Source organism: Poecilia mexicana, unplaced genomic scaffold, assembly GCF_051168715.1.
Source record: "Poecilia mexicana isolate PSO_F unplaced genomic scaffold, ASM5116871v1 scaffold_2, whole genome shotgun sequence".
NCBI lineage: Eukaryota > Metazoa > Chordata > Actinopteri > Cyprinodontiformes > Poeciliidae > Poecilia > Poecilia mexicana.
Genome location: NW_028263371.1, coordinates 35,374,260 through 35,436,824, shown reverse-complemented (window position 1 = coordinate 35,436,824; position 62,565 = coordinate 35,374,260). Strand labels below are relative to the sequence as shown.

The 62,565-nt window shown below is 36.6% G+C and overlaps 1 protein-coding gene across 1 annotated transcript; it reads right to left on the bottom strand.

Moving 5' to 3' along the window:
* Nucleotides 1–14,909: 14,909 nt before the first annotated feature.
* On the bottom strand, nucleotides 14,910–54,173 carry chrm4a (cholinergic receptor, muscarinic 4a). Its single transcript, XM_088015109.1, has 7 exons — nucleotides 53,858–54,173; nucleotides 44,283–44,881; nucleotides 41,251–41,405; nucleotides 40,537–40,738; nucleotides 36,658–36,741; nucleotides 24,734–25,006; nucleotides 14,910–18,895 (listed from the first exon to the last, which is right to left on the bottom strand). The coding sequence occupies exons 1-7, from the start codon at nucleotides 53,910–53,912 to the stop codon at nucleotides 18,650–18,652; spliced, it is 1,614 nt and encodes a 537-aa protein (XP_087871235.1). The 5' UTR covers nucleotides 53,913–54,173; the 3' UTR covers nucleotides 14,910–18,649.
* Nucleotides 54,174–62,565: the final 8,392 nt, after the last annotated feature.

Here is a 62,565-nt window from a genome sequence, read left to right as displayed (position 1 = left end):
GGATGTGTGTGTGGGTTTTCAGGAGGGAAGCCCAGACATCCTCCTGTTGTCTCCACGGTAACATGCTCCATCTTCTTCTTGGGAATTCCAGGACATTTCTGTCCCAGAGGGACGTTACAGTTCTGCAAGCTACAAGTCCCTAGTGGAGATGAAGTCTGAAAATACTGTTCAAATTACTCCGAGTAATTTGAACAGTTTTGTAATTTAATCTACTTATTTTGAGATGCATAAATTATATTTAAAAGTGTTTTTTTTTTTTCATCAGAACAACCATCAAAGAAACTTTAAAAATGTGTAAGTATTGCCGATGGTGCATTTTACAGGAAAGATTAACCAAAACAAATCAAACATACAGTAATTAAATAGTGATAAAACTGATCCCTAATTAAAAAAAATAACCAGTTAAAAAATAAAAAAGTAATTTCCATTTAACCAAATACAACAGCACAAACCTTCTCTTGCAATATTAAACATAGATGAGTTGCTTGGATGTTTTTGTCAGGCTCTAAAACAAACTTAGTTGTTAAGATAATGTTAAGCATACATTTGTTCATTTATTGATAAATAATAATAACAGACAATGATAATCCTAGAAGTTTAGATATGGAAAAAAAAAAATTCCAAAAAAAAAAAAAATGAAATGAATGAAACAAATCAGTTTGTAGCACAGCAATGTAACTAAACCTGCAAAACTACATTACAACATTGCTACACTTCCATTGTTAGTAAATAATAATAAAATACATTTTACTTACAGACTCAATGTGAACAACACATAAAAGTAATGTCATCATTAAAATAAAAAAATCAATATATAAAAATACTAGAAAACTACTGGATAAAACTACACAAATGAAAAGTAGTGAAAGTCTACATAGATGTGCTAGTTAGGATGCTGGTGGGTTAGACAAATCTAAACAGATTGGTTCTGACTTTAAATGTGGTTTGTGATGAAACTGTAAAGCCCACTCTGGCATGGAGTGCATACCAGAGTGGAGAGGCAATGCCTCTCTGTCTGGAAGTATTATGTTCTGAGTCCATCACCTAACACAATGGCAACACATTCATGGCATCCATGATGTCAACATGGCCATTGGCAACACTTGCATCACTGTGTTCAGACTCTCAGTACAGGATCGGTTCTGAACCTGCTGCCATCTGCAGTTAAAGTCTTACTGTAAGTGTATTCTAGAGAGTTCTGCTGCATGTTTGATGAGTTAACTTTAATTTTCTTTTTCAAATTTTATACAGCCTTCTTTGATAGTGCTGGAAGAGAACTCTGCTCCACCTCCATCACCTTTAGCGTAGGACCCAGGAGAAAGCAGGTAAACAGCAGAGGAGTTGTAGTGTTCATGTTGCAGCAACAGTAGAGGAAAAACAGGCAAATAGTGGAGAGTGAACAGCAGGTTTGAAGCCCACATTCTCTTTGATATCAAGTCTGTTCAGGTAAAAGTGAAGCCACGAGTCATCGGTGTCAAAGTTCAAGTTGAGATTAAAGTCATTAAAGTTGTGACTCGATTCTAAATCCCATAATTTGAGTCCACACCTCTGAATCCCACCTACTCTGTCTGCTCTGTTGTTTTTAGAGATATGTACTTGGAAAATACCAAAGAAAGTCGTCATCTTGATTAGAACTCAACCTACCTCAACTAAGTCCGGTTGATGTAGAAGAGGACTGTACCTTACACTGACCTCAGACTGTGGAGCTCCTCCATATCACTTGTTCTTATCTCCATTCAGGTTATTTTATATGACAACTAAATACAAACTGATTTAAATAAGCTTAAAACAAGAACTGCAGTAACTGTTGTGAACCTGAAGTGAGGATCTACTAAAATGGGACAATTAGAATGGAGTTGGCAGTTCATGTCTGCACAAGCAGCTCCATCATTCACTAGGTCTCACATGTTCATCATCACAATACAGTCTTGTTGTGTCATTTTTCCCTTATCAGTGTGACAGCTGCAGAACTTTTTTTTACATCAAGCTGATTTGACATATTCATTTCACATATTCATGTTTTGAAAATTTCATGAAAAAATAACTCCAGCTGCTTGTTGTGTCTTTGAAAATGATTTATTTGTTTATTTGAGCACTTTTTAAATGGAAAGTACTAAGAGAATATACAAACAGCCATAAGATATTTCACAGACAAAAAACTTCACATCAGGGGTTTCCCTGAAAACCACCACTAAAAACCAAACCAAGTGAAAGACCTGAGAACAATGAGTCTGACTGTTTGTAAGGGTAAATCAACCACAATGTGTAAAGAAAATGAAAAGCACTCATTTTACTGCAACTTTTATGGGGTGTTTTTTATTACTATTCTTATTTTTTTTGCTTATGTGACGAAAATCCTGAAAGTATTTGAGATGGATGAGTTTTGAGTGATAGGCAAAGTGACTGCCAGTTTAAAAGTGTAAGAGTAGAATAATTAGGAATAGGCCTACAGACTAAAACTGATCCTCCAAACTATTTGGTTGTGTTTGGCAAAACGTCACACACTGCTAATGGAGAAAACATGTTTAAAAAGAAAGAACAAACACACAGAGACATGCACACACTCTGCAACATGATGCTGCCTACACTGTTCCTCACCTGATGGTTATCAGGATATTTAAATGTATTTTAGGCCAACATGCATTTTTTAGTAAAGAGTTTGGTGATTTTTTAAAAACCTATTTTGTAAAGCAAATCTCAGCAGAACATACAGGTCAAAGCAGTCGGTCTGGTCTTAATCTGAATTAGGTAAATTCTGTAGACGGCTGGTTAATCTACCAGTTACATTCAACCAGCCAAATTTGTAGTCGAAATATCAAGACTCAATGCTAGTCGGCTTTTACAAAGCAGCCAATCTAGAAATGCCATTCAATTTCCTTGGTACTGATTAGCTGAATTCCACAGAGTAGAGATAAGAAAAACTGTAGATGTTAGCTTCTGTGGTACAGACATTGCAGTTTCCAAAGTGCATATTAATGAATGTTAAGGTGTATTTGGTGTTTGAACTATTAAAATGGACATTTGTAAGAGTCTTTAGAGAGGGTCTCAAGTATTTATGGGTTTTTTGCAATTTGCTGCTGGCTGTAGTCCCACTGTACATGCTACATTTGTTAATATTAAATGAGCTACCATCACTTTCTAGAAGGTTAAAATTGGTGCATTTGACTCAGAATTGATGACATTTAAAAATTATGAAAAAAAGTTGTTTTAATTCAATGAATTATCTAGATAAAGCATAAGTTCACAGTAATAAATCAACAATGTTTCAACTTAGTTTTGTAGTGAATTACCAAGAACTTCTGTTTAACATGGTAAAAATCTGTTTTGGTTTTGACCCAAATTCAACTAGCGGTTAGCTTAGCATTTTTTTAATCTTCTCCCATAATGATGTTGTTAAATAATATATTGAGGGTATGAAGACTTAAACAGGTGTTTGCTGTTTTACAGTTCGGTTACAAAAAACACAAAAATAATAATAAAAAAAAACAAGTGAAATGTTTTATGTTGATTTACCCTTTTTACAGTCATTCTGGCTGCATCTTGTACAAGAACACAAATGTGGCCAAGTTGCAGATATAATTCAAAGCATATAACATATATTTACCATCATACATAAAACATTTATAGGACAAAATATTTGAGTTGAATTTTTCTTCACTTTATATATCTATATATTACACATCCTGCCTATTTGACACCTAAAACCTCTCGTTTGGTCTTTAATATGTTTGATGATAATCTGAAGTCACTTTTACTGTTATTGGGACAGAAAAGGACTAGAATTGACATTTCCTTAGATTACTAGAAACTCCATGCTCTGTACATAGAGGTAAATACATTTTTAATATATTTTATAAGAACACAAGGACCACGCCTCGTCTCTTTGGAATAACTTAGTAAGTGATGCAAAACCCTGAAATATTCACCTTGTGTTGAGTATTTACAGTCATGCACAAGAAATATACACATGAACATCCAGCAGTGTATCTTAAGCCAGTTTCCTGACTGCATTTGTAGATAATTGTACATAATTCATCTTTAGCAGTATAAAAATTAACAGTATTTTTTTATTACACTTCTCAAAAGATTTTAAAAGGTTGTTTTTTTGTGGATCTGTCTCAGTGGAAGGCAAAGACCTGTCATTGGCTGACACTGGACAAACCAATGCTGTGTCCCAGCAGCATGTTTAAAACTAGTCATTCTGAGGCACCATCTAATTACCAGAGACAGAGGCTCTCTGCTGGGCAGCTGTTGGATGATTATTGGCCTCTAGCTGAAACACTGACTCACTCTGACTAAGACACATAATTCCAGCTTTTACTACAGGAAGAACATCTTCCGAAAATATTTAGTTTTGAACATGAAGTCATATTTATTTAAAGATTTGACATATTAATGTTTTTAAAATTTAGGAAATATGTTGAATGGATAATTAGTGACTTTATATTGGTTTATCTTACCTGCAAATCAAATTTAATTTACTGACTTTCTTCACAAGCAAACACAGAAGCATGTTAAAAGTTCGGCTGGAATATAATTGGGGTATATTTAGAATTGATTTGTGTGAAATAAGTGAGGCTGCATTTACATAACTGTTTTTCATTTGAATCTGTTTACCGTCTCAGAATATCACTCACTGCTGATTTTCCACATCAAGTGATGCCAGATAAATACACCTGAATTTAATTAAATTCAGAAAAATGGACTGACCTTTCCATTAGGGATGTTTTTCTTTTCTAACTCCAGAACGGGTAAGAGAGGGGAGCCTGTTTATTTGGCTGCAGTGACTCATGCTCCCTCAAGTTGCACCTTTGTGGCTCTAATTGCCCTCAGTGAACTCTTTCCAAAACTCTGCAGACTACCATTCACATTTATTTACTTCAAAAACCAAGAATTCTTATGTTTTAGACAAATTAATTGTGAAGTTTATTAAGAAATGAAGTCTTAATAGGTGATGCATTTGTGTCCAAGATTTATCTTCCTGGATTATGTTTCAAGATACTTTGGGAAGTGTACTACTCCTTTCTCTGGCAAAATAAACTCAGTATGATGCTACCATCATGGAAAGGTGCTTTTTGTCTTCTAAGCTTCTCATTTCTTCTTCAAATATGGTCACCGTGACAACAGCATGCCTCCAAAAATTAAGCTCTTTGTCCCTGAATACATTTCCACACTATAATCTGTATTTTTATGTTACTTTTAGATTAATGGCCTCTTCTTCTCTGAGTGGCCCTTCAGTCCATTTTGATTCAGGACTCATTTTAACAAATTTTCCGATAGAAGCTCAAGTGTCCAAAATATAAACAATAAAATAAATTATAGTGTGAACAATATGGTTCAAAGTTAATATTTAAGCAACTCTATGCAGAAAAAAAGTAATAATCAATGTGAATCAAAAATTAATGCCAAAAATAGAGACTGCTATCACAGCAGTTTGCAAGTGATGAAGCTCCCACACCCCTAAAAACTTAAAATAAATGAATTTTCTTTCTTTCTTTTTTCTTCTTTTTTCTTTTTCTTTTTTTTTACATGCCTCTGAAAGTAAATCAGGTATTTCTCTGAAGATCCAGGACATCAAGCATTCTGTTTTTATTCTCCCTGAAGGTAAAATTGTTATTCTGGATCAGATATAGACATTAATCCTCCAGATAGTCGACGTGAAGATTTGATTAGGCTGGAGGAGAAATGAAAGTAAAATGTTGCTTTTTCTTTGTTTTATTGTAATTAAACATGAACAGGTGAACCTTTGTCTCTAATTAGGCTTAACAAGGTTCATCTCAAGTATTTCTCTTTGTTCAACCCAACTAATCACTTATTAATAACATTTAGCTTTATCTAAATGCAGGAAATACATCACAGGCTGACAATGCCAGCTGAAAGGAACCAGGAAGCAGGAGGAGATTAACCAGACAAGAGATTATGTGATTTAACACTCTGAATCTCAAAGAAGTGTCATTATCAGCTACTTAAAAATGGACAAAGAAGGACTGAGGTTCTGAAAGGTTGGGATTTGTTTATCTGTCTGTAAATGAATTCTGTTTTAAAATGGGACTTGAGAAGAGAGAGAGACCCAGATGTGACACATATTTGTACGTGTGTTAAAAAAAAAGTGAAATAATCTGATTATCTCAGAATAACACACATAAATAAAATAAAAAGATATCACCTTAGATGAAAGAACTAAATGTTATAAAACCTTATCAATCTTTTAGGGTCTTCCACCGTTAAAAAAAAGAAAAGAAGTAAAAACTGTGACTGCTATTTAGCTTTCCTTGGATTTTGAGGACAAAAACTAGGTAGCATAACGTTCCTAGCCCTTTTTACATAGAAATGATCTTGTATTACTTAAAAGAACTATCTTCTTTAAGTCAACAAGAAACACACTTAGTTCCATATTTTGAGTGTAAGTGTATGTATTTTGGGTTAATGACACAGGTGAACTTCGATTAGAATGTCCTGCTCCTCGTTAGCATTGCTAGCAAGTGAAAACAATGAAAACAGGCTGAACCACACAGTCACACTCTGAGGAGAAGAAGTTTGTTCCCAGAGGAATTCTGGACAGCGAACAAGATACAGGAAAATCAAAAAGTAAGAGCAAAGTTCACCACTGACCAATGAATGAACCATTTTTAGCCTCTTTCTTTCTTTCACTGCTGAAACTAAGAGGTAATCTGATACTTTTCTATTAAACAATATAAATATTATAAATGATAAACTTTTCATATTTTAAGATGGCAGTATACAAATAATACACAATAAAAATACTTGAATCTGAATGAAGTCTAAATATTATTAAAGGTGGATGCTAATAAGTCACCTTCTCCTAAGGCTGTCTTTATTTCACTGATTCCCCATCATCCACCTGTCACTCAGCTGTCTATCACTAGGATTCGCCATCAATATGTCCGTTAAACAGAGAAACAGTGCCGCAAACATTCTGGTGTAAGTGCTGGTGGTAAAGGCTTTTTGCACTTTTTCTTCTCTCTAAATGTGACAGATTGTCTAAAAACTCTGGCCATAGGAGTCACAGGAAAAGGCTTTAGTTTAAGTGAGATGTTTTGTCTAGTCCCAGAAAGGTTGTGACTATGCTTCTAATGTAGGAAAGAAAAGTTGGATTAAGCATCCTGATAATGTATACCATTTGCCTCCTCACAGATTTCTAATCTAACTTAATTATTTCAGATCATCCAACACATTTTAGTATCAGATAAAGATAGTCAGTTCTCAAAAGATGATCTCATTTATTCATGTAAAAAGTCTATCCAAACAATTTGGTGTGTCACTCTGTCACCACACCAGCCATTAATGTTTACTAGAGCTGGGAATGAGTTTTTCTGCAGAATTTTGCCCAAACTTTGACTAGGCCATTTTGAAACCTTCATTTTTAATTCTTTGTTGCACCATTCACATCATGTAATTTAAGTAAAAGTGAGCCCATATCTGGAATACTGCAACTCTAATTTGTATTGTTGAGAAATCCATGTTGTGCTGAGATCAAACAGAAGATTCCATCAATGTTCTGCAGTTTTATACCCACTAAATCTTCTCCATTTCTCCTCTCTCCTCAGTGTGTGTTGGTGGTTCTGTTACATATTTCTGTAAAATCTGGCACAGGTTCTTCACAAAGGCCACAAAAGCTGGTGCCGCATGTCTGCTGAATGTTGTGAATCTTTTCTGTTGTAGCCCAGTTTTCTAAAATTGTATGTTATTAATATGGAAACAGAGTGAATGAAGTGGGAATGAGGATTCTACAGAGGGACTCGTTCCTGTAGCGCAGCAACATTATGACAGGAGATCAGGAAAAATTCATGAGTCTCCATCTGGGTGCAGGTTTCTTTAACCCAACGCTGACATACTAAGTCTGCCAGTGTTCCCAATAAAATGCACATCAAACCATTTATTTCCTGTGTTTTTATTTCCTGTTTTTGCACAACTTTACACTATTATGGTGTAAATGTATGCTGGAAAAAGCCTCAATTGCTGTAATTGAATGTTAGTCTTACTCCAGAATATGTAACCAGTTGATTTAGACTTTTTAAAGAAAGCATATAGAGAGCATCTAAAACAAAATACATTATTTTCAGATCACCCTGTCATACTAAGATATGTCTTCAAAATCATGATGCTTCTTTATGTCTCAAAAAAGTTAAAGGTGATAATCTGTAACATTTTTACAGATGATCTCATATTTTATTACTTTGTTTTAATGGTGTTTTACTAAATATTTTACTAAACTTTTCTGAATATCTTTTGATCATTACAAAATGTATTCAGTTTTATTCAAAATCATATTATGGATTACAAATATGTTTCCACAGGGTGCTCTAATTTTTCCAGCAAAAGCTTATTCAGTAAGACAAACTTTTTTATATTGGATCTAATATTACATATCATTCTTCACTCCCCACAAGCATCAATGATCCCTGTCTTCATTTCTCCTGTTTTCCTTCCTCGAAGCGCTTTAAGTAGGCCGTCACCACAGGCTTTCTTCTAAATCCCTCACATCTTTATGATTCTTCATATTTCTGCCTTCAATAACCCACATCAAGAAGGACCAAATGTTCATTTAGTGCTGATTTCAGCAACTCAACATTCCTCTCTTTTCCAAGTTTACCACTGTTGCTTCTTTTGAACAGATATGACCAATGCATTTCCATATTTGAAGCACACATAACCGGAGAACCGAATTATCCGTTCAGACACATCCAGTCGACTCACAAAGGCTGCTCAGATATATCCAGCTGTGAAACTGGATTCCAGGCTATAAACAACAACTCATTTCAGGGATTCCTCTCTGTTATTTATTTTTTTTTTTGAAAATGGTGTTCCTGTCATCTGCAATGCCAGATATCACTTATTGGAATAAAAATGAATAGAAATACTTCAGGACCTTTTATTATCCATTTCTCTCTGAACAGAGCTGGAGAAGCTCAGGGAGCTTTAAGGTAAGTAGCACTGAAACCTAGCTTGTTAGCCCAATGCTAACTCAGTGTGACTGACTTCCTGAAACAAGAAATGAAGAAATAGAAGATAGTACCACAGAGCGCTAAATCTTTAAGGACAACAGCGGAGCCTTCGGTTTCCTACGCTTTGCATCATCATAACGCTGCTCAGCAAATAGAGCTTTTTTTTCCCCCAGCATGGCTCAGAGGAAGAAAAAGCTAAAAAAGGAAAAAAGCTAAATGAGTTTTGATTCTCTTAAAGGCAGAGAAAGTATTCAATAGAAAGAAATAACCTGAGCAAATACAAACTGCAGTTGTCAAATTATGATTTTCTTTATTAAAAGGTAAAAAACGTCACCCACCATGGAAAGAAGTAATAGCTCCGTAGACCTTAATGCTGGTGTTTTGAAGTTTTGTGACAGCTGTGTAGAAATTTTAGTTCACTTTTGTTCCAATTTGGGTTCGCTGGAGAGTTTTATAGAATATAATTAAAATAGCTGAAGGTCACAAAAGCACAGATTATTACATCAGTGTGGTACAGTCAGAACTTTGGGCCCAGTCTTGATTTTAAAAGTCAATCATGCAATTACCATACCATGTTTAGAAACCTGTCCTGACACATCTTCTATTTAGGCAACCATCATCTCTGAAACATTTTGTTAACTAGAGGTGGACTTTGTGGTTGAGCTGAAGGTCAGGCGGGAGTGGCCAGTCTTTCTCCTTCAGGATTTACTGCTAGTACGATTCAATGTATTCACTGATTACAGCTCCAGATCACTTTGTGAATTTGAACTTCTGGTTTATCAGTGGATAGGTCTAGGAATACTGAAATAACTATTGTTTTGTCTTCTTCTGAATTATGAACACTGCATGTGATTTTTATTATTTTGGACTCTCCTGAATGGATCATCAATGCTGATAAAGTGGTTATTCCTGGGAAGTTTTCTCAATTTGTCGCTAACAGTTATCAGGATGTGTTCAGTCTTTTAGATCCTGGCATATTTATCATATGTGAACATATATTTATGTTTATAGAAATCATGTTTATATAGGGCCACTGTTTGGTTGATTGTATTTTCTCCGCTTATCTTTGTTAGATATTAAAATGGGATGATCTGAAACATTTCAGTGTTCGACATGTTTCTGGCTGAATGGCCCAATGAAAAGGTTTGTCTTTCAAATTCCATCAGTGAATAAAGCAGCGACATGATGAACGAACAGGAAGTTGTAGTTTTCTGCAGGTCTCAGCTGTTTTTCTCCGGTGATAGCAGCAGGAACACAGCAGGGATGGATTCCAAAGAAAGGTAAAGCTGAGGTTAGCTACTTGGAAATATGAATGAGCCGACTGCTGAGCTGCAGGAGGGTTTGTGAAACATTTCACTTTGCAGATAAAGTACCTGGATTTGAGACTGAGCAGTTCTATGCGAGGTAAAAAAAACATCCTTTCTGGTTCCTTATGAGAATGAAAATTCATCAGTTATAAAGAACTGATGAACTCCACACAAAGTAAAGGTTGTATTAATAGCCTGTTGGTGTGATTTTCAGTTTTATTGTGTCTCCCTCTCAAGCTGACTAGAACTAAATAAAGGATTCCTGTTCTGCCTCATTGATTCATGCCCTACTTTTCCTTCTCAACCTCATCATTACATTTCTCTAATTCCCCTCTCCTTCTGCCTCTGTCATTTCTTTGCATCAGCTTTCTTCTTTGATGGTGAATGAATTGAAATTAGACGTTTTTGAGCACCTTGCAGTCAAACACAAGCATCTCGACATGCAGGGAAGTCAGGGATGGAACCACAGACATGGTGACAGGTGGAAAAATTCTAGATTTTTATTTTTTTATTTTTTGTAAAATTGTATTTTATTTATTTTGTGCTACAATATTCTCAGTCTTTTCCCGTTGTTCTTCGAACATGCTAAAGAGATTTATTGAGAAAAGTCAGTAGACGTGGATTCAATGTATTGTTTTTACAGAAATCTAATGAATTTTATAGTACTGCATTCCAAAAAATGTTTATTAGCATTTTAAACTTTGCCTCTTTTAGCATGTATTTACCTCCATAACTCTGGAGAATTCACAGAGACTAATATGTGGGGAAATCCCAAATTCTGGTGTTTGTGTCAGAGTGTCTAGATTGCTGAATTTTGAAAAGAAAATCATAAGACGTCCTCTTTGCAGTTTTTGAAGAAAGATCGAGCTAAATGTCAGGTAATTCTGAAAAAAAAATGTTTGAGGCTTAAAGAAAACTTGGTAACACTTTATTTGAAGGGGGTTGAATAAGACTGACATGACACCTGTCATGAACATGAATAAGCCTTCATGAATATTTATGACTGTTGTCATAAAGCGTCATTCGGTAAATTATGACACTTTTAATACAAAGTTGACATTATTCAAATTGTCTTTGTTATGACAACTTGACATCAACCAGGAAATCATCACTGTTTAAACTTTACCTTTAATAACATAAAGTTACCTAATTTTTAAAGTGCAATCAGTAAAACTTTTATAACATGTCAGTCTTATTCAACCCCCTTCAAATAAAGTGTTACCGAAAACTTTAACAATACAACCTGAGCTGGATGGTTTACACCAAAACTTATCATATGTTAGTTAATAAATTAAAATGTGTCAATCTGGGCTCAGCAGTGGAATCAAAAAGAAAAGCAGCTATAAGCATCTGCAGCAGATTAGCAAGAATGAAGCTGAACTGGTGGTTTGCTGCTCTGCTTAGTGCAGCACCGTCTCAGTGAAATGGACCTGAATGTGTTGGTGTGTCTGTTATAGTTAAGTAGTCAGACTGGAAAGCGACTTGCACTGAGTCATTGAATAATTAGAACAGATCTGATCTCAGCTGTGTGTTCCTTCTTGGTAGCACACCTTAGAGATATTAATAGGAAAAACATCACAAAAAGCAAAGATGCTATAACAATATACATTTCCTCTTACAGATTTAATCTGAATTTGCTTTTCTGTCAACTGAAAATGTTTTAGATCATGAAACAAATTTAATAATAGACAAAGATTTCATTTTTTTTTTCAAATTATCATTCCGTTTATTAAAGGAAAACCTTAATCTAAGTCAACCATCCAGCCATTACTTTCCACTTAACCCAGAATCAGGTCCAGAGCAGCACTGTAACGCCTCGTTCACATGGCAAAATTTCATGCCTTTTGAGAGACCAACTTCATTTGGTCTCTCAAAAGGTTTGGACAGATTTCCCATCTGAATGCTGGTGAGTAAAATCACTTTGTATTTTGGTGTGTTGCTCCTCCCATGTGGCTGGACAACACAGACTGCAACAAAATCTGTTACAGCTATGATTTTTTTAATCATGGTGTGTGATCTCTGAGGTTTTAAATCTTGCCGTGTGACATAAGACTTCCCTCCAACCTGGAGCAGCTCATCCAGGGGAATCCCTTGGCGTTCCCAGCCCATCCTAGAAACAATCCCCTTCAGAGTGACTGGAATCACTCGACAGCGAGGCGTTCAGGAGTTTTTTTAACCAAGTGGAGATCATAATCTGATGAAGCCAACAGACCCACATCATCTGCAAACAGCACAGACACAATCCTGATACAACCAAAGCGAATCCCCTCAATACATTAGCTGCACCTAGAAACTCTATGGAGAGGACCAGTTACTAAGGGCAACCTTGGCAGAGTCCAACTCTCACCAGAAATAAACCTGACTGAAATATCCCTTAAATAAGAAATGAAGTTTTCCCTTTAATACATGACATCTTGATCTAATGTTAAAATCTGTTTGTTGATCTGAAACATTAAAGGGGTAAATACTTCACAGCGATGTGAAAAAGCTATCGTCTTAAAAAAAAAAGCTGTTGGTTGTCTTCTTCTGTGGTAAATTTACTCCAGCCATATCTTTGCTGTGTCTCAGCTGACTCTGCCACATGAAATCTCCAGCAGGGCCGAGGCCTGAGCAAACTAGAAGACAAATCCAGGGATTGTGTTAGAAAACGAGTTTCTGTGTGCTGTTGGATTCTCCTCACATTTGTCTGTTTGCTCTGCTGCACTGCTGGGTTTATAAAGGATTAAAGAGAAAGCAGCCGACTCAGCTCCTTGTGATTCAGCCATATTAGGGAAATCAGTCTCCTGCTTTCACTTCATCACTATTTAAATTACAGAAGGAATCTGTTGAGCCCAGCTCCTCGGTTCTGTCTCTGATGAAGGCGTCCTGAGTGACATCCTGTCACGCCAGATTCAGTCATGGCGACCAGAATCGGAGCTAATCACAAACCCGTTTCTGGTGACGATTGGCTCCTGGGACAAAGCGATGAGCTAATTTGCCTTCTTGCTAGGATGTATCAAACTGAATTAATTAAGGTAACTAAAGTGATCTGAGAAAGCGGCTCCTTGACTCATTCACTCTCCATCAGAACCAGTTCTTCTGTTGGATCTCATTGAGCTTCCCTCAGTCAGATGTGCCAACATTTTCACATCAGCAGCCCAGGGCTGTTCAACAATTGGGATCTTCTTTTGACTACTTAGCTCATCTCAAAAATATGAATGAATGACTGAGAAGAAAAGCCAAGGTTAACAGATATTTGGTTCCTGTTTTTTTTCTTTTTGCCAAAGCAACAGATATAATACAAATCAAAGTTCTAAAGAATCGATTAAAATGATGTTGGACAATTTTCCTGAATCCCATTTCCTAGGACTATCCCAATCCCTTCATTAAGAATGTGGTTAAGTGTTCCACTGGAGTGTCTAACACAGGAGGATATTTGTGATTGATTATTACTTTTATCATTTTTAAACCCTGATTTGTGATGAACATGTGAGCAGCAGAAGATTTGGCCAATAAAAGACTTGTACAATCCTCCAACACTTTATTCTGCTATCAATAATTGCTTGGTATCAGCTTTTGGATTGGAAGACTGAAGTTTGAAGAAAAATTACATATTGGCAATTTAACTATTTGTTAAGCAAACAGCTTTGGTAACACTGTGTAGCGCAGCATTATGTAATAATCAACAGAATATGTAATAAAATCTTTGAACATATTTTGCAATACCTTCTCCTGCATTATGTAATAATGTTACATTTTGTGACTATTATTACAAAATGCAGCGGTAGCTCTTATTTAAAAATGATAATGTAATAATGTGGCACATTATGTAATAAACAATCATAAACTGTTTATCTTCATCCTACTCATTATTATTCCAATAACAGTCATGTTATTTAAAGCTTTGTCAATAAATGCCAAACTTTTGCTCATGTAGTTATCTTTTCAGAATCATAGAAAGAGCTGCTGGTACTAACTTATGTTGTTCAGGGCAAAACAATTCAAAATGCATTTTATGACTTCATTACATTTTGTGCTAGTTATTACATATTATGGTCTTAATGATCTTTTGTTACATTTAATTATTAGAGCCAAACATTTTCTTACTGAGGTGAAAAAAATCACCTTGGTCAGAATGTATTACAAAATACACATTCTGTAAGAACTACAAATTCCACTAGTTGTTGTTGTTGCCATGGTAAATGTTTTAAATTAAGAAGATTTTTTTTCAAAATTGACAATAGATCAAATGTCAGTTCCAGATATAATATGCCAAAAACGTAACGTTAGGTGATACATCAAAGTGTTGATTTTCTCATTAAAATTTTAATATTTGCAAAGTGTTTTTGTATAATTAGCAGTTGAAAGACGTTTCCTCTCAGAATCAGGCTAAGGTCTGAGAATGATGAGGAAATGAGGAAACAGGATTCAGGATTCGACCCAAAACAGAAACAACCTGTTTGCACACTCCTTCAGGGTTTCTTCCACCTTTCACTTCAGTTCTCCTCTTATTCTGAAAAATATCGTAATGAAGCTCTATAATTGTCATGGTTTGTTAGCTGGTAGGATTTTAAGAAGCAGCAACTTTCTCTAATCCACCTGCCTGCAAATCTTCCTCCCTCTGTAGTCATCACTCCCCCTCTGACTTCCTCTCAAATTTGTTGCTTATCGTGATCTGTTTTCAATAAACAGAGTGACTTCAGCCACCTCGCCCTTGCTACTTAAAGTTGGTGCCTTCCCCACTGGCAAGTTATATAAGCTCACTCGCTCGCCCTGTGAGGGTGGCATCAGAGAGATACATCAATGAATCTGTAGCAGCTGGAACCGTTCCTTCCTCTTCTCTCCTGGGAGAAGAATTCTTCTTTGTTTCTAAGACAGACGGCAATCTGCAGCCATCTGCTATTATGCTAAGCCTGAACAGCGTCACTGTCAAGCTCATCAATTGAGCTTTTAAGCTTTATAGTGGAGAGAACTTCTACCGAACTCAATCTCACAATAATGATCCAGTCTGAGAGGGTAGAGAGGAGAAGAATTCAAGCAGAACTCCATCTATAGCCTCTAAAAAGGATAAAAAGGATTGAAAAATTGAAGAATCTGTTTTGTTGAGTTTTTTTTGTTGCTGTTGACATTTGAAGGTCTCAGTCCATCAAATAGGTTTTGATGTTTTTGAAATACAAAAGCAGTTTTTGAGAGCTGATTTTTAAAATAATATTTAAAGTAAAAGACTTTACAAAGAAATTTTACCTTTAAAACAGACAAAAACTGGAAGAAAAACTACTGACAGATTTCAATTGGCCTAGTCAAAGACCAAATTTAAGTCCAGCTGAGATGATGGGGCTGACCTCAGACAAGTTTATGTTTGCTAACATTTCACTTTGGTTGAACACAAATACCAACAAAGCAGAGTAAGCCAAATTTCCTTTTACTCTAATATTTACCTTAGTTTAACCCTTTAACTGTCATGAGGACATTGAAGTCCTCATGGACCAGGGGTGGGCAACTCCAGGCTTCGAGGGCCGGTCTCCTGCAACTTTTATATGTGTCTCAACTTCAACACACCTGAGTCAAATAATGAGGTAGTTAGCAGGACTCTGGAGAACCTGACTGCACTGAGGAGGTGACTCACTGTTGGATTCAAGTGTGTTGGACCAGGGAGACATCTAAGAGCTGCAGGACACTGGCCCTCCAGGACCAGGATTGCCCACCCCTGTTATGGACCCACTGACTAACATGTAAATGTTTCGAAGGTGGCAGTTAAGGGGTTTTTAAGATCTGATAGGAAAAGCAAAAACTAATGCAATGTGTAAGACGAAAATGATTTTTCACAGCACAAGAGGAGATCCACTATGGTGAACACAGCTAAACATATCACAAACCTCAAATTGTCTAATGTAGCAGGTGGTGTATGATCCGTCTAGTTAAAGTACAACCCCCCCCCAAAAAACGACAGAATTAAGACTTAGCAAGTCAGAAAAGGAGTTTTAACAAATCTGTGAGCAGTATGAAATAATTTGAACCTGTAATTCAGATTTTGAAAAAGATTTTTAAACCAGAGGCAGTCCTAACCATCATCAGCAGCCAATAAAGACTTGTACAATCCTCCAACACTTGCTCCAATACCAGCACCAGCAATACGTTGTTAGCTCACTGTCACAACATTATTGCCTTCTCTGTCTTTTCTTCAATCTTGGCAGATTCTCAGGGTGGCAATAGAAGGGGAGTGTATAAGGAATAAATAAAAACCTCTGTCCATCTATCACTGTCTGTGCCCGATTAGCTGGAGAGAGGCGAGGTTACATCCTGAACAGTTTGCCCATCCAACACAAAGCCAAATAAATAAAGATATAGACATATTATTTATCTCTTATCATGTAACGTTTAGCTACTGGGAATAATTACAGAAATGATGTCTGCACAAGTTGGGACTTTTAGATCTTCAAATATAAAGACTTAATATGTGTTGTGGCCGTTTGAATTATAAATATAATCCTTCCTAACCTTATATGGTAGGATTAAAAAAAGCTGTTCTAAACACTGTAGTTCTTCTGATGATAGAAGAAATACAATTACTTTAACTGGAGGATTGAAAAAAAATTATTTACTGAGATATTTACAATAAATCTCAAAACTAAATATTAAAAATTTATTTACTCAAATGGGCTAATACATCTAAACACTAATATTAGCAGGAGTGATATTTAGAAATCATTGACATATTGGTGCTAATCAGGTGGATTTAAATTAATATATTATCCATAATTAAAGAAATATTAAACACCAGAATGTCCTCTCTCTTTCCAAGTGACAAACTTATCACCATGATCAGGTAGAATATGATTCTAAGGCAGTGATATGCAGAGCTGCCTTTCTTTTCTGCCCCAGGTTCAGTCACTGATGGCCTCATTTCCAGCGTACTCTGAGACTTCCTGAAACACTTTTTCTTTTCTCCTCTTAACATTCTCATCTGTCCAGTGGGTCACATATGGAACACGGCGCTTACGCTGACTTTGTCGTGAACAGACCAGAGAAATTCCTTTATGTGTCTGGGTTACTTAATGGAAAATCTTTGGAGTTACTCATGAGAGGAGTAAGAAACCTTATAGAGAACCTTAGCTTCAGCTTCTAAACCCTCACTAAAAACATTTCTAGTGTTAATCGCTGAGCAGGACCCGACCAGACTCTATTGAAACTTGCTATGGATATTTCAGTTATGTCTCAATAATTGTTAAATCTGAAACTTATTTCTGGAGTGTGAAGCCTCTTCCTGAGTTTCCATTATAAATGTATAAATTTAAATATTCCACTAATGTCAAAGTAAAGAAAATTGCACAATTGCAGTGTTTCCATAAAGTAAGAAACACAATTAAAATCACACATTAAGTTTGTTCATTAAAACATGCTACATCATGATCCTCCAACTACTTCCTGTCTTCTTCTTCTTCATGGTTTGCTCCAGTGGCAACATACAGTTGTTGCTCATGTGACATGTGAAAAAAAGTGATTCCATTGCAGTTTTGCAAGATAAACCAATTTCAATACTGCCAAAAAAACCACCTCATCCTAGTGCTAAAATGTTTTTTTTTAAATCAAAAAACAAATGCGTTTTTTTTTTTTTTTAAATTGGCATGTTTCTATTAAGCAAATTTATTTTTGAAATGTCATATTGCGCAATTATATGGTCAATGGAAGCACAGCTAGCTGTTTTCCCTTATTTTAAACCATCTCTTGTTTCCTTTCTGTACAAATAGCTGATTTCAGATCAACTGCAGGATCAAGAACTTTTTAATGATTCTGCACCAACTTTTACCCGTCTGGGTCGATAGTTGAACTGTCACAACTCAGCCAGTGGCCAATTACCCACACAACTGCCCTCGGTACTTTGATATAATAGAGTTCACATTACATCAGAACTTGAACGCATGACTTTGTGGGGATTTTTGCTGGAGAATAATTCATCATGGGGACAATGACAGAATATCCAAAGTGTTACATGAAAACACTCAAATCTGAACAGCGCCACTCCGCCGCTCTGTTTTAGTTTTACCTCTACAAGCTTTCATTTCCATTCTTGGTCTCCACACTTTACACTTGTTCCTTCTTTCCCAGCCCACATTCACTTTGTCTTACTGCTGTAGCAGCTTTTCCACTCTGTGGATCCATGTAAAGGGAAGCTGGGGAGCTTTCTCGCCTGTTTGCTTTAACTTGCAGAATAAATAGATGCATATCCCCCGCCATATGCCAGAACTCGTTAAATTTCACACTTTTATGCTTCTATTCATCCAGTCTTCTTGTCACTCACCTTTATAGTGTTTCCTCTGTTCCTCCTTTGACGTGATTTACATCTCTCCCTCCCATAACCCTCCCCTCCCATCCCACCCTTTATCTTCTTCTTTCATCTCATCTCGTACCTATATTTTTATACTGGCACAGCAGCAGGTTTTTGAAAGTCTTTTTGAATGTGGCATTGCACAGTGCGTAACAAGCTGGGTTGATGGTAGAGTTGACATAACACAGCCAGTAGCCAATCGCCCACACGGTGTCAGGGACACAGGACTGACAGAAGGTGGATATCAGTACCATGACATTATACGGTGTCCATGTAATGATGAAAGCCAGGAGAATGGCAAAGATGGTCTTGGTCACCTGCAGTGAATAAGAAAAAAAGAGAGAGCAGAAGATTGGACTTAGCAAAACAGAGTAAAGGTACAAGCAGTTCCAAATGAAAGATACCTGCTATTTTCTTTAAAAAGACACAGAGGGAACATTTTGTCTATTTGCTTTTATCTAAACATACCTGATGAAGTTAAAATCTGATTACGGTGCCTTTTGAAAATCCAGATAATGCAATGGATTTGTTAGCTAATGAGGAATAATGATGAAGAGGTGAGACAAAACATTTGAGTTACAAATTGGATCACCTGTGGATGTGTTTCAATGCAACTCCACAAACACACCACTGCCTTGTGTGTCAACATAAAAAATGCAAAAGAAGTAGAGTATCAAGAAGGCTGAAGAAAACTGAGGCAAAAGTTTCTTGACTCCAATTTTCCACAAAGTTCACTTGTTCAAACAATTTTGTGCAAGAATATCCAGTTATCATACAGATCATAAAGGAGACATGTCCCAGATGTGAAAAGGTTTTGGTCTGAAACGTGTGAGTCAATGCCAAAACAGCAGCTATAAACCTCATGAACAAGCTGCTGTCATAACATGGTCTGAAAGGTCACTCAGGGAGGAAGAAGCCATCTCCAAAAGACGTGGATTACAGTTTGGAAATGCACTCATGGACAAGAATGTTGAGTTTTGTAGATCTATTATGTGGTCTGATGGCTGAAGGCAACAAAGTCAATGTTTTGGAGTGTCCATCACAAGGTCGTGACCTCAGCCTCAGAGAACATCGGTGGGCAGAGCTGAAAAGGTGTGTCTGTCAGGAATCGACCAACATTCCAACAAACTATTGCTGAAGGAAACCCAAACATTTGACCAACATCATACAGTTTAAAAGCAGGTAAATCTCAGAATTTAAAGAATAAAAAAAAATCACTCTTTTATTATTCAGGTATCTTGCAAGTAGAAGGTTTAATATAAGAAAGAGGGAGAGAAAAAGTCTTCTTACACAGTGAATGTAAATCTCTGGTTTCAACTGTATGTGTAAACTGCAGCTATAATAGCTTTAGGAGGACATGATTCAGTGTTATGTGAATAAAAGCAGTGAATGCCATTATGCCCTTGCATTCAAACCAAGCATTTTCAAAGGCATTTACTTTCAACAGAGATATGAATTATTCAAGTGCAAAAAAGACATTTATTTCAAGGGATCAACCAGTGTTCTGTCTTTACATAACTACAAGTAACCTGTTTTGAATTCTATCTTTAATTGCTGCTAGAGCCTGTTGCACAGAGGCATCATTTGTTTCACAAAGATTTTACATCTAGTAGAGGCACTGGGGACTTCAATAATAGTCAGAGGCTTGTTGTCATGCCAACCTGTCCAATACCTGAACAGGTGACATGAGACTCTGTGTAACTTGGTGGACATGACCTACGTTGTGGTCTGTTTTGGGTAAGAAGACAGACCACAACCATCCAGGAGTAAACTGTTTATTCCCTTCATGATGTTTCAAGAGTTTATTTCTGTTTATTTGGATGATTGTAGCTTGAAAGCAAGGAAAACCAAAAATTTTGTTTCTTAGAAAATAACATGAGAGCAATAAAATAAATCCTTGAAAGCGACCGTATTGGTGGAAAGTAAAATGGAAGGGAAAAAGTCTGGAAGAACAGGGATAACCACAACCTAGAGAAGGTAGTGAAACAAAGCACCTTCACTGGAAAGGAAGAACCAAAGGCTTGGAGTCTTCCAGAGCCACTGCACTCAGACATATCCAGTACATGGACAGTAACCATCACGTTCCTTCAGTTAAATCTTGAACCAGAGACAACATCAGAAGCCGCTAATCTGAACTGAGGAGACAAAGGTTTGGACCGGATCGGTGGTCCAAAGTCTTGTCTCTTGTCTTGCCTCCATATCATGAAGTATTTCATGTCAATGGATCCCCAACCAACTATTGAGTGAATATAGTTCATGAAATGCAAGAAAGCTTAGAAAGAACCAACTTCAACTCAACTACAATATATAAAAAAAAAAAGAGCATTTATGAAAAAGTGGATTTATTGTACTTCAAGGGCAGTGTCATTGTGAAACACAGCCATGTAGGATTAGGTGTGTGCTTCACCCTCTCTTTTTATGATGGAGATTGAGGCTGTGCTCTTTTATGCACAGGTTGAATAAGCAAAACAACCCAATACTACCAGTGGCAAAACCTACATGAAGTGGGGATTGGAAAAGCAATATGGTCCAGTAATGCATGTATTCATGCTAGACCTTCTAAAAAAGCGTCAGCAGTGCAATCAGAGTGTGGTGGATCAGCTGTGTGATAACAACAATGATGCAGCCACAGATGTTCTTTTGTTGATAAAATCATGAAGAGATTGCTCTGTGTAGTCGTGAGCTCATCCATTCCCTTCCTTTTTCTGCAGCCATGATTCAAATACTTCTAACAGAGTTCCAGGTATGGTACTGATCATTCATGCACATCCCTAACTCAACACGGTACCATGTGCAAGGTACTAACAGCAAATCCTTTTCTGGTCAGTCACATCACCACAATGCATTCCTTGCATGGTGCACTAATTTGGAAAGAAAGTGAAAACCAAGAGGAACTAATAACATTACTGTAAACTTAAAGAAGCTATAATTTTACCACTTAGGAAGGTTTCTTTTGTAGGAAACATTCACCATTGTGCTTCCTAGAAACAGAGAGGCACCTGATGCTTTTGTTTGAAAAAAATATTTGTACCGATTGATAAGTAAACTGTAATCATTAATATTTAAAAGTGTTTCATGTAATACCTAAAGACTGAAAACATATTAATGTACTCTAAATGAAAACAAAAAAATATATAGTCTTGAGTCAACACTGGACTGTTAATATCATCATAGAAGCATGAATGCTTTCAAGTGTGTGTTTACTTTTTACACTATAACATTCAAATCCATAATATTCGTCACAGGAAGAGGGTAGAAATCTCTTTTCCAAAAATAAGTCCTTGATACTGAGAGTAAGAAAAAATGGTAGAAAAAAAGAGTTGTGTGATTCGGACCTCCAAACACTGAAAGCACTTTATGACTGAGAATCTCAGACCAACATCATCATTGAGACGTCTGTAAAGCTAATATCAAAACATGTAGTGTTAGCCTACATCCTCTGGGATGTTTGCTACTTTTAAGTAGTAGAAAAGCTTCATGTTTTTCTTGTCTACTAGCTTCATGGAGAAAGCATGTCGAAACAACACTGTTATATTAGACAGAAAATGTTCATTTTAATAATATACTGATAGCCCACAGAGTGTAACCCTAACCCACTCTCTGTGTGTTTCTACACTCTGTGTATTTCTACACTATGTGGGCTATCATGCAACTGATTTTAGCTAAAGTGTTAAGATAAAAATATCTATATATGATGAAAGACTTTTAAAGACATTTATACTGAGTTATTAGTCAAGAAAAAATTGTAAGCTATTTATTTTGTAGCATTTTTACAATTAAAATACCATGAATTGCAACTTCCTGAAGATATTGAATGCTTTACACATTTATATTCAAATAGATAAATTATTTTCCTTAGTTGCATCATTATATGTACTGTAGCATAAAGTAGAACTAATTGGGTTCAGGGCTACAAGGTGCTGGAGCCATAAGGCAAACCAAGGTCACTATTCCTTCACAGGGTCAACAGAGAGAAAGACACATCAGCTGCATACTTATTCATCACAGTAGTTAACCAAAATCTACTGGGAGGAAATCTTATTCACAGAGAGAAAGTAAAAACCTTGTTATGAGACAACATCTGAGTCACTCTGCTGACTACCCACCTTCTCCTGAAATATGAGACAACTTTTGCTGGTAATAGCATCAACACAGATGGTAGGGCCAGAACTGGACATACTGCAGAACATCATAGCTGTTGCCTCATTCACACCCAGTTTGGCAGAGCGCTTCTAAAGGAGAGGAAACGAGGACGCTGGGAAAGTTGATTTTTGCTGCTGAGAAACTTCAGTTCAACTTAGCAACATTTGGGATCAAATGTTACTTCATCCTATTGACATTTCTTCCAGTCTGGTGTTTATTTGTCAGGGCTGAGATACAAGTGATGGTATCCTAATAACCGAACCTTAACTTTTGTTGTTGTTTTTTTGGGATAACAATGACACACACCTGGCATTGTGTCTGACTTGTTGCAGCATTACAGGCCACAGAATCCTTCTTTGTCAAACCAGAATGATTAGGATCATCCTGCTAATTTTATTAACGTTCTTGTACAGCACTTTGGTACAGTTTTATACATGTTTTAAAGTGCTATATAAATAAATTTGACATTGACAACAAAGATAACCTGAGTAAATACAAAAAGCAGATTTAAATGATGAAGAAAAATCTAACAGCCCATGAAAGCTAACAGGCTGCTGTTAGCCTTTAGCCTAAATGAACACAACTCTATGTATTGCTGAGTTTACTAATAGTATTTATGCAGGAAATTTCACTCCTGCATAAATAAAGCTTCAGAGTGCTTATCATTTGGATAAACCACATTGGATCATAACAAGATTTGTCCACATGTGTTTACACGGCCCACTGCTTCGCTCAAACATAATGTCCCTGTGGAACACAACGGCAAGGTGCTCTAATTGAATAACACAAATAACTGGATATTATTCTGAGTTCTCCCAGTAGCTATTTTCTCACTGGAGAAAAAAATGGCTCATTGTGTATAAGCCATTACTTTATAGTAAAATGACCCTACACAGTCAGTTCAATTTCTGTTAAGCCAGTCATGAAACATCCTCAGAAAATCCACCAACACATTCTGCCAGGTCAAATGAAAGATGAAAAAGGTCAAGAAGCAGAAGACAGAAACCAAGAACAATTACTGTAATTGTGTTGCCATGTAAGTGTGAAAGTGTGTATTTAATAGCCAATATTTGAAAAAAGAAAAAAAAGTCCCTTCATGGAGGGAACATTGGGGTTAAAAGTATTCACACCATGCCCAGAACACTAGCTAAAGACTTTATAAAGATACTCATCATCCACAGTGAAACCAGTCGTGTCCCACCATAGGCTGAAAGGCTCAGAGAGGAAGAAGCCATTACTCCAAACCAAACATTCAGCCAGATTACAGTTCAGGAATCCACTTAGAAACAAGAGCTTTGGAGACATGTCTGAAGAAACAAAAATGTAAGTTTTGAGCTCTTCTGAAGAAAAAAATCAAGAAAAAAAAAACAATCTGTGCAAATTAGAGTCAATAAAGTTAAAGTTCGAGGGTATAGATCCATTGATCTATAATACCCAAAAGTAAACATTCCAGTTTTGAAACAAAATGTTTTTCAGTAAAATGTTTGTGGTGCTAGTATTAGGTGGTTCTTTGGTTTATTTGGGAAAACTGCAATGGAATTTTTTTTTTCCACATCACATGAGTCACATGATCAACAGCCGGATGTTGCCACTGGCGCAAACCACAAAGAAGACAACAGGAAGTAGTTGGAGGATCATGACACTGCATGTTTTTGTAACGCATTGACAAACTTATTCACACGTGATTTAAATTGCGTTTCTTATTTAATGGAAACACTACAATTGCAAAAATGTAATCGTTCAACATTAATGTAATATTGACAAATTTTGCTCACATATGCAATGGTTTGTTTCAGAGTGAGCAGGAAAGGCCTGAACCCAGAGGACTTTAGTGGATGGAGCCTAAAAGGTGTATGTGAATAACTTCGGTAAATCAGATGATCTGAAATGGTAAAAGTTTAGTTTGTTTTAAAGTCATACAGTAAAAAATTTGCTTTTTGGATACAGTATATGGAAATATGTTGTTGCAACACTACATTTTCACCACATGCTTACTCAGTGTAAACACTCACTTTCTTTTCTCTGGCAGCCATCTGTCTTTTCCTCTTCACTTGGCTTCTCGCGATGCTGGCAAACTTTCTTGCCACGGTTCTGGGGCGGCTGATTGGGATGGAGCGCCTCTCCGCTCCTTCCACCGGCGGGACGATCTCGATCGCTGTGATGCATTCATCACCCGCCTGCTTCGTTACTATCTTTATCTTGGACCACCTTGACGATGGATTCATCTTGGTAAGAGCAGAGTTGGATGTCGTTGTCATGACAACTGGATTAGCATTTGTAGCTGCCTGTAATCAAAAGTAAAGAGTTTTATTAAATCTCACTGAGATTTCTTTTTTAAAAGGATTAAAACTTTTCTTTTTCATGGGTTTTTTTCATAAAGTTAGAGTAGCTAATGGTAGACAGTGATCATTTGGCTGCTCACACTGAACCAGGCTCTACTGGAGGTTTATTCCTGTTAAAGTGAAGTTCTTCTTAACTTTAAACATTCCTATGAGACACAGAAGCTCCTCTCCAGCAGCAAAGCAGGTAATTATCAGTAAGGTCTCACAGGAACTCAGTGTAACATCTGTAGAGCAAAGGGTTGAGGTGAAAGGTAATGTTCTCCTACAGCAAGTCAGTAACTGAGCTAGCAAATATGAGACAGTAAGCACAAAAGAATGGACAGTTAATTAATTGAATATAAAACCATGTAGTTGGGATTTTAAATCAAGACCATAAACTATGTTGCATTTTATACTGATTTGCTGCATCAGTTGAATGTCTGCTGACAGAGGCTCAACATTTTAAATTGCTTATTTAATAGAATTTCAATGATGAACTCTACTGGATATAATGGATGACACAGCACAGCAGCGGATCTTATTGTTGCTCCCAGCAGTTTATATCTTCTTAAATGGAAAATGTTACATGCAAAACAAACAAACAAAATCTTTTATTACCTATTTATTTTATGTTATTTTTGTTTTATAAAAAGTCATGCCACAAGCGTCCAGCGACTTTCTACCTGGAAACACACTTGGGGACACCCATCCATTATACTTTGCTAAATACAGTTTTAAAAGAAAATTATAATTTTTGTTGCTGGAAATGCACGAAAACATTCTATAGATAACCGCAGAAATTAAGTCAAATATGCTAATGTTCGTTTGGTTAAAATATTAGTTGTACTTATTGTCCTGTAGACAAAGGAGGAAGACTTCACACTTTTTGTGTTTTCAGTTGAAGAGTTAAAGCTAATGTTGGCCCAATTCAGACAGATGTTCTCCATGATGTACTGGGTTACACTGCCATTACATTCCTGTGCTTCACTGACTGCATCCTGGCTGACCTTCTCCTCACAGACTAAGGTTACAAGTTGATGTGAGGGTGGAGGAGAGAAGCACATGATTGTGGTCTGATTTCCCAATCAGAACATTTTTGAAGAACTTCATGTTTGCAAACATTTGTGTTGAATAAACTTTCCATCCATCCTGACAGTTTAAAGTGGAGCTGAACAAACAAGAGTAAGACCAGAACTGCGAAGTCTTAATCCAACAGGATCGTTGTGAAAACCTGAAGCAGAACTACACACAGTTATATACCAGTATATGTCTCACAGATGAATGAGTCTGCTGTAAAATCTATCAACCTCAGGAAAAAAACAAGATACAACTGTGTCATTAGATTGTCTTATTATCCAAAGTGAAATGATTTCTGTACGTTATGAGCTCAGCAAGAAAGAAGCCATTACTCCAAAATTGACAAAAAAATTATTTGGAAATTTGCAAAAGGAAATATCTTTTCAGTTTTAGAAAAAAAATCTGTAGCATGATGATAAAATAAAATTGAAGTTTTGGTTATAATTTCCAGTTCTGTCAGGAGGAAAGGGACAGATGCTCCAGATCATACATGTTCATGAGGTAATTCCTCCAATTACTACAGAGCTATATGGAAACTGTTCAAGATGAACAAAGAAAATAGAAAATTAATTATCTTTATTTCTTCAGGCATATTTAAAAAGGAAACAGTTTTGATAATCTTCAGTAAAACAGAATTCATGTCAGATAATGAAATGTGAGTGTACAGTTACAGTGTGTATAAGAAACTGGTTTCAACTCTGTTCTTATTTAATTCAAGACAAACTTTACTTAAAATATTTTCTAGTGCTGTTCATAGGATATTCAGGAGACTCAGGAATTAGCAACATATTTCCGTTCATTGTCATATAGCTTATCTTTTTCTGATCATTGTCTTCTTTTTCTAAGGAAGCCAGAAGGTTCTGGCTTTAAATCCCAGTCCAGGTTCTTTCTGCTGGAACCGTTCATGTTCTCTTCAGGGACTCTGACTGTTGGGTTAATTGGTCTCTTTAAATTACCTTTGGGTATGAATGTGTGTGTGCATGTCTGTTTGTCCTGTGTGTGTCTGTGTTGTGATGGGCTGGCAGCGTCTCCAGGGTGTAACCCGCCTCTCACCTGTTGACCTCTGGAGATAGGTCATAAATAGTTAATAGATGGGTAGAATGTACTGCTTTATATTGCTTTTGTTTTTATATTTTAATAATTAAAGACAATGAATTAAATAAAGGTTGTAAGATGAGGTTCTAGCCTTATCATTATTATTAATAGTAGTACTGTAGTAGTAATATATTAATTTCTTTGCACCTTCTGCCTATAAATGACATTTTTTCATTTTGTCTTTAATATTTCTGTTTTCTGAATTTTTAAATTATTTTTTGAAAGTTTATGGCATTGATTCAATGAAACAATTTCTGAAAGACTCACTAAGGTTCTTTGGCAATCACATATGCATTCAAACTGCACCAGAGTTCACTTCAACCAAATCCAGGCCCAGGGTTTTTATTGGTCAGAGTTTGATTAACATCCCCAACATAGTAGAGTTTGATTAAAGAACAAGGCTGGTGTGAATTCAACGTAATTCACATATTTCCTAAAATGTGTCTTGGTTGCAAAGTCAGATCACAAAAGCCAAATAGGCCATACATGTCTAGCCTTTTTTTTTACACACACTGCTATCTTTAGAAGCTCTTTCCAGAGCCTTTACTTGCGTCTGGGTTCACCATTAAAATGTCTGAAAGATAAGCAAATATGAACCAGCACATTTGTGTGCTGATAAGAGCCGCTGCATTTGATACAAGTATCCACGGAAACCAGCCATCAGATAGCCATGCGTAGAGAAAACATGGCGATCTCAGCGTCCTGCCTCATGGAAAGATGCTCCCCCATGTCTTATCCCTGGAGTTTCCCGCTGTGAGAGCTCATCTCCAGCAGAACATCTCCCGCCCTGAACAGCTCGTGTCAACAGCATCTGGGGAAAAGAGCCGAGCCAAATTGTCTATAGAGTCTTGTGAGCATCTCTCTGTGTGTGAATAGAGCTAATGGGAACATTAATCAATGACGTGGGGTTTGAATGTATTAAAAGTGGGTTTTTCCCCCCACTGGTGTAAAATACAGAGCGCTGGGAATTTCTTTATCTAAATACATGGGCAGGGCTTCAGGCAAGAGGAATCTCTGTTTCAACAGTTGTTTTGGCAAAGAGTTTCACAGTTAACTGGTTAAAAAAAAGCCTCAGCCTGAGTGCTAAGAATAAACTCAGTGGGGAAAATGGTTTGAGGATGTGTGAAGAGCAGCTTAAACACCTGGAACAGTTTGTTTCTAAAGGTTAGAGAAGGAGGCAAAGATGCTCCAAGGAGAACAAAAAAGATTATTTTGAAACATTCTGATCTAAAGAAGCAATGACATTTAATCACCTTTTTCATTTTAATCTAAAATATAAAAACTTTAGGACTGATTTGCTAAAAACTAAATGATTTTGCAAAACCAACTCAGTTTTGAGGGTTCTCCTATTTGCGGATTTTTTTTCACAGAAAACCGGCTTATTCATGAAATTCTTTTGTAAAACATATCTTAAATATTAGATAAACGGAGCTTGGGAAGGTGTTGCTGGCTTGTGCTTAAAAATCAGCCAATCTACACAGCAAATTCAGAAGTGTCAGATTTCCAGTGCAAGTGTTTTATGTTAAAAATACAGTGTTAATTCAACAACATGAGTGTTAGTGAGTGTTAGTTTCCCTAAAACTCACTAAAGAGTTCCAAAGAGTTAAACAAAAAGCAATCCAGTCCAGTGTTGAATTCTAAATTAACTCCAACAGTCTAACTCAACACTCAGTCTGGTGTTGATTTAGAAATCAATATCAGACAGTTCCTCCCACAATTGTAACATATTTGTGACATCACTTCAGGGAAGGAGCTACAGGTAGGGTGGGGGTTACAGCAGGTCCCCAGCCTGGACCTAGAAAGGGACCACATGGGAGGCAGAACATGCCTTCTGGGATCAAAATTTTCTTTATAACATCTGATAAGAACTATAAAATGGTTCTTTTATAGAACTACCCCAGTAGCTTATATAATAGGGTGCCCCATTGTTGACTCATGGTTGCTAAAAACCTTACCAGACTGACTGATTTTAGTGACATAGTGAGTGTAAAATATTGAATAAAATGTTGTGCCACATGACTGGCTTTATTTTCACTCTTATATTTAACTTTATGACACACAAAACTACAAATGAATCGTCCTTATTGTCTCCAGGTGCATTCTGGGTAAAGCTTGTCACCAACATCATCATCAGTCACTTGGCAACAAATGGCAAACTAGCTAGAGCATTTCTATAGATTACGTTAACATGTTTTGAGTTTGTGTTGTTTCATCATTAGCCTAATGTTTATTTTCTTCTCTTGGTTTGTTGAACTTCATGTGAGATGGATTTCAAAATGACATAGTCGCTCTCTGTGGTAATGAAACTTGTTAGCTCCTCTGTTGCGGGCGTATGCATGTTGTAAGGTTAAATTATCATGAGCTTTATTATTTGGGCCCGGTCATTAGCCCCGCCCCCCGGCCGACGTCGTCTTGTTCCGCTGCTGCGTCACGTTTGCCTGATGTAACAGAGAGAAAAGCTTGTGTGTGTCTTTGTGTGAGTTTTGATCAAAATGATTGTAGGGTTGTATGTGTTTATGAGATTTTTGATCAATGAGTTTGTTTGGAGCCACCTTGTGGTGTGATTAGTGACTGCATGCAGCGGGTCCGTCAGGCAGTCTCGCGGCTTCCCCCATCAGAATTCTGAGGAGCGCTGGTGGAACCTGTCGGACCACTTGCCTGCAGTCAAAGTCACATGGTGAAGAGTTTTTATTCTGCATTGTACTAGGTGACCGACAAGTAAATAAGAAGAGTTACACTGAAGAGCGGAGGCAGCAGTATGACGTCTTGTCTGGAGCTTATTATAACAAGGTAAGCTCCATTTTTCCGTTTACACAAGAGTATCGATTCATATACATAGTTCGCTTATCGTACGTTTATTTGTTTGGATATCACGGTATATACGACTGTTTATTATCTTAACCGAACATTAAAACTGTCAGGAAAATCTGGAGGCCATTTGAGTTAACATTATTTAGCTGTGGGGTCGTTTTCTTTAAGTTTTTGGCTGTAGACTGCAAAATGGGGGAGTGGCTGCGCTGGACCATCGGCTTGATCTATGCCACAGGTGTCAAACTCCAGTCCTGGAGGGCCACTGACCTGCAACATTTAGATGAGCTGCTGCTGCACCACACCTGAATACAATTATTAGGTGATTAGCAGGACTCTGGAGAACTTATCTGCACAATGACTAATTTCTTTAGTAATTATTTCTGACTTTTTTATGATTTATCTTGTAAACCAGGTGAGCAGAGTAATTTGAATGTATATGATGGTGACACACACAGGTGAGTCTGATTAGTTTTGCTCACACTTCTTTTTAAAATATTTATTTGTTATTCTAATGTTTCTGCTATATTTCTTGTTTTTCCTTCCAGGCTGGAAATCTTCCTCCTTCATGTTGGTGAAAACAAGAGCAGCACCAAAGACACTTCACCATCAGGCCACAAGACCATCCATGGCCGCTTCCAATGAACTTTCAAAGCACACTTCACCTTCAGTGCAAAGTACCATGAATGTATGACCTTTGTATATTGCTGTCAGTGCTGTTTGATGTTTTCAAATAAAAGTAAATTATATTCTGCGAATTGTGCTGGTATTTTTGTAGCATCTAATGTCTTAAAATGAATTTGGAGATTATTGAAGGCCAATAGTTTCTGGGGGAAAAAAAGGTTTTAATTGCTCTAGTGGTTTTTATTTGGTAGTAAATTGCCAAAAAAAATTGGGTAATGAGAGAAGGGGAAGACCAGCAAGTGAACCCATGACAGCCACATTGAAAACTAGAGCCTCCATATGTGGGTTGTGCTTAACCCCTGCGCCATACAGCACACCCTGCCAGTAGTATTTCAAAACTCAGATTCCTATGTTAATATATACTTTACACCATTCTGTGTTACATTAACATGTTCATAGTGTTAACTTCTGACAATATACACTAGTGTTGGGTAGATTAACACTGAAGTGTGTTTGATTTCAACTACTGTGAGTGTTGATTCAACTCTATCACAAATAACACTGGATGGTGTAACTTCTACACCATCCAGAGTGGACCAAGGTAGACACTTTCAAAGTGTTGAATTTAACTCTGTAGGAGTTGATGGGACACTTCAAAATTTGCTGAATAGGAGTACCGCTTATTTTCCTTGGTGCTGATTGGCTGCAAGATAAAGAAGCAAAGATAAAGAAGGCTGTGGAGGTTAGCTAGCAGTAGTTTTCATTGTATTCACGTATATTAAGGTACATTTGGCGTTTGAACTATCACAGGGTTCACCATACAACCAAAATAAACTGTCAAATTTCCGAAGCCCAGCACTGTTTGCAACACACACTTTGTCAAATCAGGCCTGTCTACAAGGAATTGTAACCTCTGATAAAATCAAGGACACAAGTGTCACAGAAACATGTTTCATAATATATAAGTTTTGAGAAAAATAATGTCTGAAATCATGTTGCTTTTTATATTTAGGGGATAAAATGCCCAACAAATCCATTTTCAGCTCATACAAATTGTAGTGTCATTTCTTATGGGAAAAAAAACTATATAAATCAAATTTTATAAAGTAATTTACTTTGTTGTTAATTATTAAATAAATTTTGCTTAATCACAGTGTTTGGAAAGCTGACTTAAATTTCATTACCAATTCATTAGCTGCTTAAAGGTCTCCATAACCAGTTTGACAACTTAAAGTTGGCTAAAAGTCTCAAAAAGAAAACATGGGAGAAAAATAAGCTGACATAATACAAACAACGGTTTATGATATGAAGCTTCAGCAGTAAAACAAACAACACTCTCTCACTCTTTCAGGAAGTAACAGAAGAAAGCTCTGCAGACCTCACTGCTAATGTTAAGGTCAAAGGTTATATGGCTTTCATAGGGATAGTTCCAACATATCTGATTTGGTTAAATCATTTGCTAAAACGTTCCCCAGAAATTACATATCTAAATGTCCTAAACAAAGTTCTGATTTAGATCCACCTGTGTGGCTGAATTAAAACAATTTACAAAGAAGAGAGGGACAAAAAGACTCTTTGCCAGTTAACATCAATGATTGGTGGGAATCATTTGCTAAAAAGGTTTGTTACATTTTCTACTTAGGCCAGACATAACTGGATGGTTTATCAACTAAATTATTAAAAAACACTTTGTTGTATTTACTGAGAAAATTTTTGATGATCAGAAAATGATTGAATGTGTCTTTCTGTAATGGGGAAACATTTTTTTTCAAATAAATCCAATTGATATTAACTCAAAACATTTACATGCACAGATTTCTAGTCCGGTTAGACTGGAATCATAAAACAACACATCCAATATTAGTAGATCATACAGTGCCACTGGTAAAGACAGGTAAAAACAGGATGATACTTATAACCCAGAAATGATGCTGTGCTGACAAGGTGCCTTCTGGATATTATTGAAACAAAGTTAGATTCATATTTTCACAAGAAAATTAAAGTATAAATCAAAAACAGACAATATTTCAATATTCCTACTGATCTCTGCATTTAAATTACATTCCCATTTGCTGTTACTATTATTTAACTTCTAGTGCAAATATGCATTAACAAAAGACTTTACAGTAAAAATGATGAGGTAAGGACATCAATATTATCAAATCAGCTGCATTTGCTCTCAACTGGATACATTATGATGAGTTTCCAGACCATGTCTGTAATGATAATGTTTAATTAACTTAATAAAAATTAACCAAAATATTATATGAATTTATGTAACATATGAGTTTCACTTTTTGAACATATTTGTTTACTGAAGTTCCTATTTATTTTGATGAAACTTTACTTAATCTATAGAACCCTGACATAATCTGTTGTGTTTGTGTCAGAGGTCAGACTCAGACAGTGAAGCGTTAAAGTTAAATGTGACTAAAACCATTTCAGAGCTTCAAATATCATCATATTTTTTCTGATATGTACAGGTGCTGGTCATAAAATTAGAATATTGTGATAAAGTTCATTATTTTCCATAATGTCATGATAAAAATTAAATTGTCATATATTTTAGATTCATTGCACACCAACTGAAATATTTCAGGTCTTTTATTGTTTTAATTTTGATGATTTTGGCAAACAGCTCATGAAAACCCAAAATCCCTGTCTCAAAAAATTAGAATATTATGAAAAGGTTCTCTGAACGAGCAATAAAAATAATCATCTGAATCAACAAAGTAACTCTAAACACCTGAAAAAGATTCCTGAGGCCTTTAAAAACTCCCAGCCTGGTTCATTACTCAAAACCGCAATCATGGGTCAGACTGCTGACCTGACTGCTGTCCAGAAGGCCATCACTGACATCCTCAAGCAAGAGGGTGAGAAACAGAAAGAAATTTCTGAACGAATTGGCTGTTTGCAGAGTGTTATATCAAGGCACCTCAGTGGGAAGTCAGTAGGAAGGAAGAAGTGTGGCAGAAAACGCTGCACAACGAGAAGAGGTGACCGGACCCTGAGGAAGATTGTGGAGAAGGGCCGATTCCAGACCAAATTAAATTTTCACCTCCATAAAACTTTTCAGCAGATGGAAGCATGAAGTGCTCAAAAATCTTCTGATAGCTGCTGCGTTGATCCTGCCCTTGATAAAACCCAGTGGACCAACACCAGCAGCTGACATGGCACACAGACCATCACTGACTGTGGGTACTGGACTCTGGACTTCTGGCATTTTGGCATTTCCTTCTCCCCAGTCTTCCTCCAGAGTCTGGCACTTTGATTTCCGAATGACATGCAAAGTTTGCTTTCATCCGAAAAAAGTACTTTGGACCACTGAACAACAGTGGTCCAAAGTGCTGCTTCTCTGTAGCCCAGGTCAGGCACTTCTGCCGCTGTTTCTGGTTCAAAAGTGGCTTGACCTTTGACCTGGGGAATGCGGCACCTGTAGCCCATTTCCTGCACACGCCTGTGCACAGTGGCTCTGGATGTTTCTACTCTAGACTCAGTCCACTGCTTCCCCCAAGGTCTGGAATAGGCCCTTCTCCACAATCTTCCTCAGGGTCCGGTCACCTCTTCTCGTTGTGCAGCGTTTTCTGACACACTTTTTCCTTCCTACTGACTTCCCACTGAGGTGCCTTGATATAACACTCTGCAAACAGCCGATTCGTTCAGAAATTTCTTTCTGTTTTTCACCCTCTTGCTTGAGGATGTCAGTGATGGCCTTCTGGACAGCAGTCAGGTCAGCAGTCTGACCCATGATTGCGGTTTTGAGTAACGAACCAGGCTGGGAGTTTTTAAAGGCCTCAGGAATCTTTTTCAGGTGTTTAGAGTTACTTTGTTGATTCAGATGATTATTTTTATTGCTCGTTCAGAGAACCTTTTCATAATATTCTAATTTTTTGAGACAGGGATTTTGGGTTTTCATGAGCTGTTTGCCAAAATCATCAAAATTAAAACAATAAAAGACCTGAAATATTTCAGTTGGTGTGCAATGAATCTAAAATATATGACAATTTAATTTTTATCATGACATTATGGAAAATAATGAACTTTATCACAATATTCTAATTTTATGACCAGCACCTGTAGTTATAACTGAAATGGTGTGAAGGAGCATGGAGACAAAGGACAAGACATGCAAAATTTTAAGCACAAATTCTAAAAGTGTTTTGTTGAGAAAAAGTGAGAAGATGTCAGATGACAATATGAAACGGCCGTATGTAGCTAAAAATAATCCAGACGTGGTGCTGGGCATCAAACACACAGAGCAGGTCAGTCAGAATCTGAAGGAAAAAGTCCAGATCGGCATCAGATTGTTTTATGTCAAGCCTACTGTCCTTACATGCAAATTCAGACTCTGAAAGTTCCGTTTGTTTGTTTTTTTTTTTTGCTCTTCTGCATAATGGTGCATTCATTGAAAAATATTTGCATACATCACTCAAACAGAGCTGCCATTTGCTTCCCTTTTTGTGTCATGATATAATTCTCCTGCTTGTCATTGTGTCCATTTTAAGTTGACACCAAGCCATCACTAAACCACAAGATTTTATTACAACTGAGTTTTAAATCTCTAACGGCTGAATTGACTGGGTTTTAAGAATTATGTAGGAGTTAGTCCAAATAGAACAAGTTATCTTCAGAATTAGATGCTTTGACTTTAACGTAGCGATGGTCAAATCCAGGAGGTTGTTTTGATCTTTATCAGAAGCTCTGCTGCTGCATACTTCATATTACATCCAGATTCAGTGAATATTGTCAAAGTACTTGAGCTATTCAGCAAGAAAAGTATAGTTTTTGATCTGAATCTGAATTATACTGGAATACATTTTTTAAACTTGGGTAAATCTTTTGAGAGGATTTATGTGAAAAATTATTAAGAAACCAAACTGAAATAAGTGATATTAATAAGATGAAGTTTAACTACACTGTGATGTAAAAGCTCTTTGAACTTCTTTGTTGCTGAGATTTGCTGTACAAATAAACTTTTTGTGCATTGGAGAATAAATCAATAATATACTCTTTCTGAGCTTAAGAAGTTGTTTCTCATTGGCTGTCAAGAGAGATGCATTTCTCCTTATGTTTACCTCTGATTGGCTAGTCAGTCCGTGTTGAGCGAAGCACAGAAAGAATCAAGAAGGTTCTGTCTGAATTTACTGAAATCGAATCCAAAATCGCACAGCATTCTGGGGGTTGTAGGCAGAGGAAAGACTAGCCGCTCAACTTCTCCTAGCCAGCAAAACAAGACTGGTGGCATCGACTAACTCACTCACATTTTGGTTACCTAGCAACAACTTGTTAATTAACTTGTGCAGCAGCACTTTCAGGTTTTGCCATCATATTTCATAACTGCTTAAAAATAAAAAAACTGGATCAAACAGGAACGATCACAGCAGCAGGTTGGCAGGATTTTAGAGTTTTAAAACAAAAAACAAATCAATAATTATCAATATTGACTGATATGAAATGCTTATGTATATCATTATATGTTTTTCAGCCATAGTTATAACACACATATACCAGTAATCAACCTCTGAGGCCGTCACAGAGCTGCTGCATTTGCACTCAGAGAAGAGGGGGCTGAGTACTTTTGCACACCGCACCTTTCAGGTTTTCATTTGTAAAAAAATGTTTTGAATCATGTTGAATTTTCTTTCTACTTCACAACTGCACACCACTTTGTGTTGGTCTTTCACATTAAATTCCAGTGAAATATATTAATGTTTGAGAATGTAATGCAACAAAATATGGAAAAGTTCAAGGAAAAGTATTGATAATTTAGCAAGCCACAGTATGCAGATCACCACTTCTGAACAGAGACGTTGAACCTTAGAGCAGGAAGTTTACAGCAGCAGAAAACACACCGGGTCCCACAGTGTGTTGTAAACAACATGAAAGGATCTCTATATTCTCTTACCACACAAGTGAGCAGTGCTTAAATGTTACAGCCTCCATGAGTTACTGACCATGTGCTTCCTTTTATGACCACTGACAACAATATTATCCACATTTTGGACACAAACCTCAGACGTCGCCTCACTGTTGGCCTTTGGTTCTGTTGGAGGGATAAAAGCTGTGGACGAGTCGTTGGAACTCTCCTTCTCTTCCTGTAAGAAAGAAAAAGGCACAAACTCTGATGCCACTCAGTTATGTAATAAATGCAGACTCAAAATGCAGTCTCTCTGCTTTAATTTGAGGGCACTCCAAAGCTGCAAGTAGGGGTTAGAGGACTGCAGCATTCTGCAGATGGTTATGAATTTAGAATCTGCTTCATGGAGAGCTGTGAGAAATTCTTGTTAGATCTTCTGATTAATAGAGCAGGTAGGAGGATTGTGGGAGATTCTACATGTGGAATCTGCATTCTGACTTTAATCCGTGAACTGACATCAGTTAAATGAAAGGAGCCATTCTTTGACTGGAAGGAACTTAAACAGATCCATCAAAGACGTAGAGCGAACATCCAGAGTGTAAACCTTCACCTTTCACTAAAACAGAATACACTAATGAGCCCAGACACAGAGAAAGGCCACACCAGGAGTTTATGATTAGATGGATTCCCTCCACAGTAAAAAAAAAACAAAAAACAATAAGACTATGTCATTTTGAAATCCATCTCACATGAAGTTCAACAAACCAAGAGAAGAACAGAAACATTAGGCTACTGATGAAACAACACAAACTCAAAACATGTTAATGTAATCCGTAGAAATGCTCTAGCTAGTTTGCCATTTGTTGCCAAGTGACTGATAATGACGTTGGTGACAAGCTTTACCCAGAATGCACCTGGAGACAATAAGGACGATTCATTTGTAGTTTTGTGTGTCATAAAGTTAAATATAAGAGTGAAAATAAAGCCAGTCATATGGCACAACATTTTATTCAATATTTTACACTCACTATGTCACTAAAATCAGTCAATCTGGTAAGGTTTTTAGCAACCATGAGTCAACAATGGGGCACCCTATTATATAAGCTACTGGGGTATCAGACAGAGTTTTCAACAGGAGAGGGCTTCCATTTTATAGTTCTTATCAGATGTTATAAAGAAAATGTTGATCCCAGAAGGCATGTTCTGCCTCCCATGTGGTCCCTTTCTAGGTCCAGGCTGGGGGCCTGCTGCAACCCCCACCCTACCTGTAGCTCCTTCCCTGAAGTGATGTCACAAATATGTTATAATTGTGGGAGGAACTGTCTGATGTTGATTTCTAAATCAACACCAGACTGAGTGTTGAGTTAGACTGTTGGAGTTAATTTAGAATTCAACACTGGACTGGATTGCTTTTTGTTTAACTCTTTGGAACTCTTTAGTGAGTTTTAGGGAAACTAAAGCCGTTTTCACACTGCAAGAAACTGAACGGTTTCAAAGTAGGGCAGACCGTGTTTGCATTAGAACTAATGACCGGTTCCACCCGGCCCCTTGGAACCACAAGAGCTGTGGTTCCAATCGGGCAGGCCAAGCGGTTCTGCTTAGAATCAGCAGCTGATTGGCCGCTGGTTGTTATGGAGTCAGACATTGATTTTCCATTGACAGCTGGCTCTCACTAAACTGTATTTTATTTTAATGAGCAGCAAAATTAAATCCATGTCATCGATTGTTGAGTTGTTGTTGTCATCGTAGTAGTAGCTGTTCTTCTTCTTTATTATCTTGGTAGTTGGCAAACAACCAACTCAAAACCCAAACTGGTGAAGGTTGTGAACCACATTGTTTAGTTTCAAAAATAATGACGTACAGTACCGCTTCGATGGCGCCCTCAGTGTATATGCAAACACAACAGGGCTGCAGTACGGGTGGAACCGTTCCTTTCCATACCGTTCAGTTCCTTGCAGTGTAAAAACGGCTTAACACTCACTAACACTCACGTTGTCTAATTAACACTGTATTTTTAACATACAACACTTGCACTGGAAATCTGACACTTCCGAATTTGCTGTGTAGACACACAGTCCTTCAGTCTCGCAAACTGTGGTAGAGGTTAGAACAGTTTACAGTGCTGAATAAAACCAACTTGGCAAAAGAGTTAACACCTTATAATCAACATTTTCTGAACAAAAGATATATGATGGAACATTTAAGGGAGTGATAAAAGACAGATTTTTCTTTTTGGGCCACAGACAGTTTGTCAGATAGTTTCCCAAACACTGATTTTAAACTTTGATGCACTGTGGTAAAGGCTCTAAAGAAAGGGGATGTTTCTCATGCTGTGGTGTTTATGATCTACTGCTCTAACACCAGTGATCATGGATCAGTCTGAATACAAGAAAATACTTGAACAAGTCATGTTTCCTTACACAACGAGTGGCTGAAACTCAAACAGGTGAGGTCAAATATGCTGATTCTGAGGCAACACAGATCTCAGAAACAGCTAAGCATCAGTTCAGTGGTTCACTACGTTTTCCAAGTTTTCAGCTTACACAATAAAGGTTTGACTATGTAAATTAAAAATGGAGACGCTTATGTTAATTTGGATGATCTAATATTTCTCACCTGTTTCTGTAGACTAATTAAATGTTTATCATTTGTTGTCCCACAGAGGGCAAATTCAGGTATCACAGCAGTGTGGACATACATATTCACACAAAGGTAAACATAATAAAACACTGTACAAATCTACAACAAAAAAATATATTACTGTGCACTTATTAAAATAGCACACTCAGATTACAAATGATGCACAGCTAAGTAAGTTAATTTATAGCAAAAAAGGTAGAAGATGTGTATGAACATATGTAAATAAAAAACAATAAAAAATGTTTGAATCCATACAAGAAACAACAAACTGATAATATATGAGCTAAAATCTGTGTAAGTTTGTGATTTAGGGAAGAATATTCTCTGCTTCCATGACATTTACCAAAATAAAAGCTATCAGAAGGATTTTGAGCATTGCTCATTTTTTATAGACATGCTATTATTTTGAACCCAATTGTAATTTAGCATAAACACTCTATGCTGCCGAAACAGAAGGTAAAGGTGAACATGTAGGCTGAGGGCATTCATCCTTCAGAACAAAACAACAACACTGACAATCATATAGGCGCGCAACTTTCTGCCTGCACAAAAAAGTAACAATAAGGTTTTCAGTGTTGCTATGGAGATCTGTCGCAGTTTTACTGGGGTGTGGTTTCTCAGTTTTTAACCTGTTTCCCCAATTCCCTCTATCATCTTTATCTTTTTCTTTTTCTTCTTCAGCAACACCAACATTCAAACTAAGACTGTCCTTTAAACTATGGCTCTAATAAATTCATAAACCTACAGATTTAAAGCTATCTGTAGCTTTAAATCTATGTAGAGTCACACTTAAAGTTTTTCAGTACGTTTTATGTGTACTCTGGTAGCCAAGCAACAACATTTCGTTTCTAAATTCACTGTTGTGTCTTTGTGCAATGATAATAAAATAAGTCTAACATCATCAGTGTTCAAAGATGTATTTAGAGTTTCTTCTCCTCATTTTCAAACATCTAGACAGAACAATTTCAAGTGAAAGCAACAGAAGGAAAAAGGAACATAAGAGGATTCAGAACCAGAGAGGATTTAAAGAGGAAATAACTCCGGTTTTCAGGCCGGGGCCCTGAGCTATACACTGCAGGGCGAACCGAGGGAAGGGACGATATTCAGCTCCACAGTTACCGGGGGGGACTGAATAAATGTGGAAATAGCTCTAAGACTACAGTTATTTATTTATGATTTAAGGCCACATTCATACAGAGAATGTGATAATGCTGATCAGCTTAAATTCCACATTTCTTTCACTATTGGGAACAACACAAGAGATAAACATCCTGCAAGTTTAATCAAAATATCAAAATGGATGCAAAGACCCTCATACTGAAGCTTAGAGTTTGATTTTTCCAACAACTAAACTTTCTAATATCTAATAAACTTTAGAAGAATAAGCCAATACCTGTGCCAGTCTGGGACTGGGGTGCCTCAGGGCTTCGGCTTGGGGAGGTTTCTGTTCCTCCACCTGGCCGTTCTTTACTCCATCCAGGGCGGTGGTGGTGGAGTCCAGGCTGGCCTTGGGAGTAGAGCGAGGACTGGCTTGAGGGCTGGTATCGTTGTTGTTGTTCTGCTTTATCATGTGACTCTTTAGCAGGTTGGGAGGTCTGGGGAAATGGACAGTTATTATATTCAATTAGAAAATATGCTTAAGACTCTTAGAGAATGTTTTTGGACGTTGCCAAAACTGTTTTACAATAATATCAAACAGTAACTCCTTTTTTGTCCTGCTTCCTGATATTAAAACATTCTAAAGTTATCCTGTTTTATTAAATTGTTTCAATTTTCTAAATGTCAGAATATTTTTTTCTTTACAAAAATCTTTGTGACTTTCTTTAAATTTAGACTCATTATGTCATCAATCAATTTTGGATGATGTTGCAGGTGGATAAAGGTTTGATGAGTTAATTCATGACATGATCTAATCAGAGCCACACTGAAAAGTTGAACCAGATTTAATGTCAGAGTGAAGAAAAAGATTGCATCATTATATACGGGGTATGTAAACCACTGGTATTTTTTAAGCTAGGTTGAATTTGAGAAAAAAAAAAAAAAATCCCTCTGATGTCCAGAAAGTATTTCAAAGAAGTTTGATGTTTAATTCACTGATCAATCTTACTTGATTCCCTTCTTCTCTTTCTTCTCAGGTTTGTGTTTGGAGACTCTGCTCCTGGAAGCCAAGGAGATGTTGATGTATAGGACTGTCATAATAACGACGGGCAGATAGAAGGCAGCTATAGCCGTCCCAAAGGTCACTGCAGGGTTAGAAAGGAACTGGAAGAGGAAACAGAGAAAAGAAAAACATAAACTCAATAAAATCTTGTGGTTCACATTCAGAGGGAATTAAGACATGTAAGAGTTAGATATATAGGCAACAATTTAAAGTCCAATAAAAAGCATTTTGTCTTTACTTCACACGTTTACTAGACTAATATTGAGACCAACGCTTTGCTCTGACTAATACAAACCATGTAAAGACTATACAGAGACTATTTTTGGTCAAAATAAAAGGATATTCTCACAAACTCAGCTCTGGTTGCATTAATATCAAATTTTCCACCGATTTTCAAACTTGGTTTTTGGAGGGGTGGAAATAATAATAATAAAAAAACTCTTCCAAAGAATTTACCAGATATTATTATTTACCAGATATTGTTTCAAATTGGCTTTTGGGTTTCCATTATCTATTCCCACTTAAAATGTAGAGCAGTCCATGTCATGCTTCATGCTTCTTGAGAGAAGCTTCATGCTGAAAGACTGGCTGGGATTCAAACCTGGGACCTTCTTGCTAAGAAAATACTACCAAGTTGTTGCAAAATCATGGTCATAGTTAATAAATATAGGGGTTTTTTTTTCCATTGCATATCTTCCTCAAAATCCTTATGTATATCTTTATTTTCCTGGAATCCACCATCTACTAAGTAGTCTGCTACAGTTAGCATTAGCACATACTGACACCAGTAGAATGGAAACAGATTTATTGGATATTTTCAGGATTTATTTCACATTGTGAAATGTTGCAAAACCAAAAATAATTCATCTTCACTGGCAACATTGCTTTTGTTTAGTTTGATTGAAGTGCAATTTTTTTTGCTCCATCATTTTCTCATGGAATACTGAAGATGAAACCAGAAGCCATAGAAACATTACCACCATATTTAGGTTTCACGTCACTGTGATCATTAGAACTGACTATGCTATAAAAAATAAATATGAGATGAAGATAATACTAGTAAATATGGAATGCAGATTTCAATTATTTCATTTATTATGAAACATGAACATAATTGCTTTGTTAAATGAGTGAAACAAATGCACACCAGTAAATTTGTTGGGGAGAATATCAGATTTGCTAAAGATGAAGCTTTTGGAGTGGCCTAGTCAATGTTGAAACATAAATCCTACTGAAATACAGTAAAATCAGTTTCAAAAGGCCTTTCAGGTGATTTAATGACTTGGAACAAAATAATAATTCTTAATATCTTTAAAATATAGAGAATGTATTTAATGAAGTGACTGTCCAGTATTCTTTAACCTGGGTTCCACTGAACAGCAGTAGATAACTTACTTAGTGTCCAATTATTTAGAAATCACATTAGTTGCTTTCAGAGGGTAAACCTAATGGCCTGTATGAACAGAGGTAGAGGGGGTGAGCGAGAGGGGGAAATGCAAAAGTAGTTTTATGATCTATTAACCTGATATCATATTTGCGTTATACTGTTATGTATGCAAACCTTCTGTTGTTTACATAAGGACTGTAGTACAGAGTAGTCCTCTACTAATGACCTTCCATGTGAAACATTGAACAGATTAAATCCTGAGAAGCCTCTCCTGCCAGAGTCACTGTGCTGCACAATAGTAAAAATTGAGAGATCTACATTACATTGCTTGTTTTGATTATATTCCTCATAGAACCTCATGTTCCTGCAACACCCACCATAAAAACCTTAAGGGTCACAGTCAAAAGCTTTCTCCACATCCACACATGTAGACTGGTTAAACCATGATCCGCTCAACATTGCTTGATCTACATTAATTGTTAATTTGAAACCACATGACTTCAATAACAGAAAGTTTAACTGTTTGCAAAACAGCAATTGATCTGTTTGAAGCTGAATTGCTTTTGAGATGACAGAAACTCATTTTTAAGAGATCAAGCTAAAAGTATTGTGAGATCATAATTCTCAGACTCCAAGAGAAAATTTACTTCAAGGGACAATATTGTGTATTTTCCAGACATATAGTGCCATTTTAGATCACAATCATATAAAAGGTGTTATCTTCAGTTGTTATAAAAAATTATATATATGTCAAATATGACTCTAAACAAATTTGACTTTGTAATTTAATGCCTTGAAATTGGGTCTCTGTCTCTTTAAAAGTTCCTGCTCTTTCTGAAACTCAATCTTCAGGAAGTCATCACAACATGGCTCCTCTATTAACTCTAATAACATTTTACCATCGTTTCACTGAGAAGTAGCTACTATAATGAGCTCAGCAGTTCCACTAGGTGTTTGCTAATTGCTGCTGGCTAGTCTGAAGGAGCTGAGTGGGGGAGATTCTGGGGAAGGCTACTCTGTAAGGGGGAAGGTTAGTGGTTTGTTCCCAAAAAGACTCTTGGCAGGCAACAATTTCCCTGTGGAACATCTTCAGATCCAAACCATGAAAACCTAAATTTTAAATACTCATAGTCATACTTCTTTCTTTTTTTTTTCTTTTTTTTTGGCTTCTCCCAGACTCTGTCAGTCACTGTATCTTCAAGTAAAGAAACTCATCCATTTTACCTCTGGCACTGGCTCGATGAAGCCAATGCCAGAGGTACTGGTACTGTTCGCTGCCCGACAATGAACTGCCAGCAGTTACTTTTTCTGGTTTATGGTTTTTCCTCATCTTTGTTAAGTCCTGGTTTAGGGTGAACAAGGAAACTGTATTTCATGGTTTCCTTTCCAGAGACTTAAATTTAAGAAAGTGGAAGACAAGACTTTTATTTATCTCCTTTCATAAATTGAAACTAATTTGTACTCATACAAATGAAGACATGAAGTGAGTTATTTATTCCAATAACTTCCTGGAAACCTAACTTTAAAAATGTTGACTTTTCCTCTTAGTAACGTGGGACACCGACAGTTGTACTTGACCTATAAAATGTACCTGAATGTAGCATTCTCCTGCTGGTACTGTTCGCTGCCCGACAATGAACTGCCAGAACAAGATGGCTGGAGCCCACAAGATGAATGACAGGATCCATGCTGCAGCGATCATTAGTCCCGCCATCTTGGTTGTCCTTCTGGTGGGATACGTCAGGGGCTTGGTCACGCAGAAGTAGCGATCAAAGCTGATGATCAATAAGTTCATCACAGAAGCGTTCGAGACGACGTAATCTAAAGCTAGCCACAGATCGCAGACGACCGGTCCCAGTGGCCAGGAGCCAACAATGATGTAGACTGTGTATAAGTTCATGCTGAAAACTCCAATGATCAGGTCAGCACAGGCCAGGGAAAATAAAAAATAGTTATTGACAGTCTGTAAGTGGCGGTTCACTTTGATGGACAGCATAACTAATATGTTTCCAGTCACAGTCACAAAACTCAGAGATCCAGTCACCAAAGCAATAAAAAACATCTCCAAGGTTTTATACCGACTTTCAGACCATGCATTGTTGTCGGGAAGAGAGCAGGATGTGGAACTGTTGGTCGACTCATTACAGGAGATGTTGGAGAACAGGTCAGCCGACTGGTTACCCAACGACCCTGAGGGAAAAACCACAGGCAGAAATTAGAAGACGGTGGGGAACCATGAAATGTAGCTAAGTTTGAAATCTGGAATTACTGTCCGATTGTAGACAGTGCCTCTACTTGTATTTCTGTATGCTTCAGTAAACAGATTAAACAGATTTACATTGAGAAAGGAAAGTAAAAAATGAGACTGAGATTGTGGACAAGTGTTAGAAATGATTGAACTTATTGCATGGTTTCTATAATGACAATAAAGATTATTATTATTATTGTTATTATTATTATTATAATTATTATTATTATTATTATTATTATTATTATTATTATTATTATTATTATTATTATTATTATTATTATTATTATTATGGAAACCACCTGGAAATTAAAACAGAAAACCCAAAACATATCAGATCCCCAAACCCATCCAGTTAGTATCCATGGATAACCTGAAACAAACACCTGCTGTTTGCACTGCCACCAGGAATTTGATAGATCCTAAAACACACTGATATCTCTGCACACTTCCACACTATGTTTTTGGACATTTTGACAGACAATGTTCTACATGATAGACAGACACAGATAGATGAGTGACAGCAGTTTTAAAGATGGGAGATGCCTTGTGTGCTGATATTCATCTCAAATGATGTGAAGACTGAGCACACTGAAAAGACTGACTCCAGCTGTCAAATCTCAGACCCAGAAGGAGCAGCGTGGCTTTGGGAATGGTGAGCGGATCATAGTTCAATGGTCTACATGTGTGGATGTGGAGAAAGCTTTTGACTGTGACCCTTAAGGTTTTGATGGTGGGTGTTGCAGGAACATGAGGTTCTATGAGGAATATAATCAAAGCAAGCAAGTAAGACTCGTTTCCAGTGGTGATTGGACTACACCAGTCCTGATATTGATAAAATCTGATGAAAATTAAAAAGATAGATCATATCTTTTCTGCCTTAGCTTCACTTCATTGACTCCCTGTTAAATCCAGAATAGAGTTTAAGGTTCTCGTGGCAGGCAACTGCTTGCACTGAGTCTGGTTCTGGTTCTGCTACAGATTTCTTCCTATTAAAGAGGAGTTTTTCATTTTCCTCTCCACCGTTGCCTCATAAATGTATGAGGCATTGCTGTAAAGTCAATGACAATGCAAGCGATTGTTGCAACACGCTCGTCCAGCAGGAATAAATACTGTAAGTCACTGAGTCAACGTAATCTGCTGGGTTTCCTTAGAAACTTTTTAAACTTTGAATAATTAACTGGGACCAATTCAAATGTATCAATGATTGAAATAAAATTATTTTTTGTAAAGTGCCTTGAGAAGACATTGGTTGTGAATTGGCACTATATCAATACATTGAATTTAGTTGAATCTCTGAGGAACAGAAGCTGTGAATACATGAATGTGGCATTTTTAAGCATCTGGTTGTACCTGAACAGGAACCAGAACTGTGGATAATTCAGATGTTTTAATGAGAAAATTATATCAGCTCTCAAACTAAACCAAATGAACTTAAATTGGTAGCTGAAGTGAAGAGATCTGAAACGCCATTTGGAGAAGAAGTAGTAATTACTCCAAAAGCCAAAACAAAGATCTCATTTTTAAAACTCACTCAGAGACAAGACTTAAGAAATCTACTGTTTGATTTTCTTCCACATTTGAGTCAAAAATACTTTATGCAATTAAAAATTGAACTCTAATCACTATGAAGGAAAATCCTAACTGACCTAAAACAACAACAACAACCAAAAAATCTTTATGTAATATACACTGCTCAAAAAAATAAAGGGAACACTCAAATAACACATCCTAGATCTGAATGAATGAAATATTCTCATTGAATACTATGTTCTGAAGAGTTGAATGTGCTGACAACAAAATCACACAAAAATCATCAATGGAAATCAAATTTATTAACCAATGGAGGCCTGGATTTGGAGCCACACACAAAATTAAAGTGAAATGTTCCCTTTATTTTTTTGAGCAGTATATATGTGAACGTTCGTTCATCCTAATGTGTGTGTAAATGCACACAGAAGAACTACTTTAATGAGAGAAGTCTTACTGCTGATTTCATCAGTTCACTCATTCATATACGTAGCTTCACCTTGAACTCATCTCACTGGCTTATACATCTACTTACACGAAGAATGAAAAGTCTAAATTATTTTGAAGTCAGACTGAAATGTTCCTTATAACAGCATCAAACATGGATTATTGATGCCAAAGGCCATTTCCTCAAAAAGATTTTAAAAATGGATGAATTAACATTATGATGATTTATTCTAAATACACAACTTATTTTAAAATATCTCAAGAAGGTAACATTTAAGGTAAAAGTTTACACCTGTCATCTTGTTCAAAGAGCAAAACAATTTGATGGTCACATATGGGATAGCATCTAAATGGATCCCAGTAGCTTTAGCTTTATGGAAGTGATTTTGGTAACACTTTATTTGAAGGGGGTTGAATAAGACTGTCATGACACTGTCATAAACATGACATAACACCTGTCATGAACATGAATAAGCCTTCATGAATATTTATGACTGTTGTCATAAAGTGTCATTCAGTAAATTATGACACTTTTAATACAAAGTTGACATTATTCAAAATGTCTTTGTTATGACAACTTGACATTAACCAAGAAATCATCACTGTTTAAACTTTACCTTTAATAACATAAAGTTACCTAATTTTTAAAGTGCAATCAGTAAAACTTTTATAACAAATTTATATCAGTAATGATTTCTTGGTTGATGTCAAGTTGTCATAACAAAGACATTTTGAATAATGTCAACTTTGTATTAAAAGTGTCATAATTTACTGAATGACGCTTTATGACAACAGTCATAAATATTCATGAAGGCTTATTGATGTTCATGACAGGTGTTATGTCAGTCTTATTCAAGCCCTTTCAAATAAAGTGTTACCGTGATTTTTTTATTCTCCTGAGTTAATCCTGTTTATAACCATCAAACTTGAACTCATCTAAAAAAATTAAGTCAGTTGCAGTTTTTCCATTTTTTTAACCTGGGGGTTTTCAAAACATTTTCAAAAAGGACCAGGTGGCTTTTTATCTCATAAGAAGTTAAATCATCATTTGAAATCAGCATTGTGTGAGTACTCTAGTTACTTTTATATGTTAGTCTGAAACCTTGAGGTTTTTAAAAGAAAAAGCAAAAAGAGGAAACTTGTACAAGAGAAAATACTTTACAATAAGGAGATTTCCAGACAAAAAATAAATAAATAAACAAATAGAAGTAAAGTCACATTATAGCCATACAGAAAACTACCTCTGCAAGAACCTCATGGTGAAACACTGGAACAATGAAACAGGTCATGTGGTCTGTTGAGTGCAGATTCACCGTACTGCAGAGTGATGGGAGCATCAGGGAAAGAATAGCGGCAGATGAAGCGATGCCCCCATCATGCCAAGAGCCTACTCTATAAGCCTGTGGGGGCAGTGTTATGATTAACTCCCGCTGAGGAATCAGAGCTGTTACAGAGAGGCAACAATGGGATGCTGAAAAGACAGCAGGATACATGGCATCATGTACGCTCTGGAGGCAGAGAAGCTTTTTAATATCAACATAAAAAAATATGAGAACCTGCCTAACGGGAGCCCCTGGTTCATATGCACATGAGGTTGAAAATTACTAGCTTGGTTTGTAAATTAACAATACAACTGTTGAAATCAGATGTTTACATTCACCATATAAAGGAATTATCTTATTTGAAATTTGTTAAATAATCCAGTTTTTGATCAGTTAGGATTTCTAAAATTTGTTGGATTTGCTACATGCCAGAATAATGACAGAGGGAACATTTTCTGTTTTCTATTTTCTTTTATCTACTTTTTCACTTAAGTATAAGCTTAACTTTTAAGTCTGCGATGATGTCACAGCTCTGTATGCTTCAAGGCAGATGTGATCTAAATCAAAACCTAAAACACTCATTCTCCTGTGACATCACAGCAAAAATAAAAATAAGTAAGTCAAGACATCAGGAAGGGAACTATGGACTTTCATAGTTCCCTACCTATGAACTATGGACTATGAAAGAGTGAGGGTTTGCTTCACTCTTGATTCCCAATCTCTCATCTTCATCTGTCTAATAAGATATCTGCAGGTTCTCAGTGGAGACAAGCAGCAGCTACAGAATCAGCAGCTAATTGTTATCCATGTCAAAGCATCTGTCCCAATCAACTAAGCAATAAATAAAACTTAGATAAACTGCAGCATAAAGAACAATGAAAATCTTAAGTCAACCCATTGTTTCACCATATGGTAGAAACAGTTCAAATACACATTAATGAACCAGCAGATGTTCAGAACTGCAGAGCTGTCAGTCATTCCATACTTGGTTCTACAGCTTATCTCCATCTGGAAGGTAGTTTGGTGTGTGTGCAGGACCTGGTTAAAGATGAAGACCAGGCTGCTGTCTTACCCACACAGGCTTCTTTCATTCATTCAAATTACATTAAAATGACAGTTAGGTCATTTTAATGTAATGTTTTAATGTAATGTTTAATGTCATTTAATAATATTAAAATGACCTAATTACATAAAATTACATGACCTAAAACCTAAATTGACTTTTAGGTTTTAGGTCTTGTTCCCATAACATGTTATCTTTAGAAACATTTTGTATTTGTCTTTTCAAATTAGTTAAAAAGTGTCCTTAGCAATACAAGAAAACTGACACCTAGCAAATACGCAACTTACAATTTAGTTTTCTTACTCATTAGAATAATGATTGGTTCTTTATTAAAAAGTTAAAATTCTGAGCTGATTCTAAAGTATTTGGTACATTAAAGTATGAGATTCTTGTTCAGATATTTATTTATTTATTTATTTATTTATTTTTATTTTATTTTTCATTTAAATTTAACCAAACTAAACCCTTTCCTCATGTAGCCCCTTACCAGCAGTCATGAACTTATGGGTGAATAGGACAGAAGATAAACTGCCTGGGTATGCCACAAGATCTAGCATAGGTAACAAGGGTGCAGAAGGTGCATCTATGTTGCATTGGCTCTGGAGTCCCCTGCTGGAGTGGAGGGGAATTGAACTTGACACCAAACTGGAAATTTGGCAGTTTTGGAAATTTGGCAGTTTTGGAAAAACGGAGCGAGTGTTTTCCCTTGGCTCTTTCTCTAATTCGGTTGTCAGTACGGATGGATAGATTAATTAAATTGTCCAGAGAGCTCCGCAGGTCTCTGCAGACTAGTTAAATGATTTGAGATCGATCTGGACTCTGCCTCAGGGGGCTGAGTCCTCTCTAAGCGCCTTATGATGAGCCTTAACGAGCCGCAGCTGCGGGGCCTGCACCTGCTGGTCACACCCTGGAGAGACGGATGAGGACAAAAACACTCAAACCACCGCACACAGCTCTGTGGATGACAACTGTATGCCTTGTTTTGACCTTTACACCTTAAATTCTACAATATGTTTTTGTATAGCAAATTGATTTATAATATAAATACATTAGGGAACATAAGTATTTGGTAACTTTTTCGAGTTTTTCCACGTTCAAAGAATAAAGGTCAGTAATTTTCATCTTAAACCTCAGCTGTGGAATCTACAAGAATGATTCAGAAAATCACATGATTTATGATTTCCATGCAAGTTCAGACCTTGTGGAGGACCAGTGATCATGAGAAAGGTCAAAGTTCAAACCAGAATTACACAGAACTGAGGTAGGACCACAGTCACAAAGGTTGCCATAGTAACACCTTTGAGACAGTCCTGGATTCAAATTTTGCAATATTGGACATCTTGCTATAAAAGACTGAACTACAGGAGGCTGGTTTAAGAACTATTAATCCCACAATGCATTGTGTGATGCATCATGTCAACACGAGGAAGGAACATGCTCTCTGTTGGTTCAGTGGTCACTGGTGTGTTTTGCCACCCACTAAAAAATATCTAAACAATTTTCTCAATAAGCAAATAGAAAACATTCTGGTGATTCTCTCTAAACTAAAACATCAGAAGTTTGGTCAGATTAACTTCAGTGTATGTAAATATCTGGCTTCAACTGCAGATAAATTTATTAGCTTATTCTTGTTGACAAGCTTAGCATACTGACATGTATTAACTAGTTATAACATTATCTGCATCCAACATTACTCAACTTGTTTGGGAAAAAACTGTGATAAGATTTTTTGTTTCCTTTTGCTGGCTTTCTGCCATGCAGGTCTGCTCAGCAGGAGGTCTCTGTCGCTGCCCTGGGCGTAAAACTGGCACTGGCATCCCAACGCTCATGTTGTGTTTAAAGGCAGCTCAGAAAGAAACATGTTACGATGTTCATGCTAACAATGAATTAAAACAGTTGGAAAGGCTAAAAAAATGTGTGGGAAAAAAGAGAGCTCAGATAAAGGAGGAAAAAAACAAGCCTGTTTTTTTCAGTGAAAGCATCAATGAATATCAATACATTTGAAAATATGATTAAATGCAGTTATTGTGTGTGTGTTGGCTACCCAAATCACTTTTTCACACATTACAAATGAAAGGCTGTAAGTATTCATGTTTGGTGAGGCTTTGATTTTTATGAAACATAGTAATAGTCACACAGAAGCCTAAAAATTTTATAGTTTATATTTTATATTGTTATCACTATAGCACCACAAAATACTGTGATAAAACTACCTCCATATGCCCACCCCTAGTGGACTGCACATCAAACTGCAGGATCATTTTAAACAATATACAAAATGTGAACATCTATTTGTGCATCCTAAACACTTATTTACAATAAATGACAATAAAAATGTGCAAACAACAGCATAAAAGTTATTTAAAATAAGAAAACCAGCGTAGAAACCAATATGAACAATACGTTTATGATGGTTCTAGAATAACAGCTGTTGGGAGGAAAGATCTATGATAACGCTCTGTTATGCTCTCAGGATGCAGCAGACTGATCCTGGGGTAAAGGTTATGAGGTCAGATGAGAACACCATTGAGCTTTGTGGTGAAGGAAACTGAATGTTATTTGTCGTGTTTGGAGGAAAAGGAAGGATGAGAGCAGCATGCCAACAGTGAAGGATGGGAGTGGAAGCATAACGCTGAGGGATGCTTCTCTGTAACCGGGGCAGGGTGACTGCACCGTGGTCCTGGAGGAACCTGGGCCATCTCCACACCTGAACCCAATAGAAAATCTCTGGAGGGAGCTGAAGCTCCATGTTGCCTAGCAACAACCCCAAAACATGAAAGGTCTGAAGGAGAACTGTATGCAGGAGTGGACCAACACCCTACAGTGTGTGCAAACCTGGTCAAGAACTACAGGAAACATCAAACCTCTGGGATTGTAAAACAAAGGTTTCTGTACCAAATATTAGGTTTTATTTTTTAATCATATCAAATTAGTTATTTCATGCAAAAAAATGGTGATTAATGGTTTTAAAATCATATGCTTTCATCGTTGATAAAAATTACAAACCTCTCCATTCTTTGCAGGTGGTGAAAGATGAAAAATCGCCTTTTGAATCGGAGTTTAAAGGAGACTTTCAGATTGCAACAAAATTGAACAAACAGAAACTTTTGTTTTTTTGGACACATCCATACACTAAAATAAATAGCTAAGGATCCTAAATCCTATAATTAATCGAACAAAAAGTCTCAGCCTCATCCAACTCTCCAACATAAATACAAATCGACTTTCCACCAACACGATCCAAGGAGCAGGCTGCAGAACAGGCGGATTAGAGATGGGTGACAAACGAACAAAGAAGCCACAACGATCCGCTGGGCCATTTAAACATTCTGCAGCTCTGACTGCTAACACGCTCCAGGAAGGATGGAACACCGTCCTATCATTCCTCTCCTCTTATCTCACTCAATTCCTCTTCACGTATGAGCATCATATGTCACACGCCCTGCGATTTCTGCTAAACCATATCAACAGACATCTGACAGCAGCTCGTTGTGTTCAAACAGATTTTTACTCTGAGTCTGGGTTTAGATTGTGGATTTTTACTAGTTAAACAAAGGAGGATAAAATTCATCCTGCTTTAAGCCCTGGGTTTTCACGTCAAAGCAAAGAGGGAAAAATGAGAAAGGAACCAAAATTTAAAAAAAACAAGAAACAAACTGGTAACAGAAAGATTAATAAAATGTAAACCTATAAATTATGTTTTTCTGCTTTGGTTCACCATTTCCGCTGCGTTTGTATGCATCATGGTCCCAGCCTCCATGAAGAAGAACAGATTTTACATATTATGCTGAGAAACAATAAAAAATAAAAATGAGAAAATAACAATAACAGCACTGTTTAGATTTTGATCTTTTCCAAGAAAAATCAAATAACAACATGTCATATCTTCAATTTACTAAAATTCCAAAGATTTTAGTAAATTTTCATGAAATCAGGATGAACTGAAGACGTCTCAATGGCAGAGTTCCTACAAATTTACCATGTTAAGATTCCAGATTCAGATTTCAATGTCTGCCCAATGTAAAATGCAATAAGTCAAAATGAATCTATTTATTGAGTCATTCAGCTTTAAATAAGTGATCAATACTGTAATAAACAAACAAACAAACTGAACATTTACAGGCTGAGATTTAGGATGGAAGAACAAAAAGTATGAAGGACATGAAAGAGTGAAGAAGAACACAAGGAAGAAACAAACAAACCTCTTGATAACTAGATATGTAAAACAGTGTGAAAATACACACCTTCTCTATACACAGCTTTCTTTTCCATATTTATCCATGCTAGAAATGAGATTGTCTGATTAATTTCCAATTACATTCTCCATTGTTAGATTCTTTTTGCATCGAGAGAAAAAAAAAAGCTAAATAATCTGTTTTTGTTGGGATGTCACGATGAGAATCGTCTCTGTTTGTAGCGGGTCATTCCAGCACAGCGGGGCCACCGGAGCGCACCTGACTGATTCTCACACTTTCAGGTTTAAACTAAAACCCGTCACTTATTTCCACCAACTCTCCCTCTGCTTGTTAAACCGAATAAAAAGGTTTTGTACTCACCGCTGAAGTTCCAGTGAGGCTGAAAGCCTCCAACTTCACTGCTTTCATTAATCATGTTTCATGGCAAAGAGCGAAAGCCAAGTTTTCCACTCAGGCTCCTGCCGCCTCGACCCTCCGCTGGAATCAGAACCGAAGTTTGGACTTTTTTCTCCTTCCTGGAGCTTGATTCTGTATCAGTCCGAGTCTTTGTTAACATCTAATTAGGATTGCAGTGATTTGAGCTCCATACCATCCAGGCGCACCGCTCCGCTCCTCACCGCGCCGCGCCGCGCTGCGCTCTCTGAAAGGAGCAGCAGAGAGATAGAGAGACTTATGATGTCATTTTCTTCAGCCAATCCTTCATGACTCACTGTTTGGATATTAGAACTCTCATTTATACAGATGCTTCCCCAAATCTTCCCGACATTCATGCACAAACTCCGGGGAATCGTCTATCCATCCTCTCGGTTGTTTTACCCAGCATTTACACCAAACTACGACTAGAACGCAGTTTTCTACCAAATCACAGCAGATTTTCCTATTCTCTCACCCCTCTGGCAATCAAACTCAATCTCCTGTCAGGCAAAACCCTGAGGCTGGGGGAGGAAAGTTGGCGTGTGCTTTTGTCACTTTAAAAGTGAAGCAAACATTTTTAGATCAGGAAGAGGCGCTTTTTAAAAACTGGGAGATTATATATCACGGCAAATTAGGGACAGTGTAAATAAGAACAAAAGGAGGAGAAATGTCCACTAAGAAACTCAGAAAATGTTGTGATTAATCTCAGAAATTTTGTAGAAAAAAATGGAAATTTCTGAGTTAAAAAAGTCAAACTTTTCCCACTTTTGAAACTGATTTTTTTTTTCTTGAAAATTTCTGAGCTTAATCTCAAAATTTCTGAGTGTTTCAGAGCAAATTTTCGACTTTTTCCTACCTACAGAGGCCATAATACACAGCTTCACAGCCAGAAATATATGGATTTCATTCAGTTTGATCCAATGTGCCTTATTTTGCAAAGTAACCACAATATGTAAAGAAGAAAAATCTCTGTTAATTGTTTTGTTTTATTCCGTCCATTGGACACAAAAAGCATCTTTAAGTTTATCTAATTTTTGCATTTATCCATTTTTATAAAATATTATTCTTCTTTCTTGTCTCCTCATCTCTCCTGTATTGTCCTTCTCTTATAATAACATCTAAATATATTGATATCGTAGCTCAGGTGTTTTTTGAGCTTTGAAGATGCTAACTAGCTGTTCCAAATTGTAAAATTGTAACTTTAAATACCAATAATAACAATTTAGAATTGCTTCTTATCAAGAATATTTCAGTTTTCTAAATGCCAGATGAAGTCAATTGAAACTGAAAGAGGTCAGATATTCTTTTCCAGACTAAAAAGCATAGACAGATAAATAGATGAGACAGAGGCTCAGAGCAGCATGTAACCAAGTCGTCACATCATTCTGCTGGGTTCATGAAAAAGAGCAACAACCCAGATAGAAACTACAAGTGTTTATTAATCACTCCAAAGAAACTTGAAACTGAAGTGTTTCTGAAGGACTAATTCAGAAAAATCTAGCAGAAAATAAAAATACATGAAGCACAGATAATTTTCTGTTGAGACAAACAAAAGAGAAAAACAGAAACCTGAGCAGTCAGAGCTGGTAAACAGAGAGGCAGTCATGAGAAAACCAGGAGCAAAAATTAGACTTTATGAGAAAAAGATCTGAGATTTACAGAGAAAAGTATTCACCACTTAAATGTTTTACCCTTTTGACCTTTACAAACTTGATCTCAGATGATATTAGATTCTGTTGCTCAGTGAAAAACATAGAACCCTGTTTTCAGCTTTGTGTCATTTTTAATATGCTCCTTACAAGTTTTCATTTTTAGACTAAGTTTATGTCAATTTTAGACCAAACAGTTTTAATTTATCAAAGCCGAAATGAAATGATAACGTTGAACAGAGGTTTATTTGACTCAAACAAGGTCTACTTAAAACTGATACTGAAATCAGGTGACTGGGTATATTCCAGACAGATTAATAGGAAACAAGATTTTATTCCTCCAATATTAAGGCTGATTAGTATTTTTCAAGCATTGTGTAAAACACCTTAGAGGAGCAAACTGCTGACTTTTTTTAAGAGTAGCTCTTTCTTTTTCAAACATCTTCCATTCTGACTTTAAAGAGTTTAACATATTGACAGCACCTTGCATATTTTCTCAGTAACTGTACATCTTCAGTGACTTGCTTAGTTGTGGTGCTCCCCAAGGCTGAGTCCAAGGACATCTCTTTGTTTACCCTCTTCTGTATGGTCAGTGAATCCAAAATGATAGCGACCATCACAGTTTCTCTGCAGACAACACTGTTACGTGTTTTGTCAGTCGAAAGAGAAACCAACAAAAGAAACATTTTGCTTCCAGTTTGCTCTTACATTGATCACTGTAATGAAACTTACAGTAAGCCTTTGTCTCCAGTAGGTTCAGAACACTGGAGCTCGACTAATTACAGAGACTAAAATGCACAAAAACATTACGCCAGTGCAGGACTGTCCGCACTGGTTCTCTTTTAGGTTTCATATTGATTTTGAGATCTTGCTGCTTGGTTGAAAGCTTTAAATGGCCATGCCCTGAATAAATCAGTCCTATTGACAAACTAAGCTTCCACTTGAACTCCGAGGGCCATAGACAGAGCTCCTCTGAATATTCCCAAAGTACAATTTATGGCGATAGGAGACCAAACCATCTCCATTATAAATCTCCAATTCAGGGAAACCAACCCACTAAACATGGGCCAATTAAATCATGACCTTAAGAGCTAAGCTTGGTTCTGCTTGTGAAAGTCTTAGTACATTCTTTTTTCATCTACTTTTATTGTTCTGAATATAAACTTGGCAAAAACCATCTAGTTTCTTCTTATGCAGCATGTCCATTACAGATTTCTTCAGTTTTGCTGTTACAGCCAATGAAAAAAAGCATTTCAGAAAAAGAATATACCATAAGTTCAACATGGTGGTGGCAGTGTGATGGACTTGAACAACTTTGCTGCTTTAGAACCTGGACATAACGAAATCAAGCAAGTGTGATAAAAATAAATAAATAAATAAAAACAGAAGAAATCCATTGGGGGACAATCTTGTTTTTATGGTGCAAACAGGTCAAGGATCTAACAATGTGTTAAAGAAGATCTATTATGCAAAATTACCTTTTTGCATGTTTTTTGTAATTCTGTTTGTGTCTCTACTGCTTCTAGTCCAAGTAAAACAAAACATCCGGCTGTTTGTGGCAATAAGTCTAAGTTTTTGGTGTCTGAAAAACAGCCACTTTAAAAATCTTCCCACTGCCTTAGAAATAGTTTTATTATTCTTTCGAGATTGATAGAGGTCAATGATTTTGTTTCTAATCTGATCTTAAATTTCTTTAGATTGGGGCTTTAGATTTATGTCAGACAGAGTGACCTGGTAGTCAGACCTGGGTGTGTCTAGTAGTGAAATTGAACTAAATTTTCAATAATCATCCTCTTAATTTGTAATTTTTAAAAACTAAATAATATGATTTTAAAATATGTTTGATCAGTTGAAATTTGAGTGTGACAAAAAAACCCCCCCAAAAAAAAACAAAAAACCACAAATCTGCTCAGGTTTTCTCAAGGCTCTGCTCATGTCATTCTAACATAGAAAACTCATCTTCAGAGGAACGGGAGCCATTGAATTGGAGGTGACAGGTGTACTGCTCTGTTTGTGTGAAATTTCAGACCATCTGCTGTCACAGTCATTCTGTGTTCACACTTACAAACAATAAAACCCAGCAAGTCTTGTGAAAATGAGGTGACTTAACCATCTGATGGCGAAGCCTCCTATTGTAAAAATGAGTCGAATGCCAGAGAAGGGCATGAGTAATGTGAGTGTGCAGAAATACTCAGGCACACACCCAGACTCTTCTCCCTGCAGTGGGTTGTATAAGAGTATAATGGCTGAGCCAAAATCAGTCCACTTCAACCCATAATGGTTTGAGTAGAATTTCTTATGTAAGCTTGTTGTACAAAAACACACACACACATTCCGTCTCCTACTATTGACATTCATTTAATGGACACACAAAGGAATCCCATGCCTTCACATTGTGAAGTAGTTGTCCTTCACCATTTATAGCGAACATTGTCCTTTTATAGTTCTTCTTTTGGAAGCAAACAGAGACACATATTACATGGGATCTGATCTCAGATTTCTGTTAAAATGTTTAATTGAAATTTGTTAAAAATTATAGTTGAAAGATAACACTTTATTTGAAGGGGGTTGAATAAGACTGTCATGACACTGTCATAAACATGACATAACACCTGTCATGAACATCAATAAGTCTTCATGAATATTTATGACTGTTGTCATAAAGCGTCATTCGGTAAATTATGACACTTTTAATACAAAGTTGACATTATTCAAAATGTCTTTGTTATGACAACTTGACATTAACCAGGAAATCATCACTGTTTAGACTTTATCTTTAATAACATAAAGTTACCTAATTTTTAAAGTGCAATCAGTAATACTTTTATAACAAATTTATATCAGTAATTCCTTGGTTTGTTTGTCCTCATATCTGAATACTGTTAACTGACTGGCCTTCCCAGTAAAATTTTAAATAGAAGGAATTTTAATTAAAATATGGAAATGAGCAGCAGATATTTTACTGCATATTCAAAAACACTGACTGCATTAGTTATGTCTTTATTAGTTACACAATATAAAGTGCCTTTTACAAAATTTCATGGGATTTAATAGTGTTTTGCATTTACTGGAAGACATGTTTCAGTCTTTTGCAGCTTTGTTTGCTTTTTTCCTCACCTTTAATTTGAAGCAGCAGTAAGAGTGACTAAATCCTGGAAATCAGTCGTCTTGCAGTGTTGCCTTTGAATGCTTCACCGAACATCCTAATTAAATCCATTTCTTTTTGCTCCAATAGCTTTCATAGTTTTATTGAAGTGACATCTGTAAAAAAAAAAAGTTTTGATTCACTAAACTGTAAGCTTTTGAAAAATGGTTAGAAGGTGTCTTATTCCCTCCTTTAAGTCCAATTACAGAACTAATCCAATTATAAAACTTCCAGAAATATTCAGCTATGAATTTATTTTATTAAGTTACAGGCAGAAACATTTATTAAACAGACTAAAGCTTTTCTGTAAGTAACAGGATTTTAGCCAAAATATGACATGGCATCTTGCATATGAATTAAATTTGTTTTGATGTCTCAACTCCCACTCAAATTAAACAGCAAGCATGACTGCAACATAATGTGTTCTGTCAGATGCATTTTCAGTCTTTTGAATGACAGACCATCAATATGTCAGTTTCTTAAAGTACATTTGGATGTTTCCTTACAGGCGCAACATTTTTTTTTTATTTGGTTATTTTACTCACATCATTACAGGATGAATGATGAAAAGAAAGAACAGCATATTATATGGATGAAGATGTATTACATACAGACTGCTCAAAAGGATACAAGCCTCTTCCCTCAATGCCTGACATCTATTCAGACTAGGTTTTCCTGTTTTAAGTTACGGTAGTCAGAATGATCAAAATTGTTACTCTTTGCCAGACAGATTCTTTTACTTTTTCAAATTCAGACATTTGGTAGAACTGCCCTTTAAGTTGATTTGTGTAGGTTAAGCGTCTGACAATAGTTTGCTGGAATTTTCTCCCATTCCTCCTCATAGAACCAGGGTGGCCATGTTGAGGCTTATAGCCTCTATATACGGAGAGTCTGCTGATTTATTCTCAATTAATTCCTTCTTAAGTATACTGTGTGTAATTTAATTTAAACTGCTCCCTGAATGTAAAATAATTATATCCATAGAAAATAAAAGAAATTGTAGACTTTAGGCCACAGATGTAATTGATCTACCAAAGGTTTTGCTGCCAAACATTAGACCTTGTGGAACCAACAGCAGAAAATTCCATCTCACATCCCATGAGCCTCTAAGCTCATTAGTCCAAACCGATCTGTAAAACTTAATGTTGTAAACTAAAACAAACAATGAATAGGGAGACATTTTAACACCGTTAGTGTGACATTAACTAAAATAACACAGGGTAGATGTCATAAGTTCACCCTGATTCACATTTTTATTGATTCTCATCTATAAAAGTAAAACATTACAATGCATCTCTTTGCTTTTGTCAGATGATTGCTGGGTTGTAATACAAACAGATATGACTGAGTCAGCATTTGTAACTGTCCAATCAAAAAGTGGTGCAGTGTAAAATTCTGAAGAGTTTTTCCAAATAAAGATATTGTGAGATTTGGGTTATAATCTGTGAAAATGTTGCCTTTCTGTGACCCTCCAAGCTGTTCTCTTCATTAAATCCTCTCTTCTTCTTTTTGAGAACTGCAAAAAACGATCCATACCGCTCAAACTTTTCCACACCGTCACACCCACAAACCTTCATGTATTTTACTGGGATATGATATGAAAGATTAAAGTAGTGTATGATACAGCTGGGACATAGTGGTTATTTTATGCTGTGGATAGAACAAAATAATCTGATCAGATCAGGCCCAAATGGAATCTAATTTTCTTACATGCAAAACACTGAAGATAAAAATAACACTGCACACCACTGACGTCCCCAGTGTGATGCTGTGGGCATGTTTTTCATCAGCATGGACAGGACAACTCATTAGCATTGATAGGAAGATGGATGGAGCTAAACTCAGGATGATCTGGAAGAAAACCTGTTAGAAGCTGTTAAAGACTTCAGAACTCCACAGTTTGTAGGTTTTACATTGAATGGCTCTGGGCAGTACGTTTTACTACAGGATTTCTTAGTCTTGGTACCTCCAGAGCAGAGTTGGTGTACACTGATCAGTTGACAAAGTCCCTTCCTCAGAGAGTCTGAAATGATTACTGTGAGCTCTGTGAGGAAACAGATTAATTCTTTTCTCCCACTGACAAGATCACAGCAATGGCTGCAGTCGGCCAGATCTCGGATCCCTGCTGTGAGCATCTCAGGAGTTAGAAAAAAGAAAGTGTTGAGGTTAGAATCAGCATCCTTTAAGGATTTGTCCCTGCACAGCCTGTACCCATGAGCCTCATATTTAACTAAAAGAAACTGTTCACTGCAGGATTGCACAGATGGGCTGTTGATATCTGAAGGCAGCTTGAGGAATAAGTCATGTCACAGACATTTTGCCTTATAATGATAAACAAATAAGAACTCAGAACACAGTGATATATGCCACATTTGGACATGGACACATAAAAATAATCTCCATTTACTCCAATTTGGATTAAACCAATGACTCAATAACTGCAACACAATTCAAGGAATTCAAGCAATTATCTGCTTTACCACAGATAATTACACCACAGGCCACTTTACACCATCTTCTCCAGAGGTTCCATTTCAGTTCCCAGGACAGAACCAGTGTAGCATCATTGGCTGAATAATGGCCAATTGCAATGATGGTTCATAACATTTGTGTAATGAAAATGCCTTCCTAACAATTTTGTGTTGAACACTATTAGTGGAATTTTAGAAAAAAAATTTTGTTCATATTTTGCATAGCCTGGGGAAAAAATAACTTCCTTTTGCAGCCAGCTTCATTCATGTGAGGTTTATTGTATTTTTCACCCCACTGGAACACAACAGGGTAAAGAAAGATGTGCATTCACCATCCAACTATCCATTTATTTGATGTAACGTAGAAAACAATATTTTCTATTTATTTTTTATTCTCATTTGCTAATGCTAATGTTCCAACAACTCCTTTTGGGTTGATTATTAATCTTAACTCCTTAGATTTTTATTCATATATCCTGCTACTAATTTGTTTAATTTTATTTCAGTTTTATTATTGTTGATTTTCTTTATCATAGTCAATCACATATGGAACAAGTTTCCTGTATGATCTAAACAGTGGATTGATACTGGCATTTTAGAAAATAATTTATTTTAATACTTTGCATAACCTGGCGGCATGACCTTCTGCAGCAACAGTTTTACATTCATGAGAGGCTTATTGTATTTTTCACCCAACTGGAACCTACAGAGGGTTTAGATAGTAATGGAGCTATCCTCCATTTTCAAAGTTTCAAAGTTGTCGACACCAAAATGCTGAGTCATAAATGTTGGTTCCCAGACTCCCCGAGAGAAACTTTATGAAAACCAAAACATAAGTTGAGCAAATCAGACACTGAGCATGTCTGCTTGCTGTTCTCATTCTTGCAAGAATTAGAAGTAAAAATCACCTCTCATCTCTGCTTGGTAACTCAGAGTGACAGCTCATTAGGGTATTTTTCTATTCCTTTTAATAGTTTCCACTATCAAACATATTGTAATGCTACAAAGAAAAATAAAACAGAAGCATCAAACTACTTTTGCTCTTACACATTAACAAATGCTCCCTGTAGAGTCACTTTAGGTCATACTAAACAAATTCAAATACATTGACCTAAATACCAACTCCGTGAAAAACTGTCTATCCTAACATGAATAACAGCCAGCAGTTTTAGGCATGAGATGCATCTTTCACAATAAAACAATCTTAACAAACTTTTAAAACGTTCTTTTTTGACCATATGCACCATATGCGCATTCACAGACATCATAAATATGATAAACTAACATACCTTCTGCCTGCTGTCAGCCAGGTGCTTAAAATTAGTGATGCCTTTTCTGTGTCGAGGCTTCGAAAGAGTGTGTCGAGTAATCGAGGAGGATATTTTTGAA

Excerpts from the sequence above, each read along its gene's own strand:
- chrm4a (XM_088015109.1), bottom strand. The coding sequence starts at position 53,912 with ATGATTAATGAAAGCAGTGAAGTTGGAGGCTTTCAGCCTCACTGGAAC. Across the intron at positions 44,882-53,857 it reads GCCTCACTGGAACTTCAGCG|GGTCGTTGGGTAACCAGTCG; the intron begins GTGAGTACAAAA and ends TTTTTCCCTCAG. Across the intron at positions 25,007-36,657 it reads ACAGTGAGGCGACGTCTGAG|GCAGCTACAAATGCTAATCC; the intron begins GTTTGTGTCCAA and ends TTTTGATTACAG.